The sequence below is a fragment of the Triticum urartu genome, chromosome 4 (assembly GCF_003073215.2).
Source record: "Triticum urartu cultivar G1812 chromosome 4, Tu2.1, whole genome shotgun sequence".
Taxonomy (NCBI): Eukaryota; Viridiplantae; Streptophyta; class Magnoliopsida; order Poales; family Poaceae; genus Triticum; species Triticum urartu.
The window spans coordinates 90,702,691-90,774,779 of NC_053025.1; the positions used below are offsets into that span (position 1 = coordinate 90,702,691).

The 72,089-nt window shown below is 43.9% G+C and overlaps 1 protein-coding gene across 1 annotated transcript; it reads right to left on the reverse strand.

Annotated features, from left to right (window-relative positions):
- Positions 1-15,604: 15,604 nt before the first annotated feature.
- On the reverse strand, positions 15,605-24,977 carry LOC125550840 (F-box/WD-40 repeat-containing protein At3g52030). Its single transcript, XM_048713945.1, has 9 exons — positions 24,628-24,977; positions 24,002-24,187; positions 23,746-23,800; positions 23,363-23,461; positions 22,298-22,401; positions 21,367-21,456; positions 20,904-21,046; positions 20,054-20,138; positions 15,605-16,181 (listed from the first exon to the last, which is right to left on the reverse strand). Exons 1-9 carry the CDS (start codon positions 24,879-24,881, stop codon positions 15,776-15,778), a joined length of 1,422 nt encoding a protein of 473 aa, XP_048569902.1. The 5' UTR covers positions 24,882-24,977; the 3' UTR covers positions 15,605-15,775.
- Between the last annotated feature and the right edge of the window lie 47,112 nt (positions 24,978-72,089).

Sequence of the window (72,089 nt, forward strand, 5' to 3'; positions counted from 1 at the left end):
TAATTGAATGCTTTTGCAAACTATAAAAAGTATTCCACCATTTATCATCTATCTTGATTGATGAGTTTTTTGAATTAAGTCCTATATATCGAAAAGGAGGAGTAGTTTGTAGTGTGGTGAGGGAAGGAGCTTGCATGGTTGTATCCACGCTCAAATTAGCGTCCTCCTGTTCCACGTTCTCCTTCCTTTTTGGCTAAGTATAGGTCGCTGTGATTTTGCTAGTGAAAATGTGGCTTACTGTGAATGCCTGAAACGTGTGAAATGTTTGGCCATGAGATCATCTGAGGTGTGCCTATTTTTGATGTCTAGAGGTCAGCGATGCTGTGTTGCTTTGGTGGCTCCAGGGGTGCAGCTAGTTTGAACTCTCTTTTTATGTCCATGTGGTTCTCGAAAAGTTTCAGACAATGGCAGGAATATCATAATGTAACTTAAATTATTTGTTTTCAAAACTTAACTTCAATTAATTGTGGATAGTAAGTCAATGAAATTTGACTCCTAATGCCAGATATCTTTTTTAATATTAAAAAGGGAGTGGTTGTAGCCTTGTAGATCACTGGTTTTTATTTTCCTCCGTGCTCACCTCTCCCACATAATTGTTTTTGTACCGATAGCCCACCTCCTCCTTGAAACGGGTTTTTTCAATTGTTTTTGCGTACAGTTTTCTTTACTATATGCTCATCACCCTTCCTTCACCACCCTAACGACTCGCCCGTATGTGTGATAGGTCCACCTATAGCACACAGGAGTAAGCCCTATATCCTCTAAAAAAGGATAAGCCCTGTAGATTGTACTCCCTCCATCTCAAAATTTTTGTCTTAGATTTGTCTAAATACGGATGTATCAAGTCATGTTTTAGTATTAGGTACATCCGTATCTAGACAATTCTAAGACAAGAATTTTGAGACGGAGAGAGTAGTAAACATATGTGATGGGTTGAGCTAGCACTAACGATCAGCTAAAGCAAAATGTGTGAGGTCTATCATACATCCCGCATAATTGGCTAGAACAAACATTTGCATTTAGACCCCTTATCACACACGATTAGAGACACACAGTCGTGTGGTATTGGAAAATTGATCGCACACGATTCGCTGGAAAGAAACATATGCATTAGCACACACGATTCAAGACACGTAATCATGTGGGATGGGATCATTCATCGCACATGATGCAATGCGGGGAGTGTATGGGTTACTATGTCTATGAGTCTATCACACATGTTATCTATGACAGAATTGTGTGTGGTGGTTCGTCAATCCCACATGTTTAATTTTTACCAATCCTGTGTTGCAGGTCGTCAATGCCCACACATGTTTGTACGGAACCATGTGCAATGTAATAACCCAATAAACAGGCTTATTAGACCATTATTTATTTCATGTAATAAACAAATTTGTATTTCATATCCAACAATTGTTCACCACGATTTAGCAAAAGATCCAACACACAATATATTTCACATCCATCAAATACCCGCTAGGATTTCATAATTGACATCACAGTACACCATATAGTTAATACCACATTACACAAGTACTAAATTAATCATGTACCACAGAAGCACTTTACATGTAACATCTAAAACCTTCGGAAACTGACATCATAGATGGTAAATAGACAGATGAATTTCATACGGGAAACTGCTAAAGCGAAAGACAAATATTGCTCGATGATCTTGAAAGTGCGCACAAGGCCACCGTGTGTGGATGATCGCCCACCCGTCCCTTCGCCCTCTTGAGGAAGATTTCAGTATTGTACCGTGGGTATTGTATGAGTACATTCACTGCCTCTAGAGCATATAGGTGGTTTGAATGTAATCATCGGTGAACTACTTCGAAATGACGGAAATCAAAGATATTCCCAAAATTTGTTGTCTAAATATGCAAAATATTGCGTGTGAGAAAAAACAAAGTAAGTAAGTTAGTACCCTCCTATAGTTGATGGATGTCTTCTTTATTTTACAAACAAAGTGTTTGTTCTTTTTTTCTTGCTAGTTTCTTTGTCCTAACAATCGCTTCAAATTTTTTGACTTGATTGATATTCATAGATATCTCACTTTCCCATACCTAAAATGGGTCGAGGAGTGAGCCTAAACTCATAACACCAGGAGCTAGATGCAAGACCTAAATATTAGAAAGTTTTTTTACAGTTGAAAAACAATGTACTATATAAGCCAAAGAACCATGCAAACCTTGATGACAAACCTCACGAGGTCGCGGTCCGCGGGGACCCAGGCTAGTGCATCATCGGACTTCGCGGACACTGCCCCGCGCATCGCGTTACGCTACTCCCTTCATGATGCCTCCTTGGCCGCCCTCTCCTCCATCGACAGGATGCTTCGCGACGAGGAGCCGCCGCTGCCGCTGAGGTAATGAAGGAGGCACTCATGCACCTTCACGATCATCAGCGGCACCTCCTTCATGGCCTTGCCACGCCGGACGTGGCGTGGCGGCAACGATGGCTTGCTGATGCAGGCATATCGACTGTGCAGTGGCGACGTTGGCTCCTCCTTTACGCGATGTCCAATTGGGACATCGCGGTTGCGCCGGAAGGGGGAGGCTCTGTCTTGACACGCTGGAGAGGTGGTGATGTCGGCTCCGCCTTGACACGATAGATCGATGGTGAGGGTGACGTCTGACCGTGGTCCCTGAGCGACCACTCGAGGAGGATATCCAAGTGTGTTTGGTACTCCTTGTCGGTCGCCGCACCTTCACGAGGAGGCGGCTCTGTTGCTGCAGCTCATGCTCCTCCTCGTTGCTGGAGGAGAGGATGATCTCCTCCTTCCCACGGGAGCCGGGCGTTGTGGAGGATGATGGCCTGATAGAGCGACGGCGGCAACGCCACGATCCAGGAGCTCCAGAGCCACCACCTGCCAGCATGGGTAACCAGGACTTCGACATCGCCGACGGCGGTGAGCGGAGACGAAGAGGAGCGAATCAATGGTGAGCGGAGAGGAGAGGTGTATTGTGGACGGCGTCGGAGCTGTGCTTAAATAGTCATGGAGAGACGAACGGACGACATCCGACTTCAATGCGGCACGCCGGCCGGAGCAGGTTTCTCGGTCGTCGCATCAACATTAAAGCAGGGTCGCCCGCTCGACCGGTCTCGTCGCTCTGACCGGCATCAATGTAGTCGAGTCACATCCACCCTGGAGCGGCCTGATCGGCATCAATGCGCAGCAACCGCTTAGCATGAAGAGGGTTTTGAGTTGGACGTGGCGTTCAGGCGCGTACGTGGCGGGCGTCCGGACTACCGCAAGTCTCCCCCTAGTTTGCATCTGGTTTACGAGATTCCAGACACGCAGACGCCTCGATGGACCAATGAGGCACCGCGTTGAATGACTTGTAAGTAAGGGCACCTCAGTCCGAATGGTTGTGGGTGTTTTGAGCGTCTGCGTTGAAGATGCCCTAAGAGACAAAGGATCAATGTTAAAGTTTAATCATATGTTTTGACATACAATTTTATCAAAACTTGTAAGTATCGGGCTGAAGGGAAGACCACACATATAGATCACTGCACAATTTAATTGAGTGAATCCAGGTATGGACAATCATAGTACATAGAAAATGTTCAGCTTCAACATTGTGCAGTACAACTGAACATTGTGGAGAAATGAACTTGTTCCTCATCTGTCGTCAAGCCTAAGACACATGAGGCGTCTTTTTCCTCTCGAGAGGGCGACTAGAAACTCTAGGTGCCGCCGGGAGAGTCACTCCGCCGCCTTCCTTCGATGGCTCCTCTCTGCTGGCGACCTCGGTCGTCGGTGGTGAGGGGATTCATCGGATCTACGTGTGTGCGTCGTGTATCTTTAGGTTAGGCCCTAGTAGATTAGGTTTGTCGGTTGTTCATCGTCTTGGATTCCTGGCGGCGATGGAGGTGCTGAATAAAGAAGCTTCAAATCCCTCCCCAACAAGGCAATCGGTCATATGGTTCAGGGTGGATTTGGAAATTAGTCTGTTCAAGTAAGGATGGCGTGGCGGCGACAGTGGTGGACTTCTGTCTTCGGGCTCCGTCGTTGCGACGGCGTTTGCTCCAGCACCGGCGTGGAGCTTGGAAGGTAGTCAAAGAGCGAATGCAGATTGTGATCTGCATCGACGACATCTGGAATATGGTGGATCGTTTGTTGGGTTCGTGGTTCGTGGCTGGTAGGTATGGTTTTCTCCTTCGACATTTTAGCCGTGCGAGGTGCCAGATCTGGAGTTTGATTGCATGTCCGGGGTGTTGCTCCGGTCTAATTCGTTCCACGGCAATGACTTCGTCTTTGGTGAGCCACCTTGAAGGTCCGCAAAGTTGCATATCAGCGACGGAGTCGCGTCGAGTTCGGGTGAGGAGGCGATCCATTATTTTTTTTCTTTAATAGTTGTTGTGGTGGTGTCGAAGGCAGGTGACGGGCGATGATGTGAAGCTCAACGATTCTTCGGTCTTGATTGTAATTTTTTTTCTTGGTTGGTATTTCTTTGTGGAAAGACTAGCGTTCTACTATCTGTTCAGTTTTGCATGTCGGTGTTTATGTGGCTTGTACCATGGTCCTTATGATATAAATGAGATACATATTATGTTGCAAAAGAAAAAGAAAACGAACGTTGCGTATACGGTCCAAATTTTGTCAATGCTCGTGCTGGAATTTTTTTAACACAATACAGACGCAAGCGCTCATATAAACGCGCATATATTCATCCCTATGAATGCACACACACACCCTACCCCTATGAGCACCTCCGAGAGACTGAGCCGGCATATCATCTTGAGATTTTACGAAGTTATCGTAGGCGCCTCGTAGTCGACGGTAACGTCTCCTCCCACTAAAAGCGTATCGCCGGAATTCCTAAAATAAATCCAGGATAAATGGGAGCACCAGGCTTTGAACCCTGGTGGGTTGGGGATACCACTTTCCACCTAACCATCTCAACTAGAGGTTAGTTCGCTGCTCGTGCTGGAATTGAATTGATAGTCTGAGCCCAACCGCAGCAAATTGACATGGATAAACATGCACGATTACTCAAAAAGAAAAGATGACCATGCACGATATAAGAGCATGTAGGCACCACGTTGCTGGCAGCACCCATGGGAGCAAATTGGCGGAGCAGGCAAAGCAAGTACTCAAAACTGAAGACATTAAAATATAAAGCAAAGCACCACACCCACAAAGTAACACATAGGTTCACCCACACAAAGAGAGTCTCACAACAGAGTACAAGAGGGTTCTGCTGAGGGCACAGCTCAAGAAGCCCTGAAAATGAAAACAAAGGCGGATAAACTGCAACATCAGTAAGAAGCTAATCCCGCTCAGGTGGTGGAGGAGGAAGCGGTGGCGCCAAGCGGAGAGCCATCGCGCGGAGGCCGGCAATGATGGTGTTGATGGTGTCCCGGTCCTGGTGACGGCTAAGTGGCCACTAGAGCTGCAAATAACCACACATTTCAAAAATCGTGCCAGTGGCACGTCGAAGAGGGACTCACTAGATGACAAGCTTATTACGCACGGTCCAAAACATCCAAGCAAGGACCGCAATGAGCAGCCACCTAATGTGGCGGCCCGACAGGGTGGAAGCCTGGACCTCAGTGAGGAGGTCAGGGAAGTTGGTATTACACCAGCTGCCGCTGACAACCTCACGGAGGCAGCCCCAGAGGAACTGGGCGGAGACGCACGAGAAGAAGATGTGATTTGAGATTTTCTCAGTCCCACATAGGGGGGAAATCCCATTGCCCGGGCCATGCCGTTTTAACCGCTCCACGCCGGAGGGAAGTCGGCCGCGGATCCATTGCCACATGAAGATTCGGATCTTGGCACACGGATAGCCCAGATCACCTCAAGGGCCGCTGGGGCAGTGGAGGGGGCAATGGCCTGGTAAAGGGATTTCGTGGAGAACTGGCCCGAGGGCTCGAGACGCCGGGACAAGCGATCATGAGGCTGCGCCAGATCAGGCTCATGGAGAGCAACGGTCTCCAGAAGTTCATGCCAGGTGGCGATTTTCGAGGGCCCAAATGGCCGCCGGAACGCGAGACGCCCTAAGTCAATAAGGGCCAACTCGACGGAGATCCTAGGCTCCACCGCAATGGAGAAAAGATCTGGGAACCTGGCAGCAAAGGGGGAGTCCCCAGCCCACCGGTCGAACCAAAACAGGGTGGTTGTCCCAGAGCCAACCGTGATGGAGGTCCCGATGCGGAGAACTGGGAGTAGCTGTATGATGGACTGACAGAACTGGGAGCCTACCGTCCTAAGGCAAAAGGCAAGGGGTTGGTCGCACAAGTATTTGTTCCGGATGATTTGCAACCACATGCCACACTTGCCATTCGCATTGTGCCAGAGCAGGAGAGCCAGGTTCATACGTTTGGAGGACATGATGCCGAGGCCTCCTTGGGCCCTAGGCTTGCAGATGTCGGTCTAGCGAACCATATGGTATTTCTTCTTATCACCCTCGCCGGCCCAGTAGAAGCGTGTTTGGACTGAGCTGGTCTCATGGTGCAGCGTTTCGGGAAGGCTGTAGAAAATCATGATGAATAGGAGGAGGCTGGACAGGGACGAGTTGATGAGGATTGTCCGTGCCGCCTTAGACAACCAACGGCCCTGCCAAGGCTCGATACGGTGCTGTAGCTTGAGCACTGAGGGCCTCAGATCCGCCACAGAGAGTCGAGAGTCACTAATGGGGATCCCCAGGTAGGTGGTTGGGAACGACCCAAGCCGACAGTTGAGTCGGTTAGCAATATTCTGGCTTTCGGAGGGGGAGTAGCCAAGAACCGTAACCTCGCTCTTATCAAAGTTTATTTTGAGACCCGACAGCTGTTGGAAGCACAGCAATAGGAATTTGAGGTTCGTAATATCGGCCGCCGAGCCTTGCACCATGATAATGGTGTTGTCGGCATATTGGAGGAGGGAGACACCACCTCCCTCCACTAGGTGCGGGACTATGCCGTGGATGTGGCCAGCGGCCTTAGCCCTATCAAGGATCGAGGCCAGGGCGTCGACCACCATATTGAATAGAAACAGAGAAAATGGGTCCCCTGTCTGACCCCACATAAGGTGGGGAAATAGGGCCCGATCTCCCCATTAATGTTCATCGCGGTGCGCCAGAGGTCACCATCTGCATGACTCGGGTGACATGGAAATTGTCGAACCCTTTCCTGAGCAACACTTCCCGAAGGAAGGACCAGCTAACCGTGTCGTAGGCCTTGTGGAAGTCGATTTTTAGGAAGACTGCTCTAAGGTTTTTGGACCGGACCTCGTGCAGAACTTCGTGAAAGACAAGGACCCCATCCAGGATATACCGGCCTTGGATGAAGGCGGACTGATCCGGATGGGTGATGCGGTCAGCCAAAGGGGCCACCCTATTGGCGTACCCCCTTTGCTAGAATCCGGAAGATCACATTGATCATCGTGATCGGTCGAAACTGACGGATGTCCGAGGCACCAGGAACCTTGGGGATCAATGTGATGATCCCGTAGTTAAGGCGATGGAGGTCAATGGAGCCCACATAGAACTCCTCAAAGAGGGCCATGACCTTTGATTTTATGGCAGTCCAGAAGGTTTGGAAAAACTTCACTGACAGATGATGTCTACTACACAACCCTCTTCTTGTAGACGTTGTTGGGCCTCCAACTGCAGAGGTTTGTAGGACAGTAGCAAATTTCCCTCAAGTGGATGACCTAAGGTTTATCAATCCGTAGGAGGCGTAGGATGAAGATGGTCTCTCTCAAGAAACCCTACAACCAAATAACAAAGAGTCTTTTGTGTCCCCAACACACCCAATACAATGGTAAATTGTATAGGTGCACTAATTCGACAAAGAGATGGTGATACAAGTGGTATATGGATAGTAGATAAAGGTATTTGTAATCTGAAATTATAGAAACAGCAAGGTAACAAGTGATAAAAGTGAGCGTAAACGGTATTGCAATGCTAGGAAACAAGGCCTAGGGTTCATACCTTCTCTAGTGTAAGTCCTCTCAACAATACTAACATAATTGGATCATAAAACTATCCCTCAACATGCAACAAAGAGTCACTCCAAAGTCACTAATAGCGGAGAACGAACGAAGAGATTATGATAGGGTACGAAACCACCTCAAAGTTATTATTTCCAATCAATCTGTTGGGCTATTCCTATAAGTGTCACAAACAGCCCTAGAGTTCGTACTAGAATAACACCTTAAGATACAAATCAACCAAAACCCTAATGTCACCTAGATACTCCAATGTCACCTCAAGTATCCGTGGGCATGATTATACGATATGCATCACACAATCTCAGATTCATCTATTCAACCAACACAAAGGACCTCAAAGAGTGCCCCAAAGTTCTACCGGAGAATCACGACAAAAATGTGTGCCAACCCCTATGCATAGGTTCATGGGCGGAACCCGCAAGTTGGTCACCAAAACATACATCAAGTGAATCATGTGATATCCCATTGTCACCACAGATATCCACGGCAAGACATACATCAAGTGTTCTCAAATCTTTAAAGACTCAATCCGATAAGATAACTTCAAAGGGGAAACTCAATTCATTACAAGAGAGTAGAGGGGGGAGAAAACATCATAGGATCCAACTATAATAGCAAAGCTCGCGATACATCAACATCGTATCACCTCAAGAACATGAGAGAGAGAGAGAGAGAGAGATCAAACACATAGCTACTGGTACATACCCTCAGCCCCGAGGGAGAACTACTCCCTCCTCGTCATGGAGAGCACCGGGATGATGAAGATGGCCACCGGATAAGGATTGCCCCCTCCGGCAGGGTGCCGGAACGGGTCTAGATTGGCTTTCGGTGGCTACGGAGGCTTCTGGCGGCGGAACTCCCGATCTATTGTGCTCTCGGATGTTTTTAGCGTATATGGAGATATATAGGAGGAAGAAGTACGTCGGTGGAGCTTCGGTGGCCCCACAAGGGTGGGGGCGCACCTGGGGGTATAGGGCGTGCCCCCTACCTCGTGCCCACCTCGAAGCTTCCTTGGCGTAGGGTCCAAGTCTCCTGGGTCATATTCGGGAAGAAGATCACGTTCCAGAAAGGTTTATTCCGTTTGGACTCCGTTTGATATTCCGTTTATTCGAAACACTGAAATAGGCAAAAAACAGCAATTTTGGGTTGGGCCTCCGGTTAATAGGTTAGTCCCAAAAATAATATAAAAGTGGAAAATAAAGCCCAATATAGTCCAAAACAGTAGATAATATAGCATGGAGCAATCAAAAATTATAGATACGTTGGAGACGTATCAGGCATCCCCAAGCTTAATTCATGCTCGTCCTCGAGTAGGTAAATGATAAAAAGAGAATTTTTGATGCGGAGTGCTACTTGGCATAATTTCAATGCAAATCTTCTTAATTGTGGTATGAATATTCAGATTAGGAAGATTCAAGACAAAAGTTCATATTGACATAGAGAATAATAATACTTCAAGCAAACCAACAAAGCAATTATGTTTTCTTAAAGTAACATGGCCAAAGAAAGTTCATCCCTACAAAATCATATAGTTTAGTCATGCTCCATTTTCGTCACACAAGAATGCTCTCATCATGCACAACCCCGATGACAAGCCAAGCAATTGTTTCATACCTTAATAATTTCAACTCATAAATTTTCATGCAATACATAAGCGTGAGCCATTGATACAGCACTATGGATGGAATAGAATATAATGATGGGGGTTATGTGGAGAAGACAAAAAGGAGAAAAACTCACATCAACGAGGCTAATCAATGGGCTATGGAGATGCCCATCGATTGATGTTAATGCAAGGAGTAGGGATTGCCAAGCAACGGATGCACTAGAGCTATAAATGTATGAAAGCTCAACAAAAGAAACTAAGTGGGTGTGCATCCAACTTGCTTGCTCACGAAGACCTAGGGCACTTGAGGAGGCTCATTGTTGGAATATACAAGCCAAGTTCTAAAATGAAGATTCCCACTAGTATATGAAAGTGATAACTCAAGAGACTCTATATGAAGAACATGGTGCTACTTTGAAGCACAAGTGTGGAAAAAAAGGATAGTAGCATTGGGACGCGGCTAATCTGCACCCGAGCTCATATGCTCCCGCATGAACAGTAAAATCAAAAAAAAATCAAAAAAAATTCAAAAAATTCCAATTTTATTTTGAGAGAAACATTGACAAAAGTTCTAAGTGCCTGCAAAAATTCGTCATGAAATCACATTCCTAGAAGGCGTGGCAAAAAAACAAAAATAGTACTCTGAAAAAGCTACTTTCAAATGCATTTTGAAGCACTGAATTTGTTTTTTTTCCACGACTTACAGGAATGTGATTTCATGAAGAATTTTTGCAGGCACTTAGAACTTTTGTCAATGTTTCTCTCAAAAAAAAATTGGAATTTTTTGAATTTTTTTTATTTTTTTTCGATTTTACTGTTCATGCGGGAGCATATGAGTTCGGGTGCAGAATGGACTTTTCGAGTAGCATTGCCCCTTTTTATTTATTTTCTTTTTTGGGCCTTCTTTTTGTTTTGGCCTTTCTCCTTTTTTGGGACAATGCTCTATTGAATGATGATCATCACACTTCTATTTATTTACAACTCAATGATTACAACTCGATACTAGAACAAAGTATGACTCTATATGGATGCCTCCGGCGGTGTATCGGAATACGCAATGAATCAAGAGTGACAAGTATGAAAAAATTATGAACGGTGGCTTTTCCACAAATACTATGTCAACTACATGATCATGCTAAGCAATATGACAATGATGAATGTGTCATGATAAACTGGATGGTGGAAAGTTGCATGGCAATATATCTCGGAATGGCTGTGGAAATGCCATAATAGGTAGGTATGGTGGCTGTTTTAAGGAAGATATAAGGAGGTTTATGTGTGAAAGAGCGTATCATATCACGGGGTTTGGATGCACCGGCGAAGTTTGCACCAACTCTCGATGTGAGAAAGGGCAATGCACGGTACCGTAGAGGCTAGCAATGATGGAAGGGTGAGAGTGCGTATAATCCATGGACTCAACATTAGTCATAAAGAACTCATATACTTATTGCAAAAATCTACAAGCCATCAAAAAACAAAGTATTACGCGCATGCTCCTAGGGGGATAGACTGGTAGGAAAAGACCATCGCTCGTCCCCGACCGCCACTCATAAGGAGGACAATCAAATAACACCTTATGTTTCAAATTTGTTGCATAACGTTTACCATACGTGCATGCTACGGGACTTGCAAACTTTAACTCAAGCACTTCTCAAATTCACAATTACTCTACTAGCATGACTTTGATATTACTACCTCCATATCTCAAAACAATTATCAAGCATCCAACTTTTCTTAGTATTCAACACACTCAAAAGAAAGTTTCACAAATCTTGAATACCAAGCATGTTACTATTAAGCAAATTACCATGCTATTAAGACTGTCAAAATAATTTAAGTGAAGCATGAGAGTTCATATATTTCTTCAAAATAAAACTACCACCATGCTCTAAAAGATATAAGTGAAGCACCAGAGCAAATGACAAACTACTTCGAAAGATATAAGTGAAGATCAATGAGTAGTCGAATAATTATGCAACTATGTGAAGACTCTCTAACATTTAATAATTTCAGATCTTGTTATTTTATTCAAACAGCAAGTAAAATAAAAGAAAATAAAATGACGCTCTAAGCAAAACACATATCATGTGGTAAATAAAAATATAGCTCCAAGTAAAGTTACCGATGAATGAAGACGAAAGAGGGGATGCCTTTCGGGGCATCCCCAAGCTTAGGCTTTTGGTTGTCCTTTAATATTACCTTGGGGTGCCTTGGGAATCCCCAAGCTTAGGCTCTTGCCACTCCTTATTCCATAGTCCATCGAATCTTTACCCAAAACTTGAAAACTTCACAACACAAAACTTAATAGAAAACTCGTAAGCTCCGTTAGTATAAGAAAGTAAATCACAACTTCAAGGTACTGTAATGAACTCATTCTTTATTTATATTAGTGTTAAACCTACTGTATTTCAACTTCTCTATGGTTTATAAACTATTTTACTAGCCATAGATTCATCAAAATAAGTAAACAACACATGAAAAACAGAATCTGTCAAGAACAGAACAGTATGTAGTAATCTGGATCAAACGTATACTTTTGGAACTTATAAAATTCTCAAATAAATTTCTGGACCTGAGGAATTTATCTATTAATCATCTGCAAAAATAATTAACTAAATAGCACTCTTCAAATAAAAATGGCAGCAGTTCTCGTGATCGCTAAAGTTTCTGTTTTTTACAGCATGATCAACAAGACTTCACCCAAGTCTTCCCAAAGATTCTACTTGGCACAAACACTAATTAAACACATAAAACCACATCTAAACAGAGGCTAGATGAATTATTTATTACTAAACAGGAGCAAAAATCAAGGAACAAAAATAAAATTAGGTTGCATCCCAACAAGCGCTATCGTTTAACGCCCCTAGCTAGGCATGATGATTTCAACGATGCTCACATAAAAGATAAATGTTGAAACATAAACAGAGCATTATGAAGAATATGACTAGCACATTTAAGTCTAACATACTTCCTATGCATAGGGATTTTGTGAGCAAATAACTTGTGGGAACAATAATCAACTAGCATAGGAAGGCCAAACAAGCATAACTTCAAAAATTTAAGCACATAGAGAGGAAACTTGATATTATTACAATTCCTACAAGCATATGTTCCTCCCTCATAATAATTTTCAGTAGCATCATGAATGAATTCAACAATATAACCAGTACCTAAAGCATTCTTTTCATGATCTACAAGCATAGAAAATTTACTACTCCCCACACAAGCAAAATTCTTCTCATGAATAATAGTGGGAGCAAACTCAACAAAATAACTATAATGTGATTGAAAATTAAGATCAAGATGACAAGTTTCATGGTTATCATTATTCTTTAAAGCATATGTGTCATCACAATAATCATCATAGATAGGAGGCATGCTTTCATCATAATAAATTTGCTCATCAAAACTTGGGGGACAAAAAATATCATCTTCATCAAACATAGCTTCCCCAAGATTGTGGCTTTGCATATCATTAGCATCATGGATATTAAAGGAATTCATACTAACAACATTGCAATCATGCTCATCATTCAAATATTTAGTGCCAAACATTTTATAGATTTCTTCTTCTAGCACTTGAGCACAATTATCCTTTCCATCATACTCACGAAAGATATTAAAAAGGTGAAGCGTATGAGACAAACTCAATTCCATTTTTTTATAGTTTTCTTTTATAAACTAAACTAGTGATAAAACAAGAAACTAAAAGACTCGATTGCAAGATCTAAAGATATACCTTCAAGCACTCACCTCCCCGGCAACGGCGCCAGAAAAGAGCTTGATGTCTACTACACAACCTTCTTCGTGTGGACGTTGTTGGGCCTCCAAGTGCAGAGGTTTGTAGGATAGTAGCAAATTTCCCTCAAGTGGATGACCTAAGGTTTATCAGTCCGTAGGAGGCGTAAGATGAAGATGGTCTCTCTCAATCAACCCTGCAACCAAATAACAAAGAGTCTTTTGTGTCCCCAACACACCCAATACAATGGTAAATTATATAGGTGCACTAGTTCGGCGAAGAGATGGTGATACAAGTGGTATATGGATAGTAGATACAGGTATTTGTAATCTGAAATTATAAAAACAGCAAGGTAACAAGTGATAAAAGTGAGCGTAAACGGTATTGCAATGCTAGGAAACAAGGCCTAGGGTTCATACTTTCGCTAGTGTAAGTCCTCTCAACAATACTAACATAATTGGATCATAAAACTATCCCTCAACATGCAACAAAGAGTCACTCCAAAGTCACTAATAGTAGAGAATGAACGAAGAGATTATGGTAGGGTACGAAACCACCTCAAAGTTATTCTTTCCAATCAATCCGTTGGACTATTCCTATAAGTGTCACAAACAGCCCTAGAGTTCGTACTAGAATAACACCTTAAGATACAAATTAACCAAAACCCTAATGTCACCTAGATATTCCAATGTCACCTCAAGTATCCGTGGGCATGATTATACGATATGCATCACACAATCTCAGATTCATCTATTCAACCAACACAAAGGACCTCAAAGAGTGCCCCAAAGTTCTACCGGAGAATCACGATGAAAACGTGTGCCAACCCCTATGCATAGGTTCATGGGCGGAACCCGCGAGTTGGTCACCAAAACATACATCAAGTGAATCACGTGATATCCCATTGTCACCACAGATATCCACGGCAAGACATACATCAAGTGTTCTCAAATCTTTAAAGACTCAATCCGATAAGATAACTTCAAAGGGGAAACTCAATTCATTACAAGAGAGTAGAGGGGGGAGAAAACATCATAGGATCCAACTATAATAGCAAAGCTCGCGATACATCAACATCGTATCACCTCAAGAACACGAGAGAGAGAGAGAGATCAAACACATAGCTACTGGTACATACCCTCAGCCCCGAGGGAGAACTACTCCCTCCTCGTCATGGAGAGCACCGGGATGATGAAGATGGCCATCGGATAAGGATTGCCCCCTCCGGCAGGGTGCCGGAACGGGTCTAGATTGGCTTTCGGTGGCTACGGAGGCTTCTGGCGGCGGAACTCCCGATCTATTGTGCTCTCGGATGTTTTTAGGGTATATGGAGATATATAGGAGGAAGAAGTACGTCGGTGGAGTTTCGGTGGCCCCACGAGGGTGGGGGCGCGCCCCCTACCTCGTGCCCACCTCGAAGCTTCCTTGGCGTAGGGTCCAAGTCTCCTGGGTCATATTCGGGAAGAAAATCACGTTCCAGAAAGGTTTATTCCGTTTAGACTCTGTTTGATATTCCGTTTATTCGAAACACTGAAATAGGCAAAAAAAATAATTCTGGGCTGGACCTCCGGTTAATAGGTGCCAATCCATAAGTCTGAAGCAAGGGCCAGGCCCCCTCCCTAGGGGGGCGAAAAAGAGGGCTTTATAAAAGCCATCTACATGAGCGCGGATGTCATCCGGACGCTGCAAGAGTGTCTCCCCATCCCAGAGCAAGGTGATGGTATTACGTCTCCTACGACCATTGGCGATGGCCTGAAAGTAGGCGGTATTGGCGTCACCCTTGAGGACCCACTTTTGGGTTCCCCGCAGTCGCCAATACGCCTCTTCGTCGGTGTAGATGACCATGAGTTGATCATCAAGATCGTAACAAAGCACCCACTCATCGGGGGCTAGTCCCACCAAGTCAGCCTGGAGGTTCAGCGCTTGGATGGAGGCGAGGTGGGCCTTCTTGCGGTCCCGTCCAAGGTTCGCGTCTCAACCCTTCATAAACTGGCGAGAGCGCTTGGCACAGAAGTGCCAGTTATCCACCGCAAAGATGGATCGGTGAGGAGCGAGCTGGGCCTCCAGCCAGCGAGCCTGGACGGCCTCGCAAAACCGTTCTAGCTTAAACAGAATGTCTCAAAGCGGAACCTAAGCGCAGTGAGCAAGCAATCATCCTGAAAAGACAGGAGCAGAGGAACGTGATCCGAGCCAATATGGGTGATGGCACGGAGGGAGGCAAGGGGAGGCAAGGGGGCATCGAAGCTCCCACTCAGGCGAGACCAAAAACTGAAGACATTGTGACTCGCTATAATTCTCCTTTCCTTCCGGAGAAAAATTCGGACATAAATATTCTTTTCCACGGCAATAGGACAATAAATCTTCGACGATACAGGTACGACGTCAACACCAAAACTATATCTTCAGGGTACTGTTACAAGCTTACTTACAGCATCTCGTTTACAAACAGCGCAAGTTCTTCTGATTTCCGATGACCAATCTAAGAACTCTACGAGCGAAATTTCCAGACGCGGATGTAGTTTTCACCGTGCGTGGTCACGATCTTCTTCATGCCCACCGACAGACCGGTGATTGGCGGGCGCAGGTGCATAGGAATGTTGTCCAGCCGGGCATCCGGAGCGATTTCACGGACCCTCTTCTTTTCGACTTGCTGCCTGGGGCCAGATTCCGCTGGGCGGACATTCTTCTGTTCAGCTTGTGGCCTGGAGCTGGACTGTGCTGGGTAGCCTGCATCCATGATGAAGCTTCGAATAGTCTCACCAGTTCTCTGGCATACCAGGCGTAGGACTCCATCAATACCACCGAGCACCAGCGTCGAAGTGTCACCAGGCAAATGATGTGCACTGTAGATGACATTTGGGCTAACTCTTGTTTCCCAGAGAGGCCTCAGGGTCCTGATCAAGATAAAAGTAACAAAAATGATGAGATCCAGTTATGATTTGCCGGACCATGACATTAGAAAATTTTCAGCAATGGGTTCCATAGAAAAATTTCAGCAATGGGTTCCGTTGCCAACATTCTTGCCCAGTAGTTAGGTTGTTAACATGCAAACAACTTCATACTTACATAATAAAATATTATGGATTATTTAAGGCATTAAACAGCTATAGATTGCCACAAGCATGAACAAAGTGCACTTGATTAAAAGAATGTAGAAATGAGCAGCTTGCTAGTTGACCTCTATACACAAATTATTCTTAGACAGGATAATTTACTACATTATCAATGGGTAGTCCTGACAATCTTCTTCACATTAAAAGAATGTGTAATCTTCCAACTTCCTTCTATTCTCTGCATGGAAGTAATCTTCTATGTTCAAGCAATCTGAATTCTAAACCACTCCTAACATCTTATGAGAAATCATTACAGGTTTCTCAGCAAGTAGCAATAGCTTCAACAGTAAACAAACATGTGTTGTTCATGCGTAAAAAGATTATCAACCGCACACAGAGACACTAATGCAAATGAACACATTTCCATTAAACTCAATAATTAGGTGAGACCATGCACTGCTCATACTCCATATCTGTTCACTCTACTTGAACTTAAAAAAATGAGAGCGAAATCAAGATAGTTGATCAGAAAAACATATTCCCCATCCAGGTACATAAGGCCTACAGGTTTGTCTTAAATCAAAACGTTTTAAGTTTGACAAGGCTAATAAAAAATCAACACACAGAGACACTAAAGCAAATGAACCTTTCCATTAAACTCAATAATTAGGTGAGACCATGCACTGCTCATACTCCATTTCTGTTCACTCTACTCAAACTTAAAAAAATGAGAGCGAAATCAGGATAGTTCATCAGAAAAACATATTCCCTCCATCCGGGTACATAAGGCCTACAGATTTGTCTCAAATCAAAACGTTTTAAGTTTGACAAGGTTAATAGAAAAGAAAATCAACATCCAGAATACCAAATAGATATACCCGGATGGATGGAGTACAGGTCATTCCTTTCTTGGGGGACAGCAATGGAACAAAACAATACTTAAAGTGCAGACAGATTGAAACGTAAATGTACATGATACGCTTTGCATATCTAGAGCCAGCAGCCTCAATTATTAAATTGTCAAGATATCTCTCTAAAAACTGTAAGGCCGACATAAGTGGTGCCCTCTCCTTGCTCCCCGCTCAAAGCATTTTCATTCGATCGATATAGGCTACGTGTTATCTGAGCCGTCCATTTGGATTGTTGGAGTAGCCTTTTTATTACTCTGGTCTGAGTCTTTCCTGTGGCTGCTACCAAGTCCAGCCTGATGATGGACCCATGAGGCAGCGACAGGGGTGACTCTCGAGCCTGTACAAAATATAATTTTGATTCCCATTGCGCCGCCTCTGTCCACACGCACCGTACCCAACCCTATCCTCATCTCCTCCTCCCCACCTTGGCTGCTGCCGCCGCACCATGCTGTGTAGCATCGCCACCCCTACGCTAGGACTCTGTTCTTACTCTGTGTCGTTTGTCTGGTCGGCCAACTTGCCGGTGGTGGCTCACCTGCCATCGTCTGGCTGTTGCACCTCGCAGGGAACAGCACGGCTGATGGGGACAGAGGCAACACGTGCAGTATGGCCCACTGGCGATTGGGGCTGTAGAGGCAGTGGGGCACTGGAGCTACAGGGCTAGTGGCGGCGCACCGATATTGACATCGAGGACAACACTGATGCAAGGCCAGATAAGGCCTGGTGCACTGGTGCAGGTGGAGAGCAGGATGTTGTAGGATGCCGAGAGAGGACAGGACAGAGAGGGCTCACCGGCAAGAAGAGAAGGACATGTCTTTTCTTGGGCCCATGAAGCAGCTGCTGCACCGTCGTGTGTAGATCCATTCTCCTAAAACTGGCATTTCCCAGTGGCTAAACTGAACCTATTTCCTCCTCTCCGGTTTGTTCGCTTTGGTGTCGCACTCGCAGCTCAGCACCCCCGCCACCCGCAGAATCCGCCGACCATGCTATTACGGCCTTGTGGCGCTGTCTTGTGGATTGACTGCTCCAGCAGTCTCCTTGTTGCCCCATTTCCTGTGAAGCTCGAACACATCCTCCCCTTACGAACAGCCACAAAGCTGAAAGGGAGGAGTGATGCGTGAGGTAGGGTGTCAGCCAGGGAAGTCCACCCTGAGGTGTTCATGTGTTTCTCGTCATCTATAAGAAAGCAGGTACCGTCTCCCCTGATTCTCCTGTTGTACTGTTTTTACTTGCTTCAAGTTCGATCAATTTGGTTGGCAATGCATGTGTGCTCTGTCTGATGCATCGGGCAGGCTCTATGGATATAGACATTGGGTTTTGATCTGACGATTTGTTTTTGGATAACTCAGATTACCTTACTCCCGGCCATGATATACCTATCTGTGAAATTAGAAGATCCCTTCAACTGATGCCACTGGGCTTGCAGTCAGATGATAGTTTTAGGGACGCAGAATTCCATTGTGGCTTTATTCATTTATAGGGGGCATTGAGGCTCAAGCTGGATGGTGTGCAGGCTTCTCTGCAAGAAGGCTAATGTGAGGCACAATCCCAATTCGTGGTACAAGGTTAATTTCTTCTTGCTTTGCTTTTGATGTGTTCTTGGCCTTGGTTGATTTGGTTTCCAACGTTTCCACCTTTGCTGGCACTTGCATTTAGACTCAACGCTTAGCTAATCTAAATAGCAAACTAAGGAGTATTTCGTGAAAGTATCATGGGCAACCTTTTGCTTAGTTTCCTAATGGAAAACGTCAATTTGAAAGTAGTGATGGGATGATTTGGTTGGAAAGCCAGTAGCCACGTGGGGAACTATGTTGTCCTATTGAAATCAATATCTAAGTTTGGCTGCAGCAAATTCAGGTGAGGAGGTTAATGACATGTGGCATGTTAAGGAAAAGGAACTGGAGCTAGAGTTGCCCAAATTTCATCCTCAAGCTGTCAATAGAAGCTATGAGATACTCTGCACCAAACCTGCTTTCCTCGCAGATATGGGAAGATGCTGGGTTCTCTTGGATCATGCCACCTGGCTGGTACCAAGAATGTCATAGTACTGCTGCTTAGATTGACCAATTTCGCACTGGATGTTTAAGTTGCAGTTTTTACTATGAGATGGAGGTGATACTATTTCCCTTTTTTGTGGGATTCAGTTATTAGAAAGATTGTCAAAGCCTTAATCAACAGTTTTGTCCTAAAGGAAGGGGGCGTTTTTATGGAGTTCAGTGTCTGAATGGAGAGAGGTGGCACATGCTTGTGCGCAAACTTCATCATTGGGTGTTTTTTTCAGATAATATGGTATAATTAGTGAGAGAAAGTATCACAGTTGTAGTCATACATGACTCATGGTACAGTTTCTATGCTTTTTTTTTCTTTTTGCCTAGAAGAGAAGATGCGCACTGCTGTTAGTATGTCAGTATGCATCTCTGTATGGAACACACATAAATGTTTTTTTTGGTACATGCTGCTTGCTGAGGCATAACCAGAGAATCAAAACACTGGCGTTAATCCAGAGGAAATTAAGCATATGAGCTTGGAGCGTGCGATAGCAGCATTTAAAAAAAATCCGGCATAGAAAAATCGGTGGGCTGTGCTTCTCATCCTTCTAAAATTTTCCAAGAAAGAAAAACCGAATATAAATTGTATCATGTGTGTGGAGCGTGCTAGTGTCGTTATAGCCTAATAAAGATTTTTGTAAGGATAAATTTTACTTGCCTCGACATTGTCAATGTTTTATATCTAGTAACCCAGCAAAGCGTGTGTTCCCCTCTAGTACAGTACTAAATTAGAACAACTACTATTGATACTGACCTTAAGTCCCAGCAATGTGCATAACCAGAAGATGAGCCCGCGAATATTAAGTGTGAATTTGCACTGAAAGACAAGCATCTTATCACTGAAATGATAAATAATGTAACAAGTTAGTTTGATGGTGATTAAAAGCACAACACAATCATATTTGCATGAATTTTTATTCACTATTTTTTCCTCAAAAGATCCAACAAGAACTAAAACTGACAGAAAGTTATAAATGCAGTTTGATTTATTGAGATGGGTTATCTTATTCTTTATATAATCAAAATTAAAGGAGCTTTTAGCATTATATTGTTCAACATCAGATTCTTTTTGCTAGGAGGAATATTAAAAAAGTTCAACAAAATAATAGGTCAATGGAGAAAAATGAACATTTATTTTGAGCAACACATTAGTTTTTGGTGTGATAGTTAGTTCTACTGTGCTCCTCTGATCCAACCTATGGAATGCTAGCGATGTTGTATAGCAGGTCGGAGCAAAATACTATGTTTGAGCTTTTCAATTACAGAACTTAATATCTCTAGTCATAAAGCTACACATCAAGTAACATATCTACATGTTGTGATGGGATAATAGAGATGTTGTACTACTACTAGTAGTTAAGGATTAGAAAAGTTCAGATGTTATCTAGACATTGCAAAAGAGGAGCAGAAGTAGCTCAAACGGCCCAAAGCATCTTAGAAGCTTCTCAACTTACTACCTGCATTATGAGCTAAGGACTAGCTAGAAGAAAGGCCAGTAAATGCTTGGCTTTTTTAGTCATGACCCGAAACCAACACCATGCCCATCACTTGTCCGGAAATGAAAATTCATCATGCTAGTAATCCAGAATTAGTTGAAAACATACCTGTTGGTGCAAAAGCTGACTTTAGAAGGCCTAACCTCTCTCCTGAGGTTTGATCTGCAATAGCTACATTTCCAAATGTAGAACCACCAACGATCAGCTGGTCATCTGTTACTGCCAAGCATGTCACCGGGGAAGGGTGAAGCCTGTATATCATATGTGAAATAGGCATCAGTACAAGGAGCATATCAAACTGGATGCACCTCTAATGATGATTACACACTTAAGTACGGTCATAATTTGACTTTCGTGATATGTTGATGATATCAGAAAAAGGTTCAAGCTTTTTTACCTTACACCAATTACCTATACTACCTAGTGCAGTTAGCAAAGAAGGGGATATGATGTTACAGAATTCCCCTGAAGTAAGGTGAAGCTCGTGCACACAAAATAACAATGAAAGAATTCAACGATTGCAGACAGCACTTCATTCACATGATATACTACTTGATTCCCTTGTGCTTACCGGTGAATGCTCGAACAACTCCTGCTGTACATGTCATATACAAAGGCTCTACCATCCTCACAACCAATTACAACCTCTGGATCGGCATAACTGCAGAAGCAAATGAAAATGAGAATATAAGTCAATCCTACTTAAAATAACAGCAAGAATGTCTAGGATAATCAAATCTTTCTCAAATAATGGTGGGGCATACACAAGCTTATGCGACACTCCTTCACTGTTAATAATAAACGATTTCCAGCATGATAAAAATAAAACTGTAGGGGAGGCCCTGACAGTAGATTTTATTGGAAAGAAAAATATGTTGCAAGGCTACATGCAAAAGAATTGTACAAAGGGGTTAGCAGCCCATCCAGCCAGAATAGGAGAGGAGCCTTAAGCTCATCTTTCATTCTGAAAGAGAGGAGTAAAAGGTTCCATGTGACATGTATCAGATGCAATCCATCTTCAATTTGGGCACCAAATCAATATGAAATCTTCTGGGGGAAAATGGTGATATAGTTTATCAAGTGTTGTGGCACCATTTAAATTTCAGATCAGAAACTTAAATTGTGTTAGAATAAGAAAAAGATCATAAGTTGCGGTGACTGAATAGAAATATTTGTCTTTTCCTTTTATCTTTGCCCAGAATATCCTAATCCTTGTTATTCTCGACATATACTGATCTGAAGTTGAGATTAGAAACAAAGGTAGAGTGAATTCGAGAAATACAACCACAAAAAAGGGGCATCTTTATGCGCATTTGTTTCACAACTCCCAAGTGACACCAGAGTGCACGATTACACTGTAAGGGTAGATCGCACCAGATATTTAGTCTTTATTCTTCAAACACCAATTCAATATTGTTTTCGTACCAGGCAACATCAATCTTGTCATTTCTGGTAAAAAAAAATAGCAAGTCATATCGAGACAGTTAAACCTGGCACCTCACCTCATGCATAACCCATGATTGAATGTGTCTCCACGAGATTGAAATATACTTCTTGGTCCACTGCGTTTCCATATGCAAACCTGGGAACTAGTTAAACCTACAATCTGCACAGAGGATTGAAATCCTTTTATGATAGGTAAAAAAGTAAGTCTGTACTCTGTTGAAATAAAGATGCGGTGTGACCGAAAAGATCATGCAAGGTTGTAACTATAACAGTTCGGTTCAATCAATCTCCATCAATAAAATATAGATGACACAAACCAGAAGCATCAACTCGGCCAGTTTCAGAGTTATGTTGACAGTCTATAATGGAACATCAAGCGCATCTATGTTTTGTGCAACCCAATGCACATAATGGGAAGAATGATGATTCAAGAAACAAACACTGACTGATTTTTCTAACAAGAACACAATCATTTCTGCGTTTAGCCTTGCCCACCATTATCATGTATGGATGGGATAGGCTTGACCACATGGCTTACCATTGTGCTAACAATTAGATGTACGAATAACAATCAACTGGGAAAAGTATCCCACAATTCTTGGGCGAAACTCACATAAACATAATAGAGTGACTTCAAGCATTGGCTATGGTCCATATGGATTACAGTACAGGTGGTCTATTTTGCAGTTCCCCTTGACATTAAGATACAACAAACCATGTTGCTAACATCATTGCAACCAGATGCTCGTATCTATATAAATAAGATGTTTAAAATGTACAGTTGATGTTTTGACCTATGAATAGGTGAGGTATCCCATCTAGGCTGCAGTCTTCTATCAGTATGTGTGTATGTTTTCTTTAGGTTAAAAGGCAGGTGCTCTGCCTTTGCATTTAAGACTGGGAAGTTACAAAAGAGTAAGTAAAAGCAAAACAAAAGGGTCCAGCCGCCTCATGGCGCTGGCTATGCAAGGCTTAAAAACCATGCCAGCAAGTGTGAAAGAATAGATAAAACTTCCAATGTTATTTTAGTAAGCACGAATGTTGGATATGTCTGTTCTCAAAACCAGAAGAGTGCAGCTGCTGATACATAAATAATAGAATTGTGTGCCAACATTGATTACCTTATTTTCATCAAAATCGAAGTCAACCAACATTTTGGAATTTGGGACATTGTACTCATTCATGTATTTGCAACTTTCAGCAGACCAAAGTCGAAGAACCTGGCAAAAACTAGTGTCAAAACGATGAGGCATTCAAGATGATACTAACTAGAAAGGTGACACAATATTCAAAGGAAACTACGAAATCGTCAGCCATGAACTATGCTAATTATCTACAGCTTCGGACTTAGGCAAGCATGATTTCCACAGCCATGTTTATGTGACAATCTGCATCTCATTGCATCAGCTGTAGGACCACTTGTCGCACCTCACAAATACAATTTGTAACTTGATATTTTACATTAATGAAGATTAAGAACACCACTATATGATGCAACATTCACCTTATCTCCCATTCCAGTTAAGACTGAACCGCTTTTCATACGGCACAAGGTCGCCCTGCAACAAGAAATAAGAAAAGAGAAAATAAGGATACTGAAGGTCTGAAGCATTGTTTGGTAAGTATAAGAAACAAAAGACTGGCCATGATAAAACAATATGAAAATATGATGAGTTGACAAATGTAACTACTTTTGCTGATACGTTATAACACTCAGAGGCATACATTTATAAGACCTATACCAGACAGCAAGTGCTTACCTCATATCATGACCAATCCACTGATGAACTTCAGCAGACCCTCTAGCGAGAGTTGATGCGTGCTCATTCATGGCAAGCGCCTCAAAATAACTTTTGACTGAAATAGTAGAACTCGAGCCTCTTGCCTGCGGATTCCTCTTGTAATATAGATCCCTCATCACATGGGCTGTGCTGATAATCGTATGCCTATCAACGAAGCAGAAAATCATATGTGCACACTTTAATCAACAGTACAGCGTGCTTCGTAATTAGGAACTTCCATAGGAAAATTGTGCATCCGGCTTGTGGGGTGAAAAATGAACGGGCAGAAATACCAGACTGAAATACAACGACTAGCACAAGAGTAGCTATTACAGAAATTGGTAGCTCACTGGTTAGGTTCTCAGATCTATCTACCATCTCGCGGAATGAAGTGGGCATCTATGATTTATCAATTCTCCTAATAAAATAAGTTCGATAATAATAATCCACTACAGATCGAGAAGTAGGTTCAGTTACAGTATAAGAAGAACATAGCACAAACCACGAAACGGACCTACTGCTGAGAGCAATCGGGAAATTAACTGAAGGGGACACGGGAAAGGGAGGGGAAGGGGAGATGAGATGATCCGCGTAGCGGGTCTGACCATGACTTGCAGACGGCGGAGCAGTGAGCGAGGTCGAAGTGGTCGTCCACGCGTGAGAAGATGGAACGGAGGGTGTCGTCGTTCAGCGACTGCCCCGTCAGCCCGTACCCGCTTCCCCCGCCACCGCCGCCGCCGCTGCGCCGCTTCGAGGGGAGACTTCCGCTCCGGCTCCGGCTGCTGCTCGCCTCCATCTCTCTCTCCCTCTCAGAAGGGCGAGCCTCCTGTCGCCGCCCGCCGGTAGTCGGCCGGTCCATACTGTAGGCCTGTAGGCCTCCTGTGTAGGGCACTGCTATGTATCGCTTGATTTGCGAGACCGAAGGAGCGCCCGCGGCCCGCCTACTACAACAGCCCGCTTGAGTGGACCGGACAAACAAACGTTTTGGGAACCACTCGTTCGATTTTAGGAAGGAAGAAAACTACGCCCAGTTTTTCTTTTTCTGTGTTTTTTTACCAGTTTCATCGGGAGGTTTTCAAAAAAAATCATTTTCATTTTCCCTGTTTTCCTTTTAATGTTTGAAAATTTTTTTTCCTTTTTTTTGCGTGTAAAAGCTTGTGTTAGAATTATGTCGAATATTATTGTACAAGGTAGGTTACAGTTGGACTTGGTTTGGACTGTGTGTAGACAGGGTAGGAGTTGTGTCCTAATAGGACACTTGTATCATAGGCCTCTCATATATATCAGGGGTAAACACACGACGTAACATATGCCAACATAATAGCACGGGCACGCGGGGAGCCAGAGACGTGTGCCGGCGCCCGGGCGGTCGGGGTGCGGTATTGTGACGGTGTCACGGGGAGGAGCGTCCGTTGTCATGCCCCGAGGATGTAACCATGATGATGAACCTCGTTAACAAATTTCGGTGTTGTGCTTGTGTGATTGCTTGGTTCTCGGATGATCAACGGTATGCCTCGGATTTATTTTAACAAGTGGTATCAGAGCAAGGTTGCAAAATCCGGCGGACGGGCATGTTGATCTAAAGGAGTTGCCGATGATATTGATCGGTGTATGGGCGCAAGATCAGAAGGATTAACTATGCAGATCAGGAAGACATCGGCGGCAAAGATTGGAAGCAATCGGAATAACGCGAAGCAGGTCAGATGCAGGCGGCGGGCGGCGGAATCGAAACAGCATGCGGCCCGGGATTCATGCACGGCAACAGTGCGCGTGGTAGCAGCTACGGTACACGGCGACATCGATCGATCTTCGATCGGAAATCACGTGGAAGCCCTAGGGGTGCGCGCAGTACAGCGGTGGTGCAGGGACGGCCAGTGCGGTTGATTGGGCTGGCAGGCCAGGGAGTGCTGCAGGCTGACCGAGGGTGGCCTGTGCGGGAGCAGCAGAGCGGCAGGCTGGCTCGTGTGCCCGAGCCAGAACCAGGCGGAGCACACGGCTGGACATGGTCCAGGTCGTTTTGAGCGGCTCACGCAAGGGTGGATGCTGCATGGACACGAGATTGGTTGGTTAAAAAAAAGTTCCCAAATAAGAGGCACATGGTACGTTGGTTGACTTTCTGGTGCAAAGAGCTAGCAAACCGAGGATATCAGATGCATGGCGTGAGCATTGCATGGCCTGTTTTGGATCAACTATTTGTTCTGCTAGGTACATGGAAAATGCTACGTGGGTCTAGATAATTGTGGCTGAAGAGTTCTTTACAAGAAGTGTGTACCCAGGCTTCTGAGACGGGAAGGCAACGTGCGTATAAGGCTTGGAGGAGTCTGGAGTGCGTCGTGACAGAAACATGTATACACAGGGCGTCAAGCAATGCACGAAGATGTGCGGGCGGACACGATGCAGGGTGGAGCATGGTTGCAGTCGGATAATTTCGGCTGGGTCGGACTAGACTGTCTGATGGACCAACATGGATGTTGGTTAAAGCAGAAGACGGCGGTGATTTCAGCGACGACGACATAGGAGCGTGATGCTGATGGTGGACGACTTCTGGGGCGTGGAAACACGTGGTGCGGGCCTGAGGGCTTGTGCGGCTTCGACAGACTATGACGCAGGGTTGATTTAAGACGGTGCACATGAGAGCTTGGAGTCGACAAGGCGCGGGAGGGTGGCACGTACAACCACCATGGAGTCATGTTGAAGGTGGAGCTGGAGTCAGACGGATGACTTCACTCTGTGCTGATGGAGGGGCTACGACGTAAGAATTCGGAGAGTCGAAACCTATTTCAGCAAGTAAAGCGAGAGACACGTGGATCAGACTGGGCGCCAGTGGTCTGATGGAGACGTGATACTCGGCATCGGTCGGTGATGATCGATGGTTTTCTGCAGTGGGGGTTTGAGGGAGTTTGGGCTAGCTACCCGGGAGACTCGACCAGGACAGCAGAGGCTCGGCGTGGTGATAGCGGCGAGGCGTGCAGTAAGCACGGGACACAGCGACAGACCAAAGCACTAATGGTGAGACATGTGGTCAGAAAAAAGTGTGTAGGGGGTGCTGAAGCAGTGTTGACGAGTACCAGATTCAAGTTGGTGATTAGGTCTATCGGTGCCGATTGATGGACAGGAGTTGACCATGAAGAATCTGAGAAAGTGGCGGAAAGTCTGAAATTGTCAAAAGCTGTGAGAGTACATGGTCGTATATTCTGTGGTGTTTAGTGCACATTGCAAAGTGCGGATCATAAGTACAGAAGGAGGCGGAGTGCTATAGCTATGGGACATGTCAAAGACTATCCGGGAAAAGGGTGAGACAACTGTGAATTTGACTCAAAGTGACACAAGGCGACGGCGAAATTTCTTCAAGTTTCAGACAGACGGTCATGAAAGAGCGGTGATGTTGAGTTCAGATAACTCTTATATGTGACACCCAATATGTGAGTTGTTTATTTTCACGCAGATTAATGATCAGTGTGTGATGGTGTTGAGCGGATACTCCGGAAGTTGGGAGCACAAAGTAGAGTAATAAGGAACTTAATTTTTTGCTCGAGTGTTGACTGTGATGAAGACGAGAAGGGACTACAGTTGCAGGTGGAGTCACATGGAGTCTGGGAGTAGCAGCGGTGCTCATGGTGTATCTCAAGTCCAATGTACATGAAGGTTCGACGCACGGACGAATTCAAGGTGGTGGATAATATTCGCCAAGGTGGAGTTTGTTAGAATTATATCGAATATTATTGTACAATGTAGGTTACAGTTGGACTTGGTTTGGATTGTGTGTAGACAGGGTAGGAGTTGTGTCCTAATAGGACACTTGTATCCTAGGCCTCTCATATATATCAGGGGTAGACACACGATGTAACCTATGCCAACATAATAGCATGGGCACGCGAGGGAGCCAGCGACGTGTGCCGGCGTCCGGACGGCTGGGGTGTGGTATTGTGACGGTGTCACGGAGAGGAGCGCCCGTAGTCAGGCCCTGGGGATGTAACCATGATGATGAACCTTGTTAACAAATTTTGATGTTATATTTATGTGATTGCTTGGTTTTCGGATGATCAATGATATGCCTTGAATTTATTCTAACAACTTGTATTATTCAATCAAAATCAGGATTACAATCAACTCTGCTAAGACCAAGCGCTCCTGGTGGACCAGAGCCCAACCACACTACAGTTTTCTTTTCGGTTCTAGCAAAGTATGCCAAATAATCTACTACAGCATTTTGGCTACGCTTAATACAAGTAATACAAGTTTTACGTAGAGACATCATATATTTAATCTCTGACACTAATGAAGCGAACACCGACCTATCATGGTCAACATCCTTTAGTAGATTCACCACTGATATTGAGTCCATCTCCAAAAAAATTGATTGATCTGAATGTTGAAGAGACAAAGAAAGCCCTTCCATACAAGCATACAGTTCCGCTTCCATAACATCCCTACAAGAGAAAAGGATTCTGCAGGATGAGAAAATTATATTTCATGTATCATCTCGAAGTATCATCCCCGCTCCCGCACTTCCATCAGCCGACCAGGATCCATCCGTATTCAGTTTGGCCCAATTCTAAGGCGGAGCAATCCACTTACATGAGTTCTCATCCTTCTTCAGAGATTTCTTTGGAGTTTCAACATAATCCAACGCAGCAGGCCCTTTTCCTTTGATTGGATCGCAGATAAAATCTTGTTAATGCTCATCATAGAATTTAAGTAACTTGACAGGAAATTTTTAGAAACTTCGAGGGGCGGAACTGGTTTCAAGTGGACCACTTCATTCCTAACATGCCAACAACGCCATAGTGTGAACAGTAGCATACAACGTACATTTTCAGACAAAGGTTGCAACGCATGCAGCAGCCATTCAGGACCATTGTGTTGTACATCTCCCAGATTTGGCAACGGCCAAATAGTACTCATGCAGTTCCACAGATTAACTGAATTTTGGCATCTACACAACGCATGGAAGGTGTGCTCCGGCTCTCTCTGGCAGACCGGACACAAGTCTGATTCCTCCAAACATCTCTTCCTCTTATTAGGCCATGTTGGGAGGGAGTTAGTGGCCACACGCCATGCAAAAAATTTAACAGCCGGGGGTACATTTGTTTTCCATATAAAATCCCAACACTTCCTTGTACCATTAGGAGAAGAACTTGATGCTGATTCAGACGACCTGACAGAATCATCAAAAGCAAAATTATAGGCCGACCGTACCGAGAAAGATCCTAGACGCCCCGGACCCCAAGCAATAGTATCATCCTGCTGCCTTGGTGAAGCCCTGATTTTCAAGATCTCCTCAACGTCACAAGGGTAGAAGTACGTCTCCAACAGATTTACCTTCCAAGAACCATTAGGATTTAGCAAGTCAGAAACAAATCGGAACCTGCACACGCCTCGTTTTTTATTTCTTTTTAGAAAATTTTGGTGTTTTCCATGAAAAAAGGAGTGAACTTTTTTTATCTGACATAACATGTTTTCTAAGGACTATGATAATTGCCAACCGTTTGGTACTGTAGTTTGCAACAGATCCAAACAATTCCACCTAACTAGTCCGAGACACGTTCGATTGATCACCCTTCGATCCTTTTCCCATCGCACGAGCGATACTTTTTCTGCTTCTTGTTAGGATCCCACATCCCATATTTCTGATTTTTATTCAGAAACAAAAGCAGAGTAAAACGAGAAAAGTAGAACGCAGAATTTGAGGCTTATGGGACTCAAACCTAGTATGCGCACACAAACACGCCATCATGAACACCCGACGTCGAACACGGTACGCAAGACACATTGCCGGAGGAGCCTCGTCGGGAACACGATACACAAGACACGTTGGCGAGGTCTTTTCAGGACCCGAAACCCCGCACGTCCGGAAGTGACTCCGTCAGCACGCGCGATGGCTATGGGTTGTCTTAGGTCGACCTGATCGCCTCTATGACCTCGTGGATCACTGCCCTCCAACAAAATGGACCAAAGATTTAAACCTTCGACCTAACTTGATTATAATTTTCACTCTTTTCCTTCATCATCTTTCCCGCACTTTCTACAATGAAAGCTTGCACCTCATTCTTGTTTTGAGTACTTTCTTTGGGAACCAATGTCATGTTCTTTTTTTCAACTCTTGTGCACCAAGATTTTGCAGTTTCTTCTTTCGCGAAAATGATAAACCGAGTGGGCGGCTCCCGTGTGGTTTTGTTTCAACTTTGAAGCAATGATGATTCTTTTTTTGACCTTATACTCTCTCAACTTCTTCTCTCATATTTAGCACTTGATTGACTCATCTTATTGTTTTTAGTAGCCAATGTCAATACTTTAATTGGCTCTTTACTATTTGAAATCAAATCTGAAGCGACACGCTTACGACCATCTTTTTGACGCAACACACTTGGTTGACCACCTCATTCTTTTCCGTGTGCTCCGGACCGATCCTTTTTTAGCGAAACGGTATTTGACACATGATTTTTCATCAAATGTTGATATTCTTGGAGTTACATGATCTTTCATGAGATGGTTGAAAATAAGATGGATAATGTGTTCTCGAATCATACTTGTCCCGTGATAGATAATTCATGTGAGCATAGGGAGAGGTATCACAACATTGACATTGGCGCGGCCCAAAATAAGAATATGAAAATGATGCATTAAAGTTCTCCCATTGCCAATACCGGCCTTCAATATTGCGCCTAGGGGGTGATCTTGATTTCTTTGCATGATAGCCAATAAGTATCTAATAACTCAACAAAGTGAATTGTGATTCCTTGTCTTTGTGCTTATTTAGGCTTATTGTTGCCAACTTTGGCCTGTTCGCCATGGATCAAATCCTGCGTAGACCATTTTTTTCTTTCACACAAGGGGACGCGTGACTATTTCCAAAAAAATACCGCTCAACATTGAAATATTGCGCGTGCAATACTACCCCCGCGGTAAAGTCACCCGTCGTGCAAATGGAAACAAAACCGTGTGTTCGTCGCGCAGAAGGAAACAAATCCCGCATCCGCGTCAACATTTTGTCGCTCGATTGCGAGCATGAGATGATGATCCGATGGATTTTGAGTCGTTCGGTACTTATGCGAAAAAGATGTGGTGTGGCAGTTAGATTTCTCGTTTCAAATTTGCAATAAACTTCTCATGATTTTTTTGAATGTGTGAAATGTTTGTTAAAGTGTTATGAATGATTTTCAAAGTGGTACAACTGATATGTTATGAACAGTTTTTAAAAATGTGCAGACATATTTTTATATTTGCATGGACATTTTTTCAAATGTTTCAACTTTTTTTGAGTGGGTGTTCTTTTAGTGTTGTGTAACATCCCAATTTTCAATTTGGGTGTTATACATAGGTCATCATATGCATATCATATTTCATTTGCATTTTGTTGGGGATCCTAGAAATCCTAAGCAACTCAAGGATCCAAGGAGAGAGTTGGAGATTTCATTTATTTTCATATTTGAATTTTCTCAAATTTGAAAAGATGATCAATTTGATTTTAATATTTTTCTCTCCAAAATATTTCCAATATTAAAAATAAAAGAGAGAAGATAATATGAATTCTTCGAAAAGAGAGGAATATTGGAGGAGAAATTTTAAAATCAAATTTATATTTTATTCGGATTTTATTTGCTATTTTATTTGAATTAGAAAAATATGCATTTTTGAAAATTGCATTTTTAGACCAGAAAAATGTTCACTTTGTTCTAAATATTAGATTTAGACGATGAAAATTGTTTCTGGTATTTTTAGAAAAAAATTATATTTTATTAGAATTTTATTTGGGCAGAATTCTTTTAAAATAAAAATCTTTTCCCGCCCGACTGGGCCGAAGCCCACCTGCGCGCCCTCCCGCAAGGCGAAGCCCCCCCTCGCCCTTATAAGCGCCCGCCCAGTCGCCTCCTCCTCCTATCCCGAGCCGCCGCAGCCACCGCCGCCGAGCCGCACCACCACCGCCGTTGCCGCCCGGCGTCGCTGCCTTGTTGCCGCCGCTACTCTCCGCTGTCGCTAGCGCCGCCGCCGCCCGCTGCCGAAGCCCTGCGCCGTCGACGCCGGAGCGGCCGCCGCCCACGAGTTTTTTTAAGAACCGGTAAAGACCGAACCATCGCCCAGTTTTTTTTGGTTTTTTCGTTAGATCGGTTTAGTTCGGGTTTTTTCAAGTTCGCTAATTAGTGAGTGTTCGTTCGAACGTCTCTATTAGTGAACGTATTCGCTCGTTTGACCCCTGATAGCAAACGTTCGTTCGATAGCCTTTTTTCGGCCAGGGACCTATCCACGATTATTTTCATCACAAATTAGCCCCTGATCTTCAAACCTTCATAACTTTTTACTCGCTCGTCCAAATCCAGTGAAACTAATGCCAAAATCTTCGTCTCGAACCCCTCTTTCCGGATAACCAACTTGAACATAGTTTTGACAATTTAAAATGTGGTTGCAAGTAGATTTGAATTCGAACTTATTTTGATCGTAGTTTGAGTTTTGTAGCTCCGATTTGGTTGTTTCTTTTTGCAAATCGAAGCTCTTCACTTGTACTTTCAATTTGGATCTTTTCTCTTGAGTTTTACCCTTGCATCTATTGCTTGAGTGCTTATGTATGTTATTGTTTGTTTGTGATAGAGTTTCCAGAATGCGAAGCATGCTACTACGAGTCACTAGGGTTTTCAGATCATCAACAAGGCAAGTAACACTTTGATCATAGCCCTTTATTACCCAGTTTTTATGCATTAGTTTCAATCCTCAAACACTGCATGGTTAGGACCTGATTAACATGTGGGTTTTGGGAAGTAGATGTTGAGGTAGTCCCTATTGCCCTTTTCATTCAAACCTCGGGGTTTGGATTGAGTGATTCATGACATTTGTGAGAATTGTTATGAACTAAGGGTTTATTTAAGGTGGCTACTTTAACACACATCTGGGTGGATTGGCTGAGGCACCCTGGAGTACCCAGTGGTTGTCTAGGCACCTAGAGCAATCCAGCACTGTCTTGGGATATCCCGGAGTACCCGTGTGATTATCCTATGGTTTGCCACCCAGGCTCAAAGGGATCATAAAATTATTCATGCTGGAAACTTCCTGTGCAGCCACAAACCATTATGGGCTCTGGCATAGTTGAGTAAGTTGCGGGAAACCTTTCCATGATGGGCTAGCAGATGTAGGGGATTGTAGGTGTACCGGCCTATCTATCGGTTAAGGGGACCTCTTCGGAAAGACTGTGTCTCGGCCTTCCGTTTCTTAAACATCATGCAGTGTGAGAAATACAACGGAGGAGATCGAGTCTTGTGGGGAAAAGTGCGCAAACCTCTGCAGAGTGTACAAACTAATCATGGTTAGCCGTGTCCCCGGTTATGGACATCTTGAGTATCTGGTGCTTGAATTATTGATTTGATCTCATCAATTTACTTAATTAAATTGTTGGGTGATAACTAATTTAATTTGGGATTAAGTTGGAGGAACCTTCTCAATGTTTTCAACAAACTTTGTAGATAAATAAAATATATTCCTTTGTTGTAGGGAAAAACTAGCTTTATGCAAATGCTAAACATAGATCCTCCATTAGCCAAATATGCATATAGATTATAGATGTTACTTGTTCATTGTTTTATAGTGTTATCTTGCCAGCATATTCCATGTGCTGACCTACACAGGCTGCAACGTATTATGTTGCAGTTTTCAGACGAAGAGTAAGGTGCGCTAGGTCGTTGTCATGCACTCAGCTATGCCGTTGGAGTTGATGGACTCATTTACCTCTGAAGCTTCCGTTGTTATCTTATTTAGATGGCCTTCAGCCATATTATTGTAATAAGCTCTCTTTTGAGACATTCGATCTAATAAGTGTGTGATTGAAATATGTTATAAATCCCTCAAGTACTGTGTGTGACAGCATTACCGATCCAGGGATGACACTTATACACAGAGATTTGACCGTCTGAGGTCGGATCGCTACAAGATGGTATCAGAGCACACGCTGATTGTAGGACGCGGCCACTAAGATGAGCCATAGGACCCTCTTCTCTACTCATTTCTGACTCTTCTCTATTTTCTACTCTATAGATGGCGGACCCAAGGAATAAGTTTGCTCAACCGGATGAAGATACATGATACGTCCCCAACGTATCTATAATTTTTGATTGTTCCATGCTATTATATTATCAACCTTGGATGTTTTATATGCATTTATATGCTATTTTATATGATTTTTGGGACTAACCTATTAACCTAGAGCCCAGTGCCAGTTTCTGTTTTTTCGTTGTTTTTGAGTTTTACAGAAAAGGAAAATCAAACGGAGTCCAGTTGACCTGAAACTTCACGGAACTTATTTTTGGACCAGAAGAAGGCCATCGAGTAAAAGAGTTGGGCCAGAAGAGTCTCGGGCTGCCCACGAGGGTGGGGGCGCGCCCACCCCCTGGGCGCGCCTCCCTACCTCGTGGACAGCCGAAGACCCCCTGACTTGTTCTCGACGCCAAAACCTCTTATGTATACTGAAACTTCTAGAAAGAAACCTAGATCGGGAGTTCCGCCGCCGCAAGCCTCTGTAGCCACCGAAAACCAATCTAGACCCGTTCCGGTACCCTGCCGGAGGGGGGAATCCCTCTCCGGTGGCCATCTTCATCATCCCGGCGCTCTCCATGACGAGAAGGGAGTAGTTCACCCTCGGGGCTGAGGGTATGTATCAGTAGCTATGTGTTTGATCTCTCTCTCTCTCTCTCGTGTTCTTGATTCGGCACGATCTTGATGTATCGCGAGCTTTGCTATTATAGTTGGATCTTATGATGTTTCTCCCCCTCTACTCTCTTGTGATGGATTGAGTTTTCCCTTTGAAGTTATCTTGTCGGATTGAGTCTTTAAGGATTTGAGAACACTTGATGTATGTCTTACATGTGCTTATCTGTGGTGACAATGGGATATTACGTGATCCACTTGATGTATGTTTTGGTGATCAACTTGCGAGTTCCGTGACCTCGTGAACTCATGCATAGGGGTTGGCACACGTTTTCGTCTTGACTCTCCGGTAGAAACTTTGGGGCACTCTTTGAAGTTCTTTGTGTTGGTTGAATAGATGAATCTGAGATTGTGTGATGCATATCGTATAATCATACCCATGGATACTTGAGTTGACATTGGAGTATCTACGTGACATTAGGGTTTTGGTTGATTTGTGTCTTAAGGTATTATTCTAGTACGAACTCTATGATAGATTAAACGGAAAGAATAGCTTCGTGTTATTTTACTACGGACTCTTGAATAGATCGATCAGAAAGAATAACTTTGAGGTGGTTTCGTACCCTACCATAATCTCTTCGTTTGTTCTTTGCTATTAGTGACTTTGGAGTGACTCTTTGTTGCATGTTGAGGGATAGTTATATGATCCAATTATGTTATTATTGTTGAGAGAACTTGCACTAGTGAAAGTATGAACCCTAGACCTTGTTTCAATGCATTGCAATACCGTTTACGCTCACTTTTATCATTAGTTACCTTGCTGTTTTTATATTTTCAGATTACAAAAACCTATATCTACCATCCATATTGCACGTGTATCACCATCTCTTCGCCGAACTAGTGCACCTATACAATTTACCATTGTATTGAGTGTGTTGGGGACACAAGAGACTCTTTGTTATTTGGTTGCAGGGTTGCTTGAAGAGACCATCTTCATCCTACGCCTCCCACGGATTGATAAACCTTAGGTCATCCACTTGAGGGAAATTTGCTACCGTCCTACAAACCTCTGCACTTGGAGGCCCAACAACGTCTACCAGAAGAAGGTTGTGTAGTAGACATCAAGCTCTTTTCTGGCGCCGTTGCCGGGGAGGTTAGCGCTTGAAGGTATATCTTTAGATCTTGCATTCGAATCTTTTACTTTCTTGTTTTATCACTAGTTTAGTTCATAAAAGAAAATCATAAAAATGGAACTGAGGATACCTCATATTCTTCATCTTTTTAATGTCCTTCATGAAAATAAGGATTCCGATAATTGTGCCAAAGTGTTAGAATAAGAATGCATTAGAATGTTTGGCACTAAATATTTGAATGATGAGCATGATTGCAATGTTGTTAGTATGAATTCCTTGAATATCCATGGTACTAATGATGATTGCACTAGTCATGATGAAAATGTCTCTTATAAGCATGCCAATTTTTGTGGAGTGCATAGAGTTTGCAAGTACACACCAAATAGGGAAGATAGATTTTGCAAGAGGCATAAGTATTTAGAAACTAAATGGTTGCAAGAAAGGCTAGACGTTTGTGCTGAAAATTTAAATTTTCTTAGCCATCCTTGTGAAATTTGCAATGAACGTGGACATTTAAATATCCAATGCAAATTCTTTCATGATCTAATCGTGTCCAAAAATTATGATGACTTGATTTCCCTTGCGCATCAGAATGAACTTAGTTTGCTTCTGGGTTATGAAGAAATGAAACGTATAACTAAGGATATTCCAGAATTTGCCCTTGATAAAGTTCTTGATTTTTATCTAGAGGAAATTTATATGTATTGTGCGGTGAATTGCATTGAAAATCCTTATATTACCAATTACATAAAGACAAGAAAACAAATAGAAGATGAAGAGAATACTAATGAAAGGGAAGAGACTTCCCAATATCCTCCTAGTATTTCTTATGATGAATCAGGTAATGAGGAAGAGCTTTCTATCCAACCAATCTCATTAATAAGGAGCTCCAAAAAGAGGGTTAAACCCACACATGATGCGAAGAAGCAAAAGAAAAGACGTAGAAGCAAAGGTAAAAAGGTATCCCTCCCAAATGATGTTGCTCCTATTACTCATTGCGATGATGATAATTGCTATACTATTGGTGCTATCCATACTATTAATGATGAGAGTGATTATGCTTATGATATGAAAAGGCCCAAGCTTGGGGATGCTATGTTTGATGAGAATGACATGTTTGACAATTTATTTTCTGCAATTAATGTTTGTCCCAAGCTTGGGGATGCTACGTCTCATGAACATGATATATTTAACCTCCCAAGTTTCGATATGCAAATTTATTATGATGATAGCATGCCTCCTATTTATGATGATTATATTGATGAAAGTGGGTTTGGAAGAGTGTCAACTTTAGGAAGTAATGATCCCACTATTTTGGAGGGTGTTGAATCTTATTGTGACAATTATGAAAGTGGATTTGGAGAGGTCATGACTTTATTTAGTAATGATTCCACTATCTTGGAAGAGGTTTCAATCGATTATGATGAGAACAAAGTTGCTACTTATGATAATTATTGTGATGATACTAATGATATAAAAAGTAGAGATGATTATATTTATAAAACTTGTCATGATTATGATTACCATTTTTCTTAACATTACTCATTTAATGTGGAAACAATTTATAGTATTTGAGTTCTTATGATACTCTCACTATTCCGAATGAGAAGAATTTTGCTTATGTGGAGAGTAGTAAATTTTCTATGCTTGTAGATCATGAAAAGAATGCTTTATGTGATGGTTATATTGTTGAATTCATACATGATGCTACTGAAAATTATTATGAGGGAGGAATATATGCTTGTAGGAATTGCAATAATATCAAGTTTCCTCTCTATGTGCTTAAAGTTTTGAAGTTTTGCTTGCTTTACCTTCCTATGCAAGTTGATTCTTGTTCCCACACGTTGTTTGCTCACAAAATCCCTATGCATAGGAAGTGGGTTAGGCTTAAATGTGGTAGTCATATTCTTCATGATGCTCTCTTTATGTTTCAATTCTTATCTTTTATGTGAGCATCATTAAAATCATCATGCCTAGCTAGGGGAGTGAAACGATAGCGCTTGTTGGGAGGCAATGCTACCTCTTGAGCACTGTGTTGGTTTTCCCCGAAGAGGAAGTGCATTGAATACTATGAGAAGTTTGATACTTGATGATTGTTTTGAGATATGAAGATGGTGATATTAGATTCATGCTAGTTGAGTAATTGTGAATTTGAGAAATACTTGTGTTGAGGTTTGCAAGTCCCGTAGCATGCACGTATGGTAACCGTTGTGTGACAAATTTGAAGCATGAGGTGTTTCTTTGATTGCCTTCCTTATGAGTGGCGGTCGGGGACGAGCGATGGTCTTTTCCTACCAATCTATCCCCCTAGAACCATGCGCGTTGTCGGTGTCAAAACCGGCGGATCTCGGGTAGGGGATCCCAAACTGTGCGTCTAGGCCGGATGGTAACAGGAGGCAGGGAACACGAAGTTTTACCCAGGTTTGGGCCCTCTTGATGGAGGTAAAACCCTACGTCCTGCTTGATTAATATTGATGATATGGGTAGTACAAGAGTAGATCTACCACGAGATTGGAGAGGCTAAACCCTAGAAGCTAGCCTATGGTATGATTGTATGTTGTGATTGTTGTCCTACGGACTAAAACCCTTCGGTTTATATAGACACCGGAGAGGGTTAGGGTTACACAAGGTCGGTTACAAAGGAGGAGATATCCATATACGTATTGCCTAGCTTGCCTTCCACGTCAAGTAGAGTCCCATCTGGACACGAGACGAAGTCTTCAATCTTGTATCTTCATAGTCTAACAGTCCGGCCAACGGAGATAGTCCGGCTGTCCGGAGACCCCCTAATCCAGGACTCCCTCAGCAGCCCCTGAACCAGGCTTCAATGACGATGAGTTCGGTGCGTAGTATTGTCTTCGGCATTGCAAGGCGGGTTCCTTCTTCGAATACATCACAGAAGAATTTGAATACGAGGATAGTGTCCAACCCTGCAAAATAAGTTCCACATTCCACCGCAGAGAGAATAATTTTCCCGCAGATCTAATTTGCTGGCTTGTTTTGGCAGCATGCCGTTATGTCATGGCTCGGTGATTATTCGAACCGTTTCTTTTAACCAGCTCCACACATAACGCGAGGCGGTTTCTTGACACGTCTTGTCAAAGCAGAGATCGTGTTCCCCTAATTACGGGATTCTCATTACTGCGGTCGTGGGTAACCCAACCATGTCTAGGACTCCTAGATTATAGGCAAGTCCCAAACGGCTACGGAGAGGACGCTTGATATTCTCCCTCTTTATAAGGGGACAAGGTTTTCGCTTTTTCCCTCTCGTGCTCAATCGAACCCTTCCCCCGCCTCGAGTTCTAACACCCAAAGCCCAGGTTAGGTACTCTGGATCTTCAACCATGTCCGGATCCAGCCTTCAAGGCCAATGGACGCCCTCCTCCGTTACGGAAGAGGACATTAAGAAGTTGAGGGAGGCCAGATATCTGACCGCCGATGTTTCGCATCGGCTGCCTGCTCGAGAGCAGATCATCCCTACTCCCGAACCCAACGAGAACGTTGTGTTCGTCTCCCACTTCCTCCGAGGTCTAGGCCTCACTCTGTATCCTTTCGTCAGGGACTTGATGTTCTATTACGGGCTAGATTTCCACGATCTAGCTCCGGACTCTTTTCTCCATATCACGACATTTATTGTCGTGTGTGAGGCCTTCCTCCGCGTTACCCCTCACTTCGGCCTGTGGCTCAAGACCTTTGAAGTAAAGCTGAAGATGATCGAGGGGCAACATGCAGCGTGCGGAGGTGCATCAATAGGCAAGATGGCAGGAGCTCCATGGCCGAAAGGTTTCTTTCCAGAGGTGTCCGAATTATGGCAACGGGAGTGGTTTTACGTCACGGCCCCCAGAAGTGCCAAGTGGGCGGCTGCCCTCACTTTCCGCTCGGGCCCCCCACCACAACTGATGTCATGGATTAGCAGGGGTCTGAGCTGGGGTCCAGCCAAGGACGTGCCTATTCTGCAAAGCCGCATCCGAGATCTCTTCGAGGGAGATTTTAATTTGGTTGCGGTAGTACAAGTTATGCTGGTTCGTCAAGTCCAGCCTTGCAAACGCCGGCCCTTCGCTTGTGGGAGTTCAACCCAGAGGGACCACGTGCCATTCAAAGTTTCCTCGGCCTGACGCACGAGGAGATGTACAAGTTATTCTTCGGACTTCAAGTAGAATGTCCGGATATTACCGAGGACGCGGGCCTAAGCAGTAACCGCGCCGCCGAACAAGTAAGAAACCCTCTAGCCGAACACACTGTCTTTTATTCGAAGTTATTTCTGAAAGTTCACTTTTTTGACCAGGACTGGCTAACAAAGGCGAAGATGATTCGGTATTTGGCCCCCCTCCCTGAGGGTTTGGATAATCCGGTATTGGAAAAGATGCTCGAGGCGCTCCTTGCCCGGAGCCCTTGAAGGAAGATACCGGGGGGGGGGGGATAATACGGGCGGACGTGGGCCCCCATCGCCGCCCGTTCCAACCGAGGGAACGAGCGTTTCCATGAAGGAGGACAACTGGGGGAGGAAAAGGACTGCTTTCGAGGATCCGGAAGCCGAAGCCTCCAAACGTGAGAAGAAGTCTCCCACGGAGGGTCCTGCCTCGGGGGGTGCTTTTGCCGCACAAAGTCCGCGGGGGGATCAGCCCTCCAACAAGTCGTAAGTGATCCAAAGTATTTTAATAGTAAAGGTATGCTATCTTTTTTCTCTGAGAAAATAACCACCGCATATATCTTGCAGTTCGGGCCTTAGCCCCTCTCAAATGAGCTCGTCTTCTGGGGATCTTCTTCCAGAGATGATGGAGAGCGAAACGCCTCCCCCGGACTCCTCCGCTCCAGAAGCGGGCGACCCCGAAGTGTCGTCACGGAGGGCCTCTCTGGATCCGGTGAGGCCAGAAGATAATCCCGTAGACCCCCGAAGTCCCCAGTGTCCGGCTCCCGAAGAGAGCATACAAAAGAGTCCGGCACCGTCTGGTGTGCGGTCGGACGTTCTGAGGGAGTTGGTGGGGCGAGCGGCCATCTCATAAGAACACCGTATGCTGATGGGTACGGTGATGGAGAGAATCTCGTCCGCTGAAAGCGGATTACATGAAGCCTTTATGAGTCTACTAACGGGCTTTGAGGTACGTGAGATAATATTTGATAGTACTGCACATGTTAGGTGTGCCCTGTGTAGATAGTAGCCCCTGAGACTCTGGTTGTCGTCGAGAACGGCGGCGAACAGAGGATCATATTCCCAGGCAATAACCAGACTACCCCTATGTGCAGGTGGTGGAAGCTCCGGTGGCTAGCCGGACTAGTGAGTTTGCCAAATTAAAATGGCAACTGGATGCGGCAGACGCCGACATCGAGCTTGTTAACAAGAGGCTTGACGAGGCACATGGTAAGTGTTATTATCTGGTGAATGCCACATAGTAAGAGTAGCATAATGCCAGTATCTTTAATATGTTGTGACTGCAGATGGAGCTGCCACCGTGGAAGCCTTGCGGGCGGAACTTGCCCGAGCCAAGGAACAAGCGAGGATTAGTAATGCGGCTGCTTTGAAGGCGGCCGAAGAGTTGAAAGCCGAGAAGGCCGCACATTGCGAGAGCCAGGAGAAGATGGCCAAGATGGCCGTAGAATTAAAAGACACTTCCGACCGTTGCCTGGTCCTTGAGAAAGAAAACCGAGCGAAGGCAACGAACCTTGAGAAGGCCGCGGCGGCGGACAAAGACACCCGTTCTGCTATGAGAGCGAAGAAGGAGGAGCTGCGGGAAGCCGGGGATATTGCGGCTGGGAAACACTTCATGTTACGGAGGAAGTTCGGAGGTCCACGGTATGCCCCTCTGGATCGGCTATGGAGTTCAGCAGATGCGTATAAGGATTTGGCAGCGAGCGCTGCCGATGCGGCCAAGTACTTCCAAGGTCAGACAGATCGTGAAGTGGACAAGCTGTTCTGGACGCAATTCCACGTTCTAGAGCGTCTGCTTTCATTGACTGACTAGCTAGCCGAATGGGCCGAACTAAATAGGTTGTCCGGACTCGCCATGAGGTCTGTTGTGGATCAGCTATGGCCGGAAAGGCCAAAGCCGAACAGCTATTTCAGCTTAGTGCAGCAGTTCCTTGATGCGGTGCCGCGCATCAATGCTATGAAGAGGTCGGCGTGCATAGAAGGCTCGCGGATGGCCCTTGCCCGTGTTAAAGCATACTGGGCGGAGATGGACGCTACCACTGTTGCGGCGCAGGGTTCGGCCATAGGCCAGGTGGCTGCCGAGCACTATTTTGAGGAGGTTCTCGAGGGTGCTCATTTGATAGAGGCCCAGTGCTCGAAAAATATTATGTTTGAGTGATATGTATTCTCATTGTAAGCACAATGCTTTTATGAATTTTTATAAGGTTATTTTTATACTTTTGCCTGAAAGTAGTATGATGCCTCCTGTGCGGCCGTTTATGTATACCTGTGTATAACCTGAAAGATTGCAGCCGTCGGCTTCAACCCCCACGCATAGAATGCGGGGGTGCTCGCAAAAAACGCGTGTTCACACTTAACCCAACGTCTTGGTCCTATTAAGGAGGTGATAGCATAGCGAGCGAGGCAACCGGACTATAATGCTTTAACACTTTCACTTAGCCATAGGAGTTTGACAGTGGGGCTACTAGATAGCCCCCGGTGGCTCCGCACCCTCCCGATCGTGGGGTCCGTACATGCTTGGCCAAAAAACAAACCTTCGTTAAGGCGGAGGAATTCTAACATTCTGATAGGTCACCGAGTGGTTGACCAGTCTCACGCTATATCATGACAGTCAGTTTTCGGCTTTATCTACTTAGGTGCTCGCCCGGATGAACCAGGGCACAATCGCAGTAGTTCTCCTGGTGCTACCTTAGCCGGTAAAGCGGAACGTAAGGCACCAAAACACAGGAGCCGGGCAAACCCAACATTTGACCAAAGACAATGATTCGGAGCTGATGCATATAAGGCCAAACTCGCGACGCCGAACACTCCCTAAGGTATTCGGTCTTTATGGTATAGACCGGGCCTAAATAGTGCCCTTCGTAAGAAGCCCCTTTTGTCTAGGTACGTGAATTATTCTGACGTGGCCACATGCCAAGACGTCAGCATCCTTCTCAACTGTGCTGAGAATTCGGTGGATATGTATCAACAAGAGACAGTAAAAAATGTTTACGCAGGGTCTTAATCTAAAAAGAATCCTTGGAGCGGGCCCCTGCTGCACGTCTGCGCCTGTGTCTCCATTGTGCCGTATCCTGGACGGGTGTAGCACGATGATCATCTGTAAAAGAGAGGAACTTAGGTGAAGAAGTTGTTGTGCAAAAGGATAGTTTTTAAAGGAACCAAGTATAATTCAAGATGAGTAAAAATTGCCACTTCTCTGCGCGCGTTGAGCCCCTTGTATAGGGGTGTGACCATTGATCCGGTATGAATTACATATACCTGTGCCAGACTCGTCTAACCGTGTCCGAGGTCTTGACAACCTGTTAGATGCTTTAGTTGGTGAGGCCGTTTTTAGTGTGCGGCTGCCAAGGCAGCCGCACTCTCTTCGGCGCGCAAAGATTGCTTAATACTTCCATTTACTGTAATGATGCCACGTGGTTCGGGCATCTTGAGTGTGAGGGAAGCGTAGTGTGGTATTGCATTAAAGCGAGCGAAAGCTTCGCGTCAGAGTAGTGCTTGATAGCCACTTTGGAACGGAGCGATGTGGAAGGTTAAATGTTCGCTACGGAAGTTATCGGGGGAGCCGAATATAACTTTTAGTAGCAGGGAGCCCGTGCAATGAGCCCCTGGGCCTGACGTTACTCCTTTAAAGGTAGTATTGCTATGGCAAATTTTTGTTGGGTCTATCCCCATTTCGCGGATTGTATCCTGATATATCAGGTTTAGACTGCTACCACCGTCCATGAGGACTCGTGTGAAGTGATATCCGTCAATTATTGGGTCTAATACCAGGGCAGCCCATCCTGCACGCCGTATACTTGCTGAGTAATCACGATGGTCGAAAGTGATCGGTTGAGACGACCAGTGGCAGGACTCCGCGGTGATAGTTCCTTGGGCATATAGTTCTGGGAGTGCCGTTTTGTTTCTTCCCTTGATCACGTGTAACGCGTTTACTCTTTTGACTTCTGGTGGAAATTTCTTTTGTTCCCCAGTGTTTTGCTTGAGAGGCTCATCCTCGTCCTCGCTTGGTGTATCCTCCCCTTTGTGTACGGCGTTGAGCTTACCGGACTGCTTGAAGACCCAACATTCTCTGTGGGTATGATTAGGAGGTTTATCAGGGGTGCTATGGATCTGACATATTTGGTCCAGAATTTTGTTTAGGCTGGACAGTTCGCCTGTGGCGCCTTTAGAGGGCGGCTTTTGCTGACCTGGCCGAGAGCTTTTGAATCCGGCGTTTACTGTCGTGCTCTTCGTGCTGTCTTCTTTGTTCCAGCGTTTGTTACTGCTGTTGCGTCGTGATTTCCCGTTTCCATCTCTAGCTTCAGATGTACTGGGGTCGCTGGTGCTGCATCTGGCTAGCCAGCTGTCCTCACCCGCGCAAAAGCGGGTCATGAGGCTTGTTAATGCTTCCATTGTTCTCAGCTTTTCTTGGCCGAGGTGTCTGGCGAGCCATTCGTCACAGACGCTATGCTTAAAAGCTGCCAGGGCTTCGGCGTCCGGACAATCGATAATTTGGTTCTTTTTAGTAAGAAACCTGTTCCAAAGTTTTCGGGCTGACTCTCCGGGCTGTTGAGTTATATGGCTCAAATCGTCCGCGTCCGGAGGTCGGACATAAGTTCCTTGAAAATTTGCCCGAAAAGCGTCTTCGAGTTCTTCCCAGCTTCCTATGGAGTTTTCGGGGAGGCCTTTAAGCTAGTGATGAGCTGGCCCTTTGAGCTTGAGGGGTAGGTACTTGATGGCGTGGAGATCATCTCCTCGAGCCATATGGATATGGAGGATATAATCCTCAATCCAGACCCCAGGGTCTGTTGTTCCATCGTATGCCTCTATGTTTATGGGTTTGAATCCCTCTGGAAATTCATGGTCCAGCACCTCATCGGTGAAACATAGGGGGTGTGCAGCACCCCTGTATCTGGGTGTACCACGTTGTTCAGATGTTTGTTGTGTTACGTTGTATGCTGGGGCGCGCTTGCGTGGTCCATAGATGGATCTGGTTGCGCCGTCCTTTTGGTGCGAGCCCTCGCGTGGATCGCGTATTGGCTTGTGAGTGGCGTTGTTTGCTGCTCGATGTTGGCCGTGAGGTCGTCTATCCGGCTAGGTGGCTGTTTTGATTTTTGGTTGTGGGGGGTCTGAAGCCTCCTCATCGAATTGAGGTAGCAACTTCCGCTTTGGGTAGCTCTTGGTGGGGCGATTGTCGCCGTACCTCGCTGCTGTGTTGAGTACTTTACTCCATCTGATTTGGAGTGTGTCTTGCGCAGCCTTGAGCTTTTGCTTCTGCTTTTTCAGACTCCTCGCGGTGGCAACAAGCCTTTGACGGGCATTCTGCTGCTCCGGGTGCCTGTCCGGCGTTATGTCGTCCGGACTATTATCTTTGACAGAATTGGTTTGTTCGGTTTGATTCTCCGTATTGCCGTGGTCCGGCAGTGGTTCGCCCTGCTCCAACGCTGGGTCTGTATGATCGTTATTTCTGCCGAGGCGGGATTTGGGGCGGCGCTTGCGCCGCCGCTTTGACTGCTTCTCGAGGGAACAAGCCTTCGGTGCGTCCTTTCGTTCCTCGTCGTCGTCTTCTTTTGGTGTGTCCACCATGCATACGTCATATGATGAAGTGGACGTCCAACTCCCTGTAGACGGTGGTTCCTCTTCGCCTCCCGCATCGTCATCCATACCGTCGATGTCTTTGGAGTCGAAGTCGAGCATGTCGGTTGAATCATCGATAGTGGCTATTAAGTGGGTGGTGGGTGAGCGTCGAATTTCTTCGTCGTCCGAATCCCAATCCTGTTGGCCATAATCCGGCCAGGGCTCTCCTGACAAAGAGAGAGACCTTAGTGAATTCAGAATGTCGTCGAAGGGTGAGTGCTGAAAGATATTCGCGGCAGTGAATTCCATGATCGGTGCCCAATCGGATTTGATTGGCGGAGGCGCCGGCGATTCGGAGTCAGAAAAAGAGTCCGACACCTTGGAGTCACGGGTTGCGCAGAGGATTATGCCGGTGTTCGGCTCGATCGCCGTTGAGACTGCAGCCCCTGAGGCGGTGTCTAACCACCCGTCCTCGATTGGCGCAGTTGGCCCCGAACTAAAGGTCGGAGCTGACGCGGGCGCGGCTTCTGGGGTACTGTTCGGCGGCAGAGCTAGGTCATACCCATCGCGACAGTGCGGCGTGCCCGGCTATGGCTCGAATCCGTCGAAGATCAAGTCTCCGCGGATGTCAGCCGTGTAGTTCAAACTTCCAAATCTGACCTGATGGCCAGGGGCATAGCTTTCAATCTGCTCTAGATGTCCAAGCAATTCAGCCCGCAGTGCAAAGCCGCCGAATACGAAGATCTGTCTGGGGAGAAAAGTCTCACCCTGGACCGCATCGCTATCGATTATAGTAGGAGCCATCAAGCCTAATGGCGACGACACAGAGGAACTCTCAATGAAAGCACCAATGTCATGTCGGTGTCAAAACCGGCGGATCTCGGGTAGGGGGTCCCGAACTGTGCGTCGAGGCCGGATGGTAACAGGAGGCAAGGGACACGAAGTTTTACCCAGGTTCGGGCCCTCTGATGGAGGTAAAACCCTACGTCCTGCTTGATTAATATTGATGATATGGGTAGTACAAGAGTAGATCTACCACGAGATCGAGAGGCTAAACCCTAGAAGCTAGCCTATGGTATGATTGTATGTTTGTGTTGTGTTGTCCTACGGACTAAAACCCTTCGGTTTATATAGACACCGGAGAGGGTTAGGGTTACACAAGGTCGGTTACAAAGGAGGAGATATCCATATACATATTGCCTAGCTTGCCTTCCACGCCAAGTAGAGTCCCATCCGGACACGAGACGAAGTCTTCAGTCTTGTATCTTCATAGTCTAACAGTCCGGCCAATGGAGATAGTCCGGCTGTCCGGAGACCCCCTAATCCAGGACTCCCTCACGCGTAGTGCTTGGTTTTTTAATGACTTGTAGATTTTTGCAATAAGTATGTGAGTTCTTTATGACTAATGTTGAGTCCATGGGTTATACGCACTCTCACCCTTCCATCATTGCTAGCCCCTTCGGTACCGTGCATTGCCCTTTCTCACCTCGAGAGTTGGTGCAAACTTCGACGGTGCATCCAAACCCCGTGATATGATACGCTCTGTCACACATAAACATCCTTATATCTTCCTCAAAACAGCCACCATACCTGCCTATTATGGCATTTCCATAGCCATTCCGAGATATATTGCCATGCAACTTTCCACCGTTCTGTTCATCATGACACACATCATCATTGTCATATTGCCTTGCATGATCATGTAGTTGACATCGTATTTGTGGCAAAGCCACCATGCATAATTTATCATTCATGCCACTCTTGATTCATTGCCCTTCCCGAAGACCTCCCTGAGATCCCCCTGACTTGTTCTCGACGCCAACACCTCTTATATATACAGAAACCTCCAGAAAATAACCAAGATCGGGAGTTCCGCCGTCAGAAGCCTCCGTAGCCACCGAAAACCAATCTAGACCCGTTTCGGCACCCTGCCGGGGGGGGGGGGATCCCTCTCCGGTGGCCATCTTCATCATCCCGGTGCTCTCCATGACGAGGAGGGAGTAGTTCTCCCTAGAGGCTGAGGGTATGTACTAGTAGCTATGTGTTTGATCTCTCTCTCTCTCTCTCTCTCGTGTTCTTGATTCGGAACGATCTTGATGTATCGCGAGCTTTGCTATTATAGTTGGATCTTATGATGTTTCTCCCCCTCTAATCTCTTATGATGAATTGAGTTTTCCCTTTGAAGTTTGATAGGTCTCCAATGTATCTATAATTTTTTATTGTTCCATGCTATTATATATTCTATTTTGGATGTTAATGGGCTTTATTTTACACTTTTATATTATTTTTGGTACTAACCTACTAACCCAAGGCCCAATGCAAATTGCTATTCTTTTGCCTATTTCAGTGTTTCGCAGAAAAGGAATATCAAACGGAATCCAAACGGAATGGAACCTTCAGGAGAGTTATTTTTGGAACAAACGTGATCCACAGGACTTGGAGTGGACGTCAAGAAACAACCGAGGAGGCCACGAGGCAGGGAGGCGCGCCTGCCCCCTGGGCGCGCCCCCACCCTCGTGGGCCCCTCGTGGCTCTCCCAACCGACTTCCCTCGCCTATATATACTCATATATCCTGAAAACATCCAGGAGCACCAAGAAACCCTATTTCCACCGCCGCAACCTTATGTACCCAAGAGATCCCATCTTGGGGCCTTTTCCGGAGCTCCGCCGGAGGGGGCATCGATCACGAAGGGCCTCTACATCAACTCCATGGCCTCTCCGATGATGTGTGAGTAGTTTACTTCAGACCTTCGGGTCCATAACTATTAGCTAGATGGCTTCTTCTCTCTCTTTGAATCTCAATACAAAGTTCTCCACGATCTTCTTGGAGATCTATTCGACGTAACTCTTTTTGCGGTGTGTTTGTCGAGATCCGATGAATTGTGGGTTTATGATCAAGTCTATCTATGAACAATATTTGATTCTTCTCTGGAATCTTTTATGTATGATTGGTTATCTTTGCAAGTCTCTTCAAATTATCAGTTCGGTTTGACCTACTAGATTGATCTTTCTTGCAATGGGAGAAGTGCTTAGCTTTGGGTTCAATCTTGCGATGCTCGATCCCAGTGACAGAAAGGGAAACGACACGTATTGTATTGTTGCCATCGAGGATAAAAATATGGGTTTTATATCATATTGCTTGAGTTTATCCCTCTACATCATGTCATCTTACCTAATGCGTTACTCTATTCTTATGAACTTAATACTCTAGATGCATGCTGGATAGCGGTCGATGTGTGGAGTAATAATAGTAGATGCAGGCAGGAATCAGTCTACTTGTCACAGACATGATGCCTATATACATGATCATGCCTAGATATTCTCATAATTATTCGCTTTTCTATCAATTGCTCGACAGTAATTTGTTCACCCACTGTAATACTTATGCTATCTTGAGAGAATCCACTAGTGAAACCTATTCCCCCCCCCGAGACTATTCTCCATTATATTAATCTCCCGTCAACAAGTTATTTCTGGCACCATTTATTTTGCAATCTTTACTTTCAATTATTATTATAAAAATACCAAAAATATTATCTTATCATCTCTATCAGATCTCGCTCTCGTAAGTGACCGTGAAGGGATTGGCAACCCCTTTAACACGTTGGTTGCGAGGTTCTTACTTGTTTGTGTAGGTACGAGGGACTTGCATGTAGTCTCCTACTGGATTGATACCTTGGTTCTCAAAAACTGAGGGAAATACTTACGCTACTTTGCTACATCACCCTTTCCTCTTCAAGGGAAAACCAACGCTGTGCTCAAGAGGTAGCAAAGTTATCTTATCGGATTGAGTCTTTAAGGATTTGAGAACACTTGATTTATGTCTTCCATGTGCTTATCTATGGTGACAATGGGATATCACGTGATCCACTTGATGTATGTTTTGGTGATCAACTTGCGAGTTCCGTGACCTCGTGAACTTATGCATAGGGCTTGGCACATGTTTTCATCTTGACTCTTCGATAGAAACTTTGGGGCACTCTTTGAAGTTCTTGTGTTGGTTGAATAGATGAATCTGAGATTGTGTGATGCATATCGTATAATCATACCCACGGATACTTGAGGTGACATTGGAGTATCTAGACATTAGGGTTTTGGTTGATTTGTGTCTTAAGGTGTTATTCTAGTACGAACTCTAGGATAGATTGAACGGAAAGAATAGCTTCGTGTTATTTTACTACAGACTCTTGAATAGATCGATCAGAACGGATAACTTTGAGGTGGTTTTGTACCCTACAATAATCTCTTCGTTTGTTCTTTGCTATTAGTGACTTTGGAGTGACTCTTTGTTGCATGTTGAGAGATAGTTATATGATCCAATTATGTTATTATTGTTGAGAGAACTTGCACTAGTGAAAGTATGAACCCTAGGCCTTGTTTCAATGCATTGCAATACCGTTTGTGCTAACTTTTATCATTAGTTACCTTGCTGTTTTTATATTTTCAGATTACAAAAACCTTTATCTACCATCCATATTGCACTTGTATCACCATCTCTTCACCGAACTAGTGCACCTATACAATTTACCATTGTATTGGGTGTGTTGGGGACACAAGAGACTCTTTGTTATTTGGTTGCAGGGTTGTTTGAGAGAGACCATCTTCATCCTAAGCCTCCCACGGATTGATAAACCTTAGGTCATCTACTTGAGGGAAATTTGCTACTGTCCTACAAACCTCTGCACTTGGAGGCCCAACAACATCTACAAGAAGAAGGTTGTGTAGTAGACATCAACCGCCAGAGGCATTCATATAGAGTCATATTTTGTTCTAGTATCGAGTTGTAATATTTGAGTTGTAAATAAATAGAAGTGTGATGATCATCATTAATAGAGCATTGTCCCAAAAAAAGAAAAAAAGAAAGGCCAAATAAAAAAAGGAAAGGCCAAATAAAAAAGAAATAAAAAGGGACAATGCTACTATCCTCCTTTTCCACACTTGTGCTTCAAAGTATCACCATGATCTTTATGATAGAGAGTCTCTTGTTTTGTCACTTTTATATACTAGTGGGAATTTTTACTTATAGAACTTGGCTTGTATATTCCAACAATGGGCTTCCTCAAATGCCCTAGGTCTTCGTGAGCAAGCAAGTTGGATGCTGATACGTCTCCAACGTATCTATAATTTTTGATTGTTCCATGATATATTATATCCTGTTTTGGACATTATTGGGCATTATTATACACTTTTATATTATTTTTGGGACTAACCTATTAACCGAAGGCCCAACCCAGAATTGCTATTTTTTGCCTATTTCAGAGTTTCGCAGAAAAAGAATATCAAACGGAGTCCAAACGGAATGAAACCTTCGGGAACGTGATTTTCGGAATGAACATGATCCAGAGGACTTGGACCCTACGTCAAGAAAGCAACCAGGAGGGCACGAGGTAGGGGGCACGCCTACCCCCCAGGCGCGCCCTTCACCCTTGTGGGGCCCATGTTGCTCCATCGACGTACTTCTTCCTCCTATATATACCTACGTACCCCAACTACCAGATACGGAGCCAAAACCCTAATTCCACCGCTGCAACCTTCTGTACCCGTGAGATCCCATCTTGGGGCCTTTTCTGGAGCTCCACCAGAGGGGGCATCGATCACGGAGGGCTTCTACATCAACACCATAGCCTCTCCGATGAAGTGTGAGTAGTTTACTTCAGACCTTCGGGTCCATAGTTATTAGCTAGATGGCTTCTTCTCACTTTTTCGATCTCAATACAAAGTTCTCCCCCTCTCTTGTGGATATCTATTCGATGTAATCTTCTTTTGCGGTGTGTTTGTTGAGACCGATGAATTATGGGTTTATGATCAAGTTTATCTATGAAAAATATTTGAATCTTCTCTGAATTCTTTTATGTATGATTGATTATCTTTGCATGTCTCTTCGAATTATCAGTTTGGTTTGGCCTACTAGATTGATCTTTCTTGCAATGGGAGAAGTGCTTAGCTTTGGGTTCAATCTTGCGGTGTCCTTTCCCAGTGACAGCAGAGGCAGCAAGGCACGTATTGTATTGTTGCCATCGAGGATAACAAGATGGGGTTTATATCATATTGCATGAGTTTATCCCTCTACATCATGTCATCTTGCTTAAAGCGTTACTTTGTTCTTTTGAACTTAATACTCTAGATGCACGTGGTCGATGTGTGGAGTAATAGTAGTAGATGCAGGCAGGATTCGGTCTACTTGTCTCGGACATGATGCCTATGTACATGATCATACCTAGATATTCTCATAACTATGCTCAATTCTATCAATTGCTCAACAGTAATTTGTTTACCCACCGTAATACTTATGCTCTCGAGAGAAGCCACTAGTGAAACCTATGCCCCCCGGGTCTATTCTACATCATATTAATCTTCCGTCAACAAGCTATTTCCTTTTCCATTTATTTTTCTTTCTTTACTTTGCATCTTTATCATAAAAATACCAAAAATATTATCTTATCATATCTCTCAGATCTCACTTTCGTAAGTGACCTTGAAGGTCTTGACAACCCCTTTATTGTGTTGGTTGCGAGGATTTTTTTTGTTTGTGTAGGTGCGAGGGACTCATGTGTGGCCTCCTACTGGATTGATACCTTGGTTCTCAAAAACTGAGGGAAATACTTACGCTACTTTGCTGCATCACCCTTTCCTCTTCAAGGGAAAACCAACACAGTGCTCAAGAGGTAGCAAGAAGGATTTCTGGCGCCGTTGCCGGGGAGTCTACGCAAAAGTCAACATACCAAGTACCCATCACAAATCCTTATCTCCTGCATTACATTATTTGCCATTTGCCTCTCGTTTTCCTCTCCCCCACTTCACCCTTGCCGTTTTATTCGCCCTCTCTCTCCGCCCTCCTTCTCTTTCTCTATTTGCCTCCTTTTGCCCGTCTCTTGTTTTCTTGTGTGTTGGATTGCTTGCTTGTCACGATGGTTCTAGATAATACCAAATTGTGTGACTTTACTAATACCAACAACAACGATTTTATTAGCTCTCCGATTGCTCCTCTTACCGATGCTGAATCTTGTGAAATTAATGCTGCTTTGCTGAATCTTGTCATGAAAGATCCGTTTTCCGGCCTTCCTAGTGAAGATGCCACTACCCATCTAAACAACTTTGTTGATTTGTGTGATATGCAAAAGAAGAAAGATATGGACAATGATATTGTTAAATTGAAGCTATTTCCTTTTTCGCTTAGAGGTCATGCTAAAGCTTGGTTTTCGTCTTTGCCTAAAAATAGTATTGATTCGTGGAATAAGTGCAAATATGCTTTTATCTCTAAGTATTTTCCTCCCGCTAAGATCATCTCTCTTAGAAATGATATCGTGAATTTTAAGCAACTTGATCATGAACATGTTGCACAAGCTTGGGAGAGGATGAAATTAATGATACGTAATTGCCCTACACATGGTTTGAATTTATGAATGATTATACAAAAAATTTATGCCGGATTGAATTTTGCTTCTAGAAATCTTTTAGATTCGGCCACGGGAGGCACTTTTATGGAAATCACTTTAGGAGAAGCTACTAAACTCCTAGATAATATTATGGTTAATTATTCTCAATGACACACTGAAAGATCTACTAATAAAAAAGTGCATGCGATAGAAGAAATTAATATTTTGAGTGGAAAGATGGATGAACTTATGAAATTATTTGCTAATAAAAGTGTTTCTTCTGATCCTAATGATATGCCTTTGTCTACTTTAATTAAGAATAATAATGAATCTATGGATGTGAATTTTGTTGGTAGGAATAATTTTGGTAACAACGAGTATAGAGGAAACATTAATCCTAGGCCGTATCCTAGTAATTCCTGTAATAATTATGGTAATTCCTACAACAATTCTTATGGAAATTTTAATAAGATGCCCTCTGATTTTGAATCTAATATTAAAGAATTTATTACTTCGCAAAAGAATTTCAATGCTTTGATTGAAGAAAAATTGCTTAAGATCGATGAGTTGGCTAGGAACGTTGATATAATTTCACTTGATATTGATTCTTTGAAACTTAGATCTATTCCACCTAAGCATGATATCAATGAGTCTCTCAAAGCCATGAGAATTTCCACTGATGAGTGCAAAGAAAGAACCACTAGGATGCGTGCTAAGAAAGATTGCTTTATAAAAGCGTGTTCTTCTAGTTTCCATGATAATAAAGTTGCAATATGAATCTTGATAATGATGGGACTGAATATGATCCATCTTTACCTAGAAGACGTTCCAAAAATTCAGAGTCTTTAGATCTTGATGCTAAAATTGTTAAAAGTGGGATTAAAGAAGTCAAAACTTTAAATATCAATGAACCCACTATTTTGGATCTCAAGGAATTTAATTATGATAATTGCTATTCTATAGATTGTATTTCCTTGTTGCAATCCGTGCTAAATTCTCCTCATGCTTATAGTCAAAATAAAGCCTTTACCAAACATATAGTTGAAGCTTTGATGCAATCTTATGAAGAAAAACTTGAGTTGGAAGTTTCTATCCCTAGAAAACTTTATGATGAGTGGGAACCTACTATTAAAATTAAAATTAAAGATCATGAATGCTATGCTTTGTGTGATTTGGGTGCTAGTGTTTCCACGATTCCAAAGACTTTGTGTGATTTGCTAGGTTTCCGTGATTTTGATGATTGCTCTTTAAACTTGCACCTTGCGGATTCAACTATTAAGAAACCTATGGGAAGAATCAATGATGTTCTTATTGTTTCAAATAGGAATTATGTGCCCATAGATTTTATTGTTCTTGACATAGATTTCAATCCTTCATGTCCTGTTATTCTTGGTAGACCTTTCCTTAGAACGATTGGTGCAATTATTGTTATGAAGGAAGGGAATATTAGATTCCAATTTCCATTAAGGAAAGTCATGGAACACTTCCCTAGAAATAAAATTAAATTACCATGTGAAACTATTATGAGAGCCACTTATGGACTGCCTACCAAAGATGGCAATACCTAGATCTATCCTTGCTTTTATGCCTAGCTAGGGGCGTTAAACGATAGCGCTTGTTGGGAGGCAACCCAATTTTATTTTTATTCCTTGCTTTTTGCTCCTGTTTAGTAATAAATAATTTATCTAGCCTCTGTTTTGGTTGTGTTTTTTGTGTTTAATTAGTGTTTGTGCCAAGTAGAACCGTTGGGAAGACTTGGGGAAAGTCTTTTTAATCTTGCTGTAAAAAACAGAAACTTTAGCGCTCACGAGAATTGCTGCCATTTTTATTTGGAAAGTGATATTTAGTTAATTCTTTTTTAAGATTATTAATAGATAAATTACTCACGTCCATCAATTTATTTTAGAATTTTTGGGGTTCCAGAACGTGCATTAGCTAAAGATTACTACAGACTGTTCTGTTTTTGACAGATTCTGTTTTTCGTGTGTTGTTTGCTTATTTTGATGAATCTATGGCTAGTAAAATAGTTTATAAACCATATAGAAGTTGGGATAAAGTAGGTTTAACACCAATATAAATAAATAATGAGTTCTTGACAGTACCTTTAAGTAGTGTTTTGTTTTCTTTCGCTAATGGAGCTCACGAGATTTTCTACTTTAAGTTTTGTGTTGTGAAGTTTTCAAGTTTTGGGTGAAAGATTTGATGGATTATGGAACAAGGAGTGGCAAGATCCTAATCTTGGGGATGCCCATGGCACCCCAAGATAATCTAAGGACACCTAAAAGCCCAAGCTTGGGGATGCCCCGGAAGGCATCCCCTCTTTCGCCTACTTGGTAACTTTACTTGGAGCTATACTTTTATTTACCACATGATATATGTTTTGCTTGGAGCGTCTTGTATTATTTGAGTCTTTATTTTTTAGTTTTCCACAATCATACTTGTTGTACACACCTTTTTAGAGAGACACACATGATTCGGAAATTGTTAGAATACTCTATGTGCTTCACTTATATCTTTTGAGTTATATAGTTTTTGCTCTAGTACTTCACTTATATCTTTTAGGGCACGGTGGTGGACTTGTTTTATAGAAACTATTGTTCTCTCATGCTTCACATAGATTATTTTGAGAGTCCTACAAAACAGAGTGGTAATTCGCTTTAATTATGTTAGGCATTCAAGATTAATATTTTTCTTCTTCTGATGAGTGTGTTGAATACTAAGAGAAGTTTGATACTTGATAATTGTTTTGAGATATGGAGATTGTGATATTAGAGTCATGCTAGTTGAGTAGTTGTGAATTTGAGAATACTTGTGTTGAAGTTTGTGATTCCTGTAGCATGCACGTATGGTGAACCGTTATGTGATGAAGTCGGAGCATGATTTATTTATTGATTGTATTCCTTATGAGTGGCGGTCGGGGACGAGCGATGGTCTTTTCCTACCAATCTATCCCCCTAGGAGCATGCGCGAAATACTTTGTTTCGATAACTAATAGATTTTTGCAATAAGTATGTGAGTTCTTTATGACTAATGTTGAGTCCATGGATTACCCTTCCACCATTGCTAGCATCCCTAATACCGCGCACCTTTCGCTGGTATCATACACCCACCATATACCTTCCTCACAATAGCCACCATACCTACCTATCATGGCATTTCCATAGCCATTCTAAGATATATTGCCATGCAACTTTCCACCGTTCCGTTTAGTATGACACGCTCCATCATTGTCATATTGCTTTGCATGATCATGTAGTTGACATTGTATTTGTGGCAAAGCCACCGTTCATAATTCTTTCATACATGTCACTCATGCATCATTGCACATCCCGGTACACCGCTAGAGGCATTCACATAGAGTCATATTTTGTTCTAAGTATTGAGTTGTAATTGTTGAGTTGTAAGTAAATAAAAGTGTGATGATCATCATTTTTAGAGCATTGTCCCAAGTGAGGAAAGGATGATGGAGACTATGATTCCTCCACAAGTCGGGATGAGACTCCGGACAAAAAAAGAGAGGCCATAAATAAGAAAGAGAAAAGGCCTAAATAAAAAAATGAGAGAAAAAGAGAGAAGGGACAATGCTACTATCCTTTTACCACACTTGTGCTTCAAAGTAGCACCATGATCTTCATGATAGAGAGTCTCCTATGATATCACTTTCATATACTAGTGGGAATTTTTCATTATAGAACTTGGCTTGTATATTCCAATGATGGGCTTCCTCAAAATGCCCTAGGTCTTCGTGAGCAAGCGAGTTGGATGCACACCCACTTAGTTCTTTTTGTTGAGCTTTCATATACTTATAGCTCTAGTGCATCTGTTGTATGGCAATCCCTACTCACTCACATTGATATCTATTAATGGGCATCTCCATAGCCCATTGATACGCCTAGTTGATGTGAGACTATCTTCTCTCGTTTTGTCTTCTCCACAACCACCATTCTATTCCACATATAGTGCTATGTCCATGGCTCACGCTCATGTATTGCGTGAAGATTGAAAAATTTTGAGAACACCAAAAGTACGAAACAATTGCTTGGCTTGTCATCGGGGTTTGTGCATGATTTAAATACTTTGTGTGGTGAAGATGGAGCATAGCTAGACTATATGATTTTGTAGGGATAACTTTCTTTGGTCATGTTATTTTGAAGAGACATAATTGCTTAGTTAGTATGCTTGAAGTATTATTATTTCTATGTCAATATTGAACTTTTGTCTTGAATCTTCCGGATCTGAATATTCATACCACAATTAAGAGAATTTCGTTGAAATTATGCCAAGTAGCACTCCGCATCAAAAATTCTGTTTTTATCATTTACCTACTCGAGGACGAGCAGGAATTAAGCTTGGGGATGCTTGATACGTCTTCGACGTATCTATAATTTTCTATTGTTCCATGCTATATTATATCATGTTTTGGACATTATTGGGCTTTATTATACACTTTTATATTATTTTTGGGACTAACCTATTAACCAGAGGCCCAACCCAGAATTGTTGTTTTTTGCTATTTCAGAGTTTCGCAGAAAAAGAATATCAAACGGAGTCCAAACAGAATGAAACCTTCGGGAACGTAATTTTCGGAACGAACATGATCTAGAGGACTTGGACCCTACGTCAAGAAAGCAACCAGGAGGGCACGAGGTAGGGGGTGCGCCTACCTCCCCCAGGCGCACCCTCCACCCTCGTGGGGCCCACGTTGCTCCATCGACATACTTCTTCCTCCTATATATACCTACGTACCCCCAAACTACCAGATACGGAGACAAAACCCTAATTCCACCGCCGCAACCTTCTGTACCCGTGAGATCCCATCTTGGGGCCTATCTTGGAATTGTCACGGCAGATGTCCTTAGTGTTAGGACTTAGTCGCGAGGCCAACGCATCTATGTGGTAGCTTGAGAGGGGTTGAGCGGGATGAGAGACGCGATGTTTTACCCAGGTTCGGCCCCTCACGGTGGAGGTAAAAGGCTACATCCTGCTTCATTGATATTGATGATGATGATCATGGTTACAAGAGTGCTCTATCTCGAGAGCTATTGTCTAAACCTAACTTGTCCAACTTGTGGAACTTGTGAATCTTGTCCCCTTTTGGGGAGCCCTGCCCCTCCTTATATATGTTGGAGGGGCGGGTTACATGTAGAGTCCTATTAGGATTAGGACTAGTCTATCTCTAATACAAACCGGATACAAGTCCAGGTCTTAGCTCCTTGTAAGATAATATTCCTCCTGCCTTTCCTCTTAAACCGGCTCACCATTAAACGTGAACCGACCTTCTGGGTCTTGGGCCTTGTCATCTGTCTGTCCCGCACGCCGGATCACCAGTGAGTCATAATGACCAGGTGGGTTGCTTGTAAACTGCCAGGTCAAGGCGGGTCGCCAGTAACTCGCCAAGTGTCAGCGGGGTCTTCAGATAATCCGCCAAGTCCGGCCGGGTTAACTTCCGGCCGGTTTACACCGCCAACCGCCAATGACCTGGCGGTTTACCAATGAAACGCCTAGTCCGGCCGGGTTATACTTCTGGCCGGTTTATGCCGCGGGGTATATCCCCGACATTAGCCCCCAAGTTTAGCTTGGATTTATTCATGGTAAACTTATGCTGCAAAATAAACACAAGAACAAATTTGACAGGTTATGCTCCGGGTTAAGAATTTTTGTAAACCGGTACCTGATCATCCTTAAGTCCTTGTTATTTCCTCCTTCTGGGAAATCCAGGTCAACAGACCAGCTTCATAATCAATTTGCCGACATTGGTTTGTCACCGAGAAATATTGTGAGGAATAACTCCTTTAACTCAGCTCCCAAAGCATCGGTTTAAGAAATATGGGTCTGAAAATACTTATCTGATATTCAGCCGGTTTGAAGATATAAAACTTGCCGGTTTAATATTACCAAAATGGCTGGTTTATAAATATTGATAGCGCTAGGTCATAATTGTTGTCGACACCGGGTCATGTAATTGATCTTCCTGATTTGCTCAAAACTGATAAAATGAAGATATTCCTCCTTTATATGCATAATACCTGTAGCCCCCAAGTCTTAAGAGGAGAACATAGTGATAACTTAAGACTTGCTCCAATAAGTGTTTCAACCTTGAAGATATCCGGTTAGTTCATCTCAATCATATAAACTGAATACTCCATATATGTAGCCCCCAAGTGCCGGGTTGTCATGCTTGCAGCAACCTGGGACTTGTAATTTCCTGATGCTCATAAAAAACTTCAACCAGTGTAGCCCCCAAGGGCCGGGTCATTATGTAAATAATGAGCAGGGACTTTGAAAATATGATCATGTAGACTTTAACAGCAACGTGTAGCCCCCAAGGGCGGCCTCAGTAAGATAATATTGAGCTGGGACTTTATATATACTTCATTGAGAATAACATTATATTATGTAACTCCCATCATGGGGCTTGAACCCATATCCACAAGGTTGAGAGCTTTGTGCTTTACCAACTGAGCAGTGGATCCTTCTATAATAGATGAAAACGTGTGTACCTTGAATTGCTGACAGGAGCAATTGGTAGCCCCCAAGGGCCGGCTCATTATAATATGATGAGTCGGGTCTTCAATAAGGTGAGCAAAAAATGTCTTCGCATTAGCCCCCAAGTGTCATGGTGCATGCTTGCAGCGACATGAGACTTGCGTATTTGATGTAATTTCAACTGAAATAGTATAGCCCTCAAGTGCCGGGTCGTAAGCCTGCAGCAACTCGGGACTATTCCTTAATTGTAGAATAAATCATATCTATTGATAATATGATAGCCATTGCGCTAAAGCGACTTTTGAAAACCTTAATCATAATACTGGTTATTGATAACCATAATAAAAATCTAGCCATGTTGGCTATTTGAATAATATACCCAATGATTTATAAGCGCATAATTCCAATGGCGCAATCCAAATATATACTGGCGACTTATAGTCCAAAGCCAGGCCGGGTTAATAAACCCCGGTGATTTGTAATTATGCTTTATTCAACCTGTTTCTGCATACAACAAGTTTAAAGTGTCCTGACGGTTTACCACCGGACGGGTCATAATGCCCAGCATATAACCCGGGTTTATAACCAAGGCTGCACTTAAGAATAATCAAATATGAAATATATCATACCTGTGACATTGAATCACATTGTTGGTTTTATCAACTTTTTGTAGTAAGGGTGATAACCCAAATCTTGAGTACTGATAACTCCTTCCATATTGTGCCAGTTTATGATAAAACCATGCCGGTTTGTGATAAACACCGATTTACTCCATAATAGGATGGTAACAGAAAATCAAACCGGGCAGATAGTCTCCGGATTAAGATTTGACCATGTTCCGCCAATTTGACAGTGTGAACCGGTTTAAAATTTTGCCGGTTAAAAAACGCAACAAAAAGAAAGAAATATCTATCAAAGAAAATTTCAAGCAAAGGCAATGATAAAACCGTTTGCAAAAAGAGGCTTATTTGAGCTGATCAGATGGCGTTACCATGGTCGGACACGACCAAGCTCCCGATAGGTGTAGCTATGGTTCAAGTCAGCCAGGTCCCCAAATGAAACCGTGGCATTTATGCCGATCAAGTGGCATGGCAATGGTTCGGGTTCGGCCAAGCCCCCAAGTGATTCTGTGGCCTTAGGCTGATCAAGAGGCATGACTGGTTCAGACGTGACCAAGTCCCCAAGTGATCTGGTGGCTCACGCCTATCAAGAGGTATTGCATTGGCTCGGGCACGACCAAGCCCCCAAGTGATGTTTATAAAATTTTCAAGGGGTAAACCGGAGGCCGCTTTAAAACAGAACAACTCCGTGTAACCACGCATGATGTAAAAGAACAGAGACCCCGCTTTATGAAGCAGACGCCCCCATGTGATCAATAATATGTCAGGCCAGTAAGGCGGGATACCCATGTTTGAACCGCGCATCGTGGCATTAGGTCCTCTTCGGCAATTTTTAATTTTTTGCAAGAGATAAATCCTTCTTGAAGATGTTAAATCGGATATTGAGAGCTTCAAAGCTTTATGGGAGATATCTTTCCCTTGAACCAGATTTTAAACCGAAATCTTCATTTTCAGCCGGAAATTTTCTGACGGCCTTTAAACTCGAACTTGCGAGAAATTAATTCCTTTTTGAACCGGACATTGTTAAACCGAATTTGAGCGCTTCAGAACTTTGTGGGAGAAAGATGTCTCTCGAGCTGGATTCTAAACCGGAGTCATTTCTGATGACCTGGAACTTCTTCATCGAGCCGGGATTTTATAACTGTCATATACTTTCTAAGCCGGAAATTTTCCGATGGCCTTCAAACTTTCATCAATATAACAGTAGCCTCCGGGACCGGGTTATCCTTCCCTCCATCGTCCTGGGGTTCTTAAATTTGCTAAAACTGGCAAGATTCGCTGAGTCATGTCATCGTAGCCCCCGAGTTTCAAAGGTGCCTCGAGGAGTTGGCTTGAGACTCTCCATATTTGACCGTGATATAAACCGGCATAACTTGTATATTATTGATGTTGATAGCATGATGTGAATCCACAGAAGGTTGAGGTGACTGTGGCGGGTTATAAATGATCCCGTATGAGCCGTGTCAGCAACTCGGCCAATGGTTCCTTCCAACTGGCTCCTTGAAGTTTAACCAAACTGTAGTGGTGGCGACTTGTGTGCATGTCCATTGAACCATCCAGTGCAGACGACGGCTGATAATACATAATGATTGCCTCCAAATTTTTGAAAGAAAACCGGGCTACCCAAGCTGTGACTTGTTCATACTCAATAAACAGCTCATGCAGACAGGTGCGGCCCTGGCGTGTCGATGTAAACCAGGCCGCAATAAACGGACGGTAGAGACGTCCACAGTATTAGAGGTGGCTCGGACAGATGAATCAGCCGCAGTGCTGTAAACTGTCGCGGGTGAGTCAACCACATTATCCTGCATCAACAATAGTGCAGACCAAGGCAAAGATAAACTGCTCTTTGACAACAATAATATATGCCAATAAAATATATCTTAGATTGATATCACCTAATGTGCCAGGCCGGAAATAATCCGTCATGAGATTGATGATCGCTGGGTGAAATTGAAGTCGCTCACGGATGAACCGGTGCGGACGGGTGAGTCGGCCGCGACGTTTGTAAGCCGGCGTGGACAGCGAGTCGACCACAGCGTTATAAACCGGTGCGGGCGGGAGAATCGGCCGCAGGGGCGAACAATAAGTCAATCGCATGTGCTGATGTAGCGGGGGTAGCAACCTGCGCAGGATGAGCGCTAGTGCAAAAAATAATATCTGCTCACGCCCCTTTTGCAAGACCTTTTTGTGAGGAATAATGGTCCTGCGAAAAAATAGCATAGACCAAGTAATTGTTCTTTGATAAAAACAATGTGTTAAGAAAAATAAACTTTGATAGATATCACCTGATTCGTCCGAATGATACTCAGCCGCCAAGTTGATGATGACGTCAGCATATTTACGTAGGAATTAGTACTGATAACATTATGCAACGTACTAGCCGCAGTAGTATTTGTAGCCACTGTCCCTCATCACCGCAGTTCCGGTCTTTTCGGCATAAGTGCATGCAGAGGGAGGGGCGGCTCAACACATCCCTGACGGCTCATCTCGCGGCAGGCGCAGCGTTGGCAATGGCGATTTAATCGTGGCGACTCATGACGAGTCAACAGAGTATGGGCCGGCTCAAGAAAACGGGCGTGCACTTGGGCGGGTCACAATAATATAAGCGAGCAGCAAGGTGGCTCAGGGTCAGCAGGCCACGGCGGAGTCCGATTCTGACCCCGTTTCAAATCCTCATCTTGATCGATGTTTGGCTGTCCATATCCGTGTCGTCCAGGTCGTAATCTCCCTTTTTTCCTTTTCTTTTAAGCTGGACATGAAACAGGCCATTGGGAGATTCACGTGATGAACTTGATTGATTTTGGTGCATGCCTCTTGTCTTATTCCTTCCCATCCAAATAGGTAGTAGTACTATTCCTTGATTTCTCTGCAAACATTGCTCTGCTGTTTTGGCCTATACCTGGGACGCAGAGTAGTATTTGATTTTTACGAGGAAACAGACTGCCCCCGGCCTGGCGGCAGCAGGAGCAGTGATTTGTCTAATCACCTGGTAGCAGTACTAGTTTTGATCTCCACTTGATTATCTTTGTGTATCCCGCGGACTAGCAGTACTAAACACCCTCTGGACTTGAGCCTGTAACTTATAGAACTTGGCGGATCAGACAGCGGAAAAAACTTTTGGCCATCTCAATGGAAACTGTGACTTGACAGCTTGTGGACCCGGCGAAACCAATCTCCTGTCGGTTCAGACTGATCGTCTCGTGTCGGCGGCGCACAGAATGCAAAAACCGTATTTTCTTTAGTCTCACTGTGGTATATTGCTCCGACTGCTTATCACGGAGATGATGTGTCTCCTTCTGCACCGGTTCTCTTTCATCCAGTTACATCACGATCTTCTCGATCCCGGAAGAGAGCCCTCCAAAAACTCAACACCACCGTGCGCAAGCCCCACGGTGGGCGCCAACTGTCGTGGAATTGTCACGGTAGATGTCCTTAGTGTTAGGACTTAGTCACGAGGCCAACGCATCTATGTGGTAGCTTGAGAGGGGTTGAGCGGGACGAGAGACGCGATGTTTTACCCAGGTTCGGCCCCTCACAGTGGAGGTAAAAGCCTACATCCTGCTTCATTGATATTGATGATGATGATCATGGTTACGTTACAAGAGTGCTCTATCTCGAGAGCTATTGTCTAAACCTAACTTGTCCAACTTGTGGAACTTGTGAATCTGTCCCCTTTTGGGGAGCCCTGCCCTCCTTATATATGTTGGAGGGGCGGGTTACATGTAGAGTCCTATTAGGATTAGGACTAGTCTATCTCTAATACAAACCAGATACAAGTCCAGGTCTTGACTCCTTGTAAGATAATATTCCTCCTACCTTTCCTCTTAAACCGGCCCACCATTAAACGTGAACCGGCCTTCTGGGTCTTGGCCTTGTCATCTGTCTGTCCCACTGCCGGATACACCAGTGAGTCATAATGACCAGGTGGGTTGCTTGTAAACCGCCAGGTCAAGGCGGATCGCCAGTAACTCGCCAAGTGTCAGCGGGGTCTTCAGATAATCCGCCAAGTCCGGCCGGGTTAACTTCGCCGGTTTACACCGCCAACCGCCAATGACCTGGCGGTTTACCAATGAAACGCCTAGTCCGGCCGGGTTATACTTCTGGCCGGTTCGGTTTACGCCGCGGGGTATATCCCCGATAGGGCCTTTTCCGGAGCTCCGCCGGAGGGGGCATCGATCACGGAGGGCTTCTACATCAACACCATAGCCTCTCCGATGAAGTGTGAGTAGTTTACTTCAGACCTTGGGGTTCATAGTTATTATCTAGATGGCTTCTTCTCTCTTTTTGGATCTCAGTACAAAGTTCTCCCCCTCTCTTGTGGAGATCTATTCGTTGTAATCTTCTTTTGTGGTGTGTTTGTCGAGACCGATGAATTGTGGGTTTATGATCAAGTTTATCTATGAACAATATTTGAATCTTCTCTGAATTCTTTCATGTATGGTTGGTTATCTTTGCAAGTCTCTTCGAATTATCAGTTTGGTTTGGCCTACTAGATTGATCTTTCTTGCAATGGGAGAAGTGCTTAGTTTTGGGTTCAATCTTGCGGTGTCCTTTCCCAGTGACAGTAGGGGCAGCAATGCACATATTGTATTGTTGCCATCGAGGATAACAAGATGGGGTTTATATCATATTGCATGAGTTTATCCCTCTACATCATGTCATCTTGCTTAAAGCGTTACTCTGTTCTTTTGAACTTAATACTCTAGATGCATGTTGGATAGCGGTCGATGTGTGGAGTAATAGTAGTAGATGCAGGCAGGAGTCGGTCTACTTGTCTCGGACGTGATGCCTATATACATGATCATACCTAGATATTCTCATAACTATGCTCAATTCTGTCAATTGCTCAACAGTAATTTGTTTACCAACCGTAATACTTATGCTGTCGAGAGAAGCCACTAGTGAAACCTATGCCCCCCGGGTCTGTTCTGCATCATATTAATCTTCCGTCAACAAGCTATTTCCTTTTCCAGTTATTTTGCTTTCTTTACTTTGCATCTTTATCATAAAAATACCAAAAATATTATCTTATCGTATCTATCAGATCTCACTTTCGTAAGTGACCGTGAAGGGCTTGACAACCCCTTTATTGCGTTGGTTGCAAGGATTTTATTTGTTTGTGTAGGTGTGAGGGACTCGTGCGTGGCCTCCTACTGGATTGATACCTTGGTTCTCAAAAACTAAGGGAAATACTTACGCTGCTTTGCTGCATCACCCTTTCCTCTTCAAGGGAAAACCAACACAGTGCTCAAGAGGTAGCAGATGCGCACCCACTTAGTTTCTTTTGTTGAGCTTTCATACATTTATAGCTCTAGTGCATTTGTTGCATGGCAATCCCTACTCCTCACATTGACATCAATTGATGGGCATCTCCATAACCCGTTGATTAGTCACGTCAATGTGATACTTTCTTCTTTTTTGTCTTCTCCACACAACCCCATCATTATATTCTATTCCACCCATAGTGCTATGTCCATGGCTCACGCTCATGTATTGCGTGAAAGTTGAAAAAAGTTTGAGATTACTAAAGTATGAAACAATTGCTTTGCTTGTCATCGGGGTTGTGCATGATGAGAGCATTTTTGTGTGACGAAGATGAAGCATAGCCAAACTATATGATTTTGTAGGGATGAGCTTTCTTTGGCTATGTTATTTTGAGAAGACATAATTGCTTGGTTAGCATGCTTGAAGTATTATTGTTTTTATGTCAAAATTAAACTTTTGTCTTGAATCTTATGGATTTGAATATTCTTGCCACAACAAAGAAGATCACATTGATAAATATGTTAGGTAGTATTCCACATCAAAAAAATCTATTTTTATCATTTACCTACTCGAGGACGAGCAGGAATTAAGCTTGGGGATGCTTGATACGTCTCCAACGTATCTATAATTTTTTATTGTTCCATGCTATTATATTATCAACCTTGGATGTTTTATATGCTATTTTATATGATTTTTGGGACTAACCTATTAACCTAGAGCCCAGTGCCAGTTTCTGTTTTTTGTTGTTTTTGAGTTTTACAGAAAAGAAAAATCAAATGGAGTCCAATTGACCTGAAACTTCACGGAACTTATTTTTGGACCAAAAGAAGGCCATTGAGTAAAAGAGTTGGCCAGAAGAGTCCCGGACTGCCCACGAGGGTGGGGGCGCGCCTCCCTACCTCGTGGACAGCCCGGAGACCCCCCTGACTTGTTCTCGATGCCAAAACCTCTTATATATATTGAAACCTCCAGAAAGAAACCTAGATCGGGAGTTCTGCCGCCGCAAGCCTCTGTAGCCACTGAAAACCAATCTAGACCCGTTCTGACACCCTATTGGAGGGGGGAATCCCTCTCCAATGGCCATCTTCATCATCCCGGTGCTCTCCATGACGAGGAGGGAGTAGTTCACCCTCGGGGCTGAGGATATGTGCTAGTAGCTATGTGTTTGATCTCTCCTCTCTCATGTTCTTGATTCGTCATGATCTTGATGTATCGCGAGCTTTGCTATTATAGTTGGATCTTATGATGTTTCTCCCCCTCTACTCTCTTGTGATGGATTGAGTTTCCCTTTGAAGTTATCTTGTCGGATTGAGTCTTTAAGGATTTGAGAACACTTGATGCATGTCTTGCACATGCTTATCTGTGGTGACAATGGGATATCATGTGATCCACTTGATGTATGTTTTGGTGATCAACTTGCGAGTTCCATGACCTCGTGAACTTATGCATATGGGTTGGCACACGTTTTCGTCTTGACTCTTCGGTAGAAACTTTGGGGCACTCTTTGAAGTTCTTTGTGTTGGTTGAATAGATGAATCTAGGATTGTGTGATGCATATCATATAATCATACCCACGGATACTTGAGGTGACATTGGAGTATCTAGGTGACATTAGGGTTTTGGTTGATTTGTGTCTTAAGGTGTTATTCTAGTACGAACTCTATGATATATTGAACGAAAAGAATAGCTTCGTGTTATTTTACTACGAACTCTTGAATAGATCGACCAGAAAGAATAACTTTGAGGTGGTTTCGTACCCTACCATAATCTCTTTGTTGGTTCTTCGCTATTAGTGACTTTGGAGTGACTCTTTGTTGCATGTTGAGAGATAGTTATATGATCCAATCATGTTATTATTGTTTAGAGAACTTGCACTAGTGAAAGTATGAACCCTAGGCCTTGTTTCAACGCATTGCAATACCGTTTACGCTCACTTTTATCATTAGTTACCTTGCTGTTTTTATATTTTCAGATTACAAAAACCTATATCTACCATCCATATTGCACTTGTATCACCATCTCTTCGCCGAACTAGTGGACCTATACAATTTACCATTGTATTGGGTGTGTTGGGGGCACAAGAGACTCTTTGTTATTTGGTTGCAGGGTTGCTTGAGAGAGACCATCTTCATCCTACGCCTTCCACGGATTGATAAACCTTAGGTCATCCACTTGAGGGAAATTTGCTACTGTCCTACAAACCTCTGCACTTGGAGGCCCAACAACGTCTACAAGAAGAAGATTGTGTAGTAGACATCAATACACCTTTTGGACGACACTTGAAGGAAGCCACTAGGTACCTGAACATCGGAATACCAAGCTTCACCGGGACCTACATCGCCACTTTGCCAGAAGAGGAGCGTTGGTTGATTCGAGTTCATGTTCCAGGAAGGACATTCGCCCCAGTTACTAAGCCCATAGAGTTTTCCTTTGATGCACCAACCTGGAGTCTAGGAAAGAGCATGGCAGCCCACATCGCCATGAGACGCATCGGCAAAGTTTACTACAAGGATCTTAAGGACACCATCCACCAGATATGCGGACGCTGAGATGAGCAATGGGAAATGATTTGCACCAGGAGGGACAAGTCCATGGCAGCCTACATCCAAGAGTTAAACCAACACATTCGTCATCATGAGAACCAGATGTGCGCCAGCATGACAGACATGAAGAAGTTGATGACCAGGAACATGGAGCTAGAAGAGGAACTCAAGTCTACATGCGATGGATATGAAGAAGAAATTGCAGTACTACTGGAGAAGAATGAAGACCTAAAGAAGAAGCTAGGAGTATTTATGGGAGATCCCGCACCTGGAGAGGACAACCATCCCAAAGACTACATCATCATCGACGACACCGACTCCAACCCCGACAGTGATGATGATTACGAAGACGAAGCTGGAGCAGATATCATGGAGTCTTCCACCGATCGAAGTTTTTAGTCGACCACCATATTATCAGTAGTATTCCCCCATGTATATAGGATAGTCCGAGTATTTTGTAATGATAGTTAGATCGATTGTATGCCCTTGTTTGAAGTTAGTGGTGTGATTATGACTGTGTGTTTGTCTCATGTGCATATGGGTAGTGATTTCTCTTTAGACCCCACTCTATTATAATCTCTCCCCTCTGAACCCATCAGATGCCTCCAAGACGTGACCCCGGAATTGTCTTCCCACCGGAGCTCACTCAGTTGATCCAGTAGTAGAATGCCTTGCCGCAGCTACTAGTTCAGAACCAAGGCAACAACAACAACAACAACAACAACAATAACAACAACCCACCGCCACCACCTCCAGTTGACAACTTAGCCCGTTTTTTGAGGTTGAATCCGCCGGTGTTTTCCAGTAGCACCGAGCCGATTGTTGCTGATGACTGGCTCCGCATGACTGGAAGGGAGCTAACCACCACTGGTTCCACAAATGCTGAGAAGGTGCGCTTTGCCGCACATCAATTGGATGGATCAGCAGCCTCGTGGTGGGAGAATTACACAACCACTTTTCCCATAGCCAATGTCACATGGGATTAGTTTCAGCAAGCTTTCCGCATAGCCCATGTCTCTACGGGAGCAATGAATATGAAGAAGCGTGAGTTTCGCAACTTACGCCAGGGAAATCGTACTGTGGGGCAGTTCGTGGATGAGTTTAGTAAATTAGCCTACTATGCCCCAGATGATGTGGCCACAGATACCGCAAAGCAGGAGAAGTTTATGGAAGGGCTGAATGATGAGCTGGTATGTAGTTGATGGTAGCAACATTCAATAACTACCAGGATTTGGTAGACAGGGCCCTTATGATTGAAGGCAAGCAACAACAGATAGAGAGCCGCAAAAGGAAGTATGGACAAGGGAAGTACAATTCTGGAGCTCAACAGAAGGCTCACTTTACCCCTAACTCGGGAGGATACAACCATAACCATGGAGGCCATACCCATAATGGAGGAAGCACGCACAACCTCAATGGCCCCAAGAATGGAAATGGGAATGGAGAAAGTAGCATCCAGAACCATTCCAACCCAGCAACACTCGCCAAGAAGGGTCTAAGTCACATTACTTGTTTCAAGTGCGGGAAGACTGGACACTACGCCACCGAATGCCCTGAAGCAAGGAATGACAATGGAAATGGAAACTCTGGGAAGAAGCCCAACCATTTCACCAGAGGACAAGTGAACCACATTAATGTGGAGGAGGTTGAAGAACAACCAGATGCTATTATTGGTAAGTTTTTGATTAAGTCATTTACTGCTACTGTTCTTTTTGATACTGGTGCATCGCATTCATACATATTAAGGGGATTTGTGGATAAGTATAAGTTGCCGACCAGAGTCCTTAAAACACCTATGTTAGTGAGCTCACCTAGAGCGGAGTATATGGCAAGCAATGGATGTTTTCAGATGCCATTGACCATAGGTAGGCATGTTTTCCCCTCAGACCTGATAATTTTGGAGTCGCAAGGCACTACAAAAAATACACTTTCGTGATGATACGTGTTTGTCACAGTAGGTCACTTTCTTGTCATGCATGTACATCCATGACGATTTTATGACAGAATCAAGATAGTCATACCTGTGTTGTCGTATAAGTGTTCCATGACATTACCAAAATTATCATCACGGAAGTGTCCACTTCCATGATGATAAATCGCGCGTCATGGAAGTGCTTTCGTCAAGGGTGACCGACACGTGACATCCACCATAACAGAACACCGTTAAGCTATCGGGTCTGGTTTTGGATCCGATAACCCGCTAACAGCCCGGACCAACGAGGATTTTCCATGTGTAAAATTCTCATTGGCCGGAGGAAACACGTGTTGGCTCACCATTGGAATAGATGTCATCCATTCATTGGACAGGAGGCGCCTATGATAGGTCGACACGTGGCACGGCCCAACAGTGGCCCATTCCGGTGAAAAAGGCCGGCCCAGTAAAAATTAGCAGGCCGGCCCATATAAGGCCTACTTGTGTCAGGTCCATTTAAGCCCATGGCCCATACGAGATGTGCCAATTCGGCCCGTCAATGGCCCGTTAAAGATTTGACACCATTGCAACCCATCGTTAGTTAGAGCCCGTTAATAGCCCACTATATATTTGGGCTCAATATCGGCCCGATGTGATTTTGGCCTACTAACGGCCCATTCAAGGGATGGGCCAATTTTCAGGATGTACATCTTTCGGCCTTTTAGCGACCCATTTAGGTGTTGGGCCAATTTCCGGCCCGGTGTGTCTTTCAGCCTGTTGACAACCCATAAATGAGTTGGGCGATTTGTAGTCAGATCTTAGTTTTGGCCTTTTAGCGACCCATTTAAGTGTTGGGCCAATTCCTGGCACGGTGTGTCTTTTAGCCTATTGACGACCCATAAATGATTTGGGCCATTTGTAGTCAGACCTGAGTTTTGGCATTTTAATGGCCCATGCTCTTCGTGGTCTAATACTAGCCTGGTTTCTCTTTCGGCCTGCTAAAGGCCCACAACATAGTTGGGCCATTTACAGTACGACCTGACTTTCGGGCTCTTAGCAGCCCATGCTCTTCATGGTCCAGTATGAGCCCCCCCGTCTTTTTCGGCCTGCTAAAGGCCCATGGTATAGTTGGGCCATATGTAGCCTGACCTTAGTAACGGCCTGTTAACGGCCCGTGAAATCAAATGGGCCCGCCTGTTTCCCGCTTTGATGTCGGCCTGTTAATGACCCGAGAGGTAAGAGGGTCGACCATTAACTTTTGGCATGGTAACGGCACATTAACTTAATGGGCCCACTAAAGTTCGCACATGTCTTTAGGCCCAATTAGATAATTTGAGCCCATTACGACGAGCAATTATGCACAGGACCAAACCGATCAAGCAAAAGTATGGCATACAGGGAAAAACGTTGCACATCCAGCATATATTACAGGAAATTACATCCACTGGGCAATCAAAGATTGATGCCAGTTCAAATAAATGAACAGAACCTAACAATCTACAACGTCACAATTTGCAACCTCAGCGCGGATGACGCCCATAAGCATGTGGGCAAGTTCTTGCTACTTTGCTACACTGTCTCTGAAAACATTGATCAGTTGTTGTTGCGCACGAATGTGCAGCTCTGGTTCCTCCACCATTTCCATCATTGCTTCAGCCATTAATTGGTTCACAAACATACATTTTTTCCATTGCATTCGAGACAGAGGAAACTGAACAGATTCAGATGGCGATTTTGGCAGGCTTGTATTATTGATAATGGAGAGTGTCTCGACCACTGCATCATAACATAAATTAGGAGGGGAACCAAAGAGATTAAGCATGAGTTATTGTCATATTACCTGGCCTAGATTTATTGGAAAGAAACAATGGGGTTGCCTTGTTGTTTTCAGAGTTTGTCTTCTTATCTTCAGCAGCCTCCACCAAATTAACACACTAGCATTGCCATCATTGGCCAGGTCAGATAATAGGAAAGCAACATTGACACAACGAACGTTTGGGCAACCAGACCACACCAGCCTACACCAAATTAACACAATATGGCACATCTATCATCAGCCAGGTAAGGTAATACAAAAGCAGCATTGACACATTGAATGAATGGGCAACCAGAGCAGCACTACAATTCAGTAATGTGCATGATATGAGATAGTACACTCATGCAGCTTAGTATGCAAAACTACCAGGCAGTTTTCCTTACAAAAATCAACGCCTTTAACATTTTGCAACAGCTGAATTTAGATCAGATAAAGTTGGATTCACACCAATTAACAAAATACATGTTGATGTAAAAATATAGTGATATACAGCAGGTACTTACATCAGCATTGGAGCACAGAGAATTCCCGCAACATACTTTCCTCGAATACGATCCCAGTACAGAAAGTCTTCTATCCT

What these genes read in the sequence shown, in the direction of transcription:
- LOC125550840 (XM_048713945.1), bottom strand. Translation starts at nt 24,881, where the DNA reads ATGGACCGGCCGACTACCGGCGGGCGGCGACAGGAGGCTCGCCCTTCT. An exon ending in TGGATTGGTCATGATATGAG is followed by an intron (nt 23,801 to 24,001) that starts GTAAGCACTTGC and finishes TTCTTGTTGCAG; the next exon opens with GGCGACCTTGTGCCGTATGA. An exon ending in GTCAGCTTTTGCACCAACAG is followed by an intron (nt 20,139 to 20,903) that starts GTATGTTTTCAA and finishes TTATCATTTCAG; the next exon opens with TGATAAGATGCTTGTCTTTC.